This window comes from Arvicola amphibius, chromosome 8 (assembly GCF_903992535.2).
Source record: "Arvicola amphibius chromosome 8, mArvAmp1.2, whole genome shotgun sequence".
Taxonomy (NCBI): Eukaryota; Metazoa; Chordata; class Mammalia; order Rodentia; family Cricetidae; genus Arvicola; species Arvicola amphibius.
This window is the reverse complement of record NC_052054.1, coordinates 130,711,259-130,783,347: the sequence shown is the minus strand read 5'-3', so window position 1 is coordinate 130,783,347 and position 72,089 is coordinate 130,711,259. Positions and strand designations below refer to the sequence as shown.

The 72,089-nt window shown below is 40.7% G+C and overlaps 1 protein-coding gene across 2 annotated transcripts; it reads left to right on the top strand.

The window, feature by feature from the left end:
- The first annotated feature begins 40,178 nt into the window (after positions 1–40,178).
- On the top strand, positions 40,179–64,455 carry Cd28 (CD28 molecule). Of its 2 annotated transcripts, none has more exons than XM_038340129.1 (4): positions 40,179–40,300; positions 55,731–56,087; positions 58,087–58,202; positions 62,960–64,455. In XM_038340129.1, the coding sequence occupies exons 1-4, from the start codon at positions 40,246–40,248 to the stop codon at positions 63,086–63,088; spliced, it is 657 nt and encodes a 218-aa protein (XP_038196057.1). In that variant the 5' UTR covers positions 40,179–40,245; the 3' UTR covers positions 63,089–64,455. The 2 variants fall into 2 exon arrangements, with proteins under 2 accessions (XP_038196057.1, XP_038196058.1); XM_038340130.1 differs by lacking the exon at positions 40,179–40,300 and adding an exon at positions 44,273–44,346.
- Positions 64,456–72,089: the final 7,634 nt, after the last annotated feature.

Genomic DNA, 72,089 nt, shown 5'->3' with positions numbered 1-72,089 from the left:
GAGGTTGTGTAGCTCTCTAACGGAGACATCTGGCTTAGGGTTGCTCTAAGTTTCTTTGACTCCTCTTCTTTGAAAATTGCCTCTGAGATGCAGGACCCATCCTTAGGCTAAGTTTTCCCCTTACAACTTCTGCATGAAGACTCCTCAGATTACTATTTATGTCTTCTCCCTAGGTCTTCTATTAGAACACACAACTTCTGGTAGTCTTCCCTGTTCACTGCACTCTGTTTAATTCCAGATAATTATTGGTGACACAAATAAAGAGCTTAAAGAAATCAAAATGACACCATCATCTCTGTTATGATGAATCATCTCATGGTGCTGGTAGGGTGTAACATATGCCTGTCTTTTAGAGCCAAGCCTAGGTTTGAAGACAAGGTAAAGTTATTCCCTTTGCCTTGATGTCAAATAGATTCGTGGAATGAAACATTCATGTTTCAGAAAATATACAGTTTGTTGTTGGCCTTAGGTGAATAATAGATCTACTTCCTTGTAGTAGTATGTAGATTCATTTTATTTTGTTAACAAATGAGAATACCATGCTACACTGTTTAGAGTGTAATAACATCCTGTTTGAAAACACATTGATTTATACATAAATATACATCACAAAAGGAAGAGCAGGATGAAAAAAAAAGCAGAAATACATCTAAAGGTGCTTGTCCAACTGATGGCCTTATAGTGGCATTTGGAAGATGACTTTGCTATTCTCTTTGTGGGGTGATAATGCTAGGTTTCTCTTCTACTGAGTGTCACCTAGACTTGGCCAAGAGTTCCAGTCTAGCCTCATAATTTGATGATTTAGAAGATATGCAGAAAACAGTGTTAGATACATATACTTAAAAGCTGGTACCTGTTTGGTGTTGAGAGACCAGTTTGGTGTATGCTTCCTTACAGATAGAGAAGTATGTGGCATTCCTACTAGACATACATATGCAAATGTCTCCAGTGAGAATAGGCAAATTTATCTTTTTCTTATGCACATTAATTTAGGAACCAGAATGGAAACTTTCTTGTTTTTCTCCTTAACACCAAATATCTAAAACTCATCTCTTTAAAAATACTACTGAGTTCATACTCCTCAAGATTTTTAATGTCATAGGCAGATGTAAATCCTAAGTAGATTTGAAGAATGAACTAGAGAGAAAAGGAATGAACAAAACCTGCACATTTCATCAAGTGAGCCTGTGGTAATGCTTGCATCCAAGTATGACTAGGACATAGCTACCTGATTCAAGTGTTCGTTAACCACATATTGTGTAACGAGTTTATTCCAGTCTCTGGGAAGAAAACCGCAAGATAGTTAAATGTTGTCCACTTAAAATTTAGTAGTAGGGACAGTGATAAGTACACAAATTAATATATAAGATGTCAAAGAGGAAGGAAATAAAGTGATGACTTGGGGAAATAATTCATAGTGAGTAGTTAAAGAAGGACTTCTGATAAGATGGCATTTGAACAGAAAACTGGTGAGGGGTGTGTGTGTGTGCGTGTGTGTGTGTGTGTGTGTGTGACAAGCATATTCTAGTCAGAGGGCAGCATAGGTAAGGAACCAAGGGGGCAGAACAATGTTCAAGAGCAACGAGAGGACTATTGTGTCTGCATCAGAGGGAATCAAGAAGGTGCTAGTGGGTGATGGGATGGGGGTGGGGAGCATCATGTTGGTCCTTGTAGATTACTATAATAATGACATCTAATCTGAGCAAGAGGAATCCACTGGAGAATCTGAGAAGGTTTTTTATAGGTTTGCATTTGGGATACAGTGCAGAAGACAAGATGGAGGAGAATGTGTAGGAAGCTACTCTCATAGTGTAAGTGCAAGACGTTGGTTGGACTAGGATGGCAACAGGAGCAGCGAAGAGGACTGACTGTTCAGATGTTAGGTGGGTTTTGATATGAAATGGACAAGAATTTCTGCTGGGCCAAATGTGGATTGCGAAAGAAGGAAGACTCTGAGGGACACCTTTGGTGCTCCTAGATAGGCCACCTCCATGAGGTGTTTCTAGGTGAGGAGCCTGGGTGGAATGAGAACATGGGGAGAAAGGAAACACACAGAACAGAGATGCAGGCAGTGCGGTTTATGGTGTGCAGTGACAAAAGCTAAGCTGTCCTGGTTTAACTTAGTCACTCAATGCCTGGGTCTGTGGTGACATTTAGGAATCTTCAAACCAGACCACAGCATTTCCCCTGAGATCCCAAGGGCAGTTCTGATTGCTCCTTCTCACGTGAGGAGGGTACAGAAGAGAGGGCAGAGAAGAAAGTCAGACAAATTCACCCTTTCAGGGAAAACAAGGGACAGTTTGAAATGTGAAAAATTCTGTGGGAGACTTTATACAGAAGATTGTGACCTTTCTTTGTTACTATGTCGTTAGTGCTGTACCTGCGAAGCTCCCTCTTATGCTGACTCAGAGCTCATTTCTTCCACCTACTTTGGCTCACTGACTATAACCAAGCATGATGCAGGCAGGGGCTTGAAAAAGCACATAAATTTCCTTAGCCCATTTGCATGGCTGATTGCGTTCTTATTTATTTATTTATTATTATTATGAAATATACTCGGGTTAGCTTTCTGCAGATATGTGACAGACATATGGAGAAGTTCCAAGGCCATCCTACATCCCTGACAGTCAGCTGACCCCTGAACATGTGAGAAGCACACAAACCCAACATCAGCAGAAGTGACGTCATAAAGAACGGTGATTTCAGGGGTCACATGGTTTGTCGGAGGTCAGGAAGGAAGGAAGCAGACTGTAAAGTACCACTACTTGGCGTTTTGCAACAATCGTGATACTGGGAATGTTGAAGAACACATAGGATTGCGGGAGCTGGGAAGGAGGAGATAACGGAAGATGCACTGTAGTTCGAGGTCTCTAGCAGAGAGCAGAAATGTGGACCTAGAGCTCAGGTTAGAACTCAAGTGTTTAGGGGCCTTTTGCTTTCAAAGAGTCTTCTAGGAACAAGCCCCAGAATGATAAGCCCACTGGTAAGTCAAGGCATAGTATCTTAGGTATTAGGACAAGAAAGGAAAATGGAACCTTTAAGAAGGACAGGGAAAGAAGGGGGGCACTAGAGAGAGATAGAAGGCAGGAAACAGTACAAAGAAAGAACTGAGAAAAAGATGAGGATCCTTTTAGATAGGAGGGCAGGCTGCTGGGATTGAGTACTAAACGAGGCTGGTGAGCCTGATCGTTAAGTTGGTGTCTTTGAGAAAAGAATGTTTTAGTTTGTATACAGTCATAGAGTTTAAAGGCAGATTGGGATTACTGAAGAGGGAGAGCGGTAGATCTCAAGAGATTCCAAGGAAAAGAAAGAGATGATTAGCTTATGGCTAAGAGAAAACATTTATATGACTTGAGCATCTGTGTAGATGTATGGGTAGGGGTGAGGATGGAATAAGGAATGCTCCCTGGAGAAGTGGGAGAAAGTAAAATCTAAAGTATAACACAGGGCTACCTTTGGGTTTGGGAGGAGCTGCAGGCTTCTGATTTGGGAGATAGGAGGAGCATTCACCTGAATGGCAATGGGACACTGTAACACCCGATTCTGTGTTACCCCCTCGGTACAGTTCGCGCGCCACTGTACCTTACGCGAGTCGGACAAGGGCCTGGAGATTGAAAGAACACACAAAGAGACCTGGGTCATTCGAAAGGAGATCAGCCGAATGCCGTTTATTTAGCCTTGGGGAAAATCTTATATACCCCACTCCTGCCTAAGGGATTCCACCCAGGCAGGTGGGAAATTACCATATCTAACTGCTGCACAAGGACTTCCACCTAGGCAGGTGGGAAATTACCATGCCAACAATAGAGTCAACAATGCCCTACAGCAAATCACCAGGCAGGGCAGAGGGAGCACAGGAACAAACAGAATGCTTAGTCATCTGACCAGAAACTGTCCTCAAGATGAGCCCCAGGAACAAGGGCAGACCCGGGCCCTACAGGACACAGCCAGGTCTTCACTGTGCCCACAGAAATGATTTTGTGGTGTTCTGGGTTTTCTGTGGAGGCATGTGTCTGTGTGTGTGTATGTGTTTCTCACACTTTTTCTTTTTATTTGTCTGTTTGTTTTCTAAGGAGAGAGAGAAAGAAGGCATATAGTTGAACGAACAGAGAGGTACGATGGATATGGGAGGATAGGGAAACCAAAACAGAATATATTGTATAAAAATCATTTTTCAATAAAATAATTAAAAACATGTTAACTAAGAAATTATTTTCAGTGATTTAATAAAGGATTTTCAATTTCTCTGTTTTTGTTTTTTTGTTTTTAAGAAATTAGGTTTATAATTCCTCTATTGGGTTTATTAAATAGTTCCAACACTCTTGAGTTTGTTTTTGGAAAATGCTTTACCAAAACATCTAAGCAATATATTATGATTTTGTGATTGCCGATGCTAAATGCAGATGAAAAGTCTAAGGACAAATAGGCTGTTGATCATTCTTGAGTTGCTTTCATGTCCTCTTGTCAGGAAGTGAGTGGCCACCCCCAACTCTGCCCACTCCTGACCTCTTTTTCCCTCAGCCCTGGCACAGAAAGCTGTTGTTTAAAAGGACAAGCTGAGGAATTGAGGGCTCAGAAGGACAGCAGCCTTGATCTCCACTGGACTGACTGGTGACCCTAGCCATTTGGGTCATGTCTTGTGGAGGATCTTCAGTTCAGGTTGGCATCTAGACAGAAATGGAATACCGGTCTCTGTATTTCCAACCATGGAATGCAGGTTCCATTGCACTAGAGATTCTAGAACATCTTATTGATAAAGAAGCCTTCCAAGTATGAACTGGGGTTCAGAATGAGATCAGTTTTCTTTGGAACCATTTGGTCTTTTCAAGATACTTCAAGGAAAACACCTTTAATATTAGAGCCCTAATAAGGAACTTAAAAACTTTGGTTGAGATGGTCCACTTGACAAGATTGTTTGCCCAGCAAGCAAGAGTGCCTGCCTTTGATCCGCAAAAGTCATGTTAAAAAAATTAATCTGGGTGTTGGTATCTTGTAATTCCAGCAGGGGAGGGGAGACCACTGGCTTGCTAGCCTACTGGGTAAATTTCAGGCCTTTGAGAGATCCTGTCTTGAAAACAAAAAGGTGGATGGCACTTGAGGAACAACATTAGACGTTGTTGTCCATTTGCATACGTATTCATGTATATGTGCGTATGAACACACACACACACACAGACACGCACACAAACTTAAATGCTTGGTTTCTTTTTTGATGAAACACCATCATGACTTAAAGAGATGATAAGGTCTCCCTAAATACTCCATCTCCCTAAATACTGTCAATTCATTTATTTATTAAATACTGGATTTTTTTTTTTTTTGAGAAGCAAAGTATAGGCCATGGGGAGAAAAAGGAGAAACTAGATCTTTCCTTTTTATACATATAGATACAAGGATGTGGAAGTCACTGTGGGAAATTTATAGTTCTTCATAAAGATTCCAAGGAAATCTCCTGCCCCCACCAGCATACATAAAGCTAAGAGAAGAAGAGAGACACTTAACGATGGATTTTCAATATTAGATAATTTTGGGGGGTCACCTAGGTACCATAAAGACAACCCATGTCATTCAAATTTAGCCCTTCTGCCTCTGTTTTCTATGACTTGAAATTTCAAGAGTGGGTCTGAAGCTGAGAGAGATTCTTGGCTGAAGGTTCTCTATTTCTTCTGGCTCTTTTGAGTTCCCTCAATTAGTGAGGCAGTTGCTGTTATCAGGGCAGACCCCGTGTCTCTGCCCCTTCATGAAAGGGAAGACAGACCCCAGTTACAACTTATCCTGGGGAATATCCACCAGGATGTGGAAAGTAATCTAAATTGGAATGGTTCAGAGTAAAGTTCTTATGCTTTGGGGACTAGTCTTGATTTCTTAATTATTTGTGTATATCCATTTTGTATGCTCATGTATTTCTACTTAAGTCTGTAGCTCTCTCTTGGATACTCTAGTGAATATTCATCCTCACATAAAGTCCTTGGTCTTCAGGATGTCTAGAACCATCTTTCTCTTTTTATGGGTTTATCTCAGTGCTCATATATGCAGGAAACATCTGAGTTCCCAGTATGTAAACAGGTTTCTCATTTCTGCTTCTGTATAACTGAACATATTATAATAAAATCATTGACTTACCCATTGTTTCGGAAAATCATTAAGGCACGCCTATGTTTATTAACCTTGCTCTTAAGCTTCAACAGGGCAGAACTGTCATAAAATAGACCTCTATAAATGTTTTTTTTTTCAGCTAAAACATGTGCGTACATCAATTTTAGTATTAGGGAAGGCTTAATTGGTTACTATGAATGAATTGTTAGAGAGGCTATTTATCTGGGGAAAACTTGCTGTAATTACAATCAGTTACTTGTTGTAGAGGGTGGCTAAGAGCCCGCATTTCAGATTTAAACTGCCTGAGTCCAGTGCTGGCTTCCCAGTTTGCTGGCTTCGTGACATTTGGTCAACTGTCTACTCTCCTTGTGTCTTATAGATAAGATGGAGTTTACCACCAGACTAGATCGACAAAGTTATTGAGAAATTAATAAATTAATAAATAAGGGTGGTGTGGGATAGCTCAGTTGATAAAGTGCCCGAGAGCAAACATGAAGGCATGTCAGACCCCCAGTACTTCCGTAGAAGCCAGGCATGCTAACGTGTGTCTTATCCCTAACGGGAGTAGAAATAGGTGGATAGCTAGACTTCACTGACCACTGGCTCTAGGTAGTCAGTGAGCAGCTCTGCTTCAAAACAAAAGAAAATCAAACAAAAGGGTAGATAACCTCAGAGGAAGACAGTAGACAGTTGACCTCTGACCTCCGTATACATGTACTCCCACAGGTACACACAAACATCACACACACACACACACATGCACATGCACACGCATACGCACACACACACTAAGGCAGGTACAAGAGTGCTGTATTAATTTAATTATTCAGATTTACTTTTTCAGTTTCATCCTTGAGTGTACAATACACATCATCCAGGGATTGCCACAGTGGAGTGTCTGGTTCCATAGGTCTGGACAAGTGTCTGAAAATGTGTTAAGGTCCTGGGGGATTGGAACGCCGGAGTTCACAGACCACACCTAGCTGTGACGTTCAAACCGTACTCGCATTAGGATTCCCGGGAGGACTTGTTCTAACAGGATTTGTGGGCCCTGCCCTGGAACTTCTGCTTCAGCAGGTGGAGGTGTGGCAGACAATCTGCATTTCTAACGAGCGAGCTCCTAGGTAATAATGGTGTTTCTGGGTCAGCAACCTTGTGTTTGAAGAACCACTGATTTGGAAAACAGATGATTATTTTACGTGGAGAATAAATTACTTCGCTATGCTACAGAAAACAGAGGTTGGAAGCTCGCTAGATTCCAACTGTGAGATTTTTCTTCTGGTATTTAAGCACACTTAGCGTTACCTTTGACGACAAGCTCTAACATGTCCCAGTAGGCACTGAAATGACAATCTAACCTCCACTGGGGCTCTCGGCCAGGATTTCCGAGGCCAAATAAACTCACGGCTCTTAACTAGATATGCTCCCTTTCAAATGAAGGTGAAAAAGAGGAAGCCATTTGAGTAGGTTCTCATTAGGCATGGTGAATGGTGATTCATGATTTGATAGATATTTTTGTGTGCATGTGCGGACGGTGTATTTCTGTATAAGCACATATGTATTCTAGATATGCTTTTCTGTGCCTGTGCGTGTGAGGGTCAGACGTCAACACTGGATGCCTTTCCTCTATTGCTCTCCATCCTATTTTTGGTATGAAGTTTCTCACTGAACCTGAAGCTTCCTGTTTCTGCCAGACTGGATCCACCTGTCTGCCCACTCCAGCAATCACTGGGGTTCTAGGCTTACTGCTTTACCTGTCTTTCTGTGTGGGTTCTGGGGATCTGAAAGCAAGTCCTCATGCTTGTGTAGCAAGCCATCTGCCCAGCTGTTTTAGTTAGGGTTTCTATTGCTGTCATGAAACACTATAACCAAAACACAAGTTGGGGAGGAAAGGTGTTTGTTTGTTTTTGGCTTACTCTTCCATATTGCTGTTCATCATCAAAGCAAGCCAGATCAGGAAGTCAAACAGGACAGGATCCTGGAGGCAGGAGCTGATGCAGAGGCCATGGAGGGTGCTGCTTACTGGTTTGCTTTCCCTGGCTTGCTCAACCTGTTTTTTTATAGAACCTAGGACCACCAGCCCAAGGATGGCTCCACCCACAATAGGCTGGGCCTTCCCCTGTCAATCACTAATTAAGAAAATGTCTTATAGCCGAATGCTATAGAGGTATCATCTCAGTTTTGAGGTTCTTTCTTTTCAGATAACTCTGGTTTGTGTATCAAGTTGACATAAGACTAGCCAGCACACCAGCCCTACATGGATAGTTCTATTCAAGGACTTGATGTTGATAAATTTCTGAGTTGACCTAGAAATACTTGGAGGATAACATGGGTTACATGATTCCTTAAGGGTTTAACTCACAGAAACTTATTTTACAAGTTGTGTGTGTGTGTGTGTGTGTGTGTGTGTGTGTCTGTCTGTCTGTCTGTCTTTAACCATGGGTTACATGATTCCTTAAGGGTTTAACTCACAGAAAATTATTTGTACAAGTTGTGTGTGTGTGTGTGTGTGTGTCTGTCTGTCTGTCTGTCTGTCTTTAACTTATCCATAGGTAAAGAAAATATTAGATGAGACAATATAAAAATATATGTATGGGAATCTTCCTAGGCTTATGAGTAGAGACCTGTCATCAGTATGTTCTGGAAGATGAGCTGCTCTCTTATGTCAGTATAGTCAAGTAGTCTCTTCAGTCTAGAGGAGGAATTTAAATGCCCATGAAACAGACTGACTTGTCCTGAATTGAAACGATTGCCTGCGCTTGCCATTTGTTGTCGAGGTGCTTTGAATGAGAATGGCCCTCATAGGCTCAGATACTGGAATTCTTGGTTCCCAGTTGGCGGAACCATTTGGGAAGGATTAGGAGCCATGGCCTTGTTGGAGGAAGTATGTCACTGGGGTTGCTGTGAAGTTTCAGAAGTATTGAGACATTTCCGGTGTGCTCTTTGCTTCCTCCCTGTTGCTCCAAATGTGAGCTCTCAGCAACTCCTGCTGTCACTGCCTTCATGGAGTCCTGTCCTCTGAAACTGGAAGTCCAGATTCAACGTTGTCTTTTAAAGTTGCCCCAGTCACGGGATCTTATCTCACAGCAACAGAAAGTGACTATAACATTTACACCCTCTTCCAAACAGGACAGCATCAGCACCTGGGAGTGAGTTCAAGAGTGACCCTTAGTCCGACAGTATTTATAACTTTAAAGAGACGAGGATTTCTGTTGGGGAAGTGACTTCTGCTCAGTCACATGCTTCACTGTGGGTCCACAAGTGAAGGAGTCAAACGACCATGGACAAAACCCTCTGAAATCATGAGTCAAAAGGAATCTTTCCTTCCTCATTTTTTTTCTCAGATTTCTTCTTTTGCCACAATCACACAAAATTGACACACACATCCACCCAAGTTTTAGAGCTATATACTTATTGTACTGAACCTAGAATTAAGTTTCCATTTAATGTGCTTTCTGAACATTTTAATGATTGCTTTTTCTTAAAATAATTGTGGATAATTCTGGAAATGTTTCTGTCCTATTGATGTAACAGAATGGCTGACAAGAACAAGGAAGGAGGGGTTTCCTTTGGCTCACAGTTTGAGGGTGAGGGACTATGGCGGCAGGAACATAAGACAGCTTCTGTACTATCTGGAATAAGGACGCAGCGGGGGAATCAATGGGTCTCAGCTCACTTTGTCTTTTTTTATTTGTCCATAGAGTGATACTGCCCACAACTGGGAGTAGTCTTTCCATCTCGTTAGCCCAGACTAGAACTCCCTCACAGATGTGGCCACAGGCTTGCTTCTAGAAGAGCCTAGATGGGTTAAAAGCCAGTATCAACCACCAGTTACTAATTATGCTTCAGATTTCTCCTCCAGGATTCACCCAAGAGCCAAAGTGCGCTTTGTTTATCAGCATATTTCTAAGGTGGAAATCAAGAGTGACTATAGTTTAAGACTTGAAACTTCCAGCTGGGCTGTACTGGTGCACACCTTTAATTCCAGCACTTGGGAGGCAGAGGCAGCCAGATCTCTGTGAGTTCAAGGCCAACCTGGTCTACAAGAGCTAGTTCCAGGACAAGCTCCAAAGCTACAGAGAAACCCTGTCTCGAAACCTCCCCCCCCCCCAAAAAGACTTGAAACTTCAACAGGCTTCACCTTTTTAGCTGTCACTGTGAATTATTTCTCTGTAGCTTGTAGAAATCTATAGATTACTTACAGTAAACAAGGTTGGTTCGGACTGTCACTAACAAAGAGGATTCACACTTCAGTCTTACTCCTTTTCTTAGTTTATTTCCTCATTTATCTTCAGCGGCGACTTCATTCAAGTGGACTCAAGTACATTGTTTTATAAGGTACAAAATTTGGTCCCTTCCCAGCTTGCACCCAGAATCCTCCCCCCCTCCCCCTTCCTCATCCTCCCGTCTTTGGGGCCACAAAATCCCACAGCTCAGCCTGTTTGGGCTCTGGGGACCCGGAATTGAGTGCACCCAGGCCGGTGGGAGGTCCCCTCCTTCATTTGACTGCCCGGAGCAAGGTAGGCCTTTGTCTGAGAGCTGCTTGGCCTGCAAGGGGACCTCACAGTCTGCAGAAGGATCCATCATTCTTTGGGGTGAGTGAGGAGTGAGTGTCCGAACCGCGGCAGCTGCCCGGAGAGGGACCACCGACTCTCCACAACTCCCCCTGCCACCAGCACACTTCCTGCTCTTCCTGCAGGGGTTATTCTCCCCGGATACTGCCTCTCTCTTCCTGTCCCTTCCCAGCTTGCACCCAGAATCCTCCCCCCCTCCCCCTGCCTCATCCTCCCATCTTTGGGGCCACAAAATCCCACAGCTCAGCCTGTTTGGGCTCTGGGGACCTGGAATTGAGTGCACCCAGGCCGGTGGGAGGTCCCCTCCTTCATTTGACTGCCCGGAGCAAGGTAGGCCTTTGTCTGAGAGCTGCTTGGCCTGCAAGGGGACCTGACAGTCTGCAGGAGGATCCATCATTCTTTGGGGAGGATCCATCATTCTTTGGGGACACCAAACACCTCCGCGCTCCTTTTGAAGGAAGAGATGGGCAGGCGCCAATGCAGGAGCTCCTCCAACAACATGAAAGGCAACATGACATCACCACAAGCCAGACATCCCGAAACAACAAGAATTGAACACCCTACCCCAGAAGATATAGAAGAAACCGACATTAAACAGTACTTTATAAAAATAATAGAGGACCTTAAACAGGAGGTAAAAAACTGCCATAAAGAAATGGAGATGACAAACAAAAAGGTAGACGAAATAAATAAATCTCTCAAAGATACCCAAGGAAAACAAGAAAAACAAGAAAAAGCAATCAAACAGGTAAGGGAAACAGTACAAGACCTGATAAATGAAATGGAGGTATTGAAGAAAACACAATCTGAGGGACAACTGGAAATGGAAACTCTGAGTAAACGAACAGAAACTTCAGAGACAAGTATTTCCAACCGAATACAAGAGATGGAAGAAAGAATCTCGGACTCTGAAGATACTATAGAGGAAATAAACTCACAGATTAAAGAACTAAACAAATCTAACAAATTCTTAACACAAAACATTCAGGAAATCTGGGACACCATGAAAAGACCAAACCTAAGAATAATTGGGGTAGAAGAAGGAGAAGAATTACAACTCAAAGGCCCAGAAAACATATTCAACAAAATTATAGAAGAAAACTTCCCCAACCTAAAGAAGGATGTTCCTATGAAGGTACAAGAAGCCTACAGAACACCAAATAGACTGGATCAAAAGAAAGCATCCCCACGCCATATAATAATCAAAACACAAAACATACAGAATAAAGAACAGATATTAAGAGCTGCAAAGGAAAAAGGTCAAGTAACATATAAAGGGAAACCTATCAGAATTACACCTGATTTCTCAATGGAAACCATGAAAGCCAGAAGAGCTTGGATAGATGTGCTACAGACACTTAGGGAACATGGATGCAAGCCTAGACTATTATACCCAGCAAAGCTTGCATTCACCATTGATGGAGAAAACAAGATATTCCAGGACAAAAACAGATTTAAACAATACGCAGCCACAAATCCAGCCTTGCAGAAAGTAATAGAAGGAAAATCACAAACCAAGGAGTCCAACAACGCCGACAATAACTCAGGCATCTAGCGACCCTTCACCAACACAACTAGAAGAAGGGAAACACACAAACTCTACTACTAAAAATGACTGAAGTTAACAACCACTGGTCATTAATATCACTTAATATCAATGGACTCAATTCACCTATAAAAAGGCACAGGCTAAGAGACTGGATACGAAAACAGAATCCAACATTTTGCTGTTTACAAGAAACACACCTCAACCACAAAGACAGGCACCTACTCAGAGTAAAGGGTTGGGAAAAGGTTTATCAAGCAAATGGCCCTAAGAAACAAGCGGGTGTGGCCATACTAATTTCCAACAAAGTTGACTTCAAACTAAAATCAATCAGAAGAGATGGAAAGGGACACTTTATACTCATAACAGGAAAAATCCTTCAGAATGAAGTCTCAATCCTGAATATCTATGCCCCTAATATAAAAGCTCCCACTTATGTAAAAGAAACACTTCTAGAACTCAAGGCAGCCATCAAACCACACACACTAATAGTTGGAGACTTCAACACTCCTCTCTCACCAATGGACAGGTCAATCAGACAGAAACCTAACAGAGAATTGAAAGACTTAATGGAGGTAATGAACCAAATGGACTTAACAGACATCTATAGAACATTCCACCCAAATAGGAAAGAATATACCTTCTTCTCTGCGGCTCATGGAACCTTTTCGAAAATTGACCATATACTTGGTAACAAAGCAAACTTCCACAGTTACAAAAAAATATTAGTAACCACCTGTGTCTTATCGGATCACCATGGATTAAAATTAGAATTCAACAACAATGCTACCCCCAGAAGGCCCACAAACTCATGGAAACTGAACAGTCAACTACTGACCCACACCTGGGTCAAGGAAGAAATAAAGAAAGAAATTAAAGTCTTTCTTGAATTTAATGAAAACAAAGACACAACATACTCAAACCTATGGGACACAATGAAAGCAGTGCTAAGAGGAAAGTTCATAGCACTAAGTGCCCACTTAAAGAAAACGGAGAAAGCACTCATTGGTGACTTAACAGCACACCTGAAAGCTCTGGAAAAAAAAGAAGCAGACTCACCTAGGAGAAGTAGAAGACTGGAAATAATCAAACTGAGGGCAGAAATCAACAAAATAGAAACACAGAAAACAATCCAAAGAATCAATGAAACAAGAAGCTGGTTCTTGGAGAAAATCAACAAGATTGACAAACCCTTAGCCAAACTAATCAAACGGCAGAGGGAGAACACGCAAATTAACAAGATCAGAAATGAAAAGGGGGACATAACCACAGACACAGAGGAAATTCAGAAAATCATTAGATCTTACTACAAAAGCCTGTATGCCACAAAATTGGAAAATGTAAAAGAAATGGACAGTTTTTTAGATAAATACCATATACCAAAGTTAAACCAGGACCAGGTAAATGCTCTAAATCGTCCTGTTAGTCGCGAAGAATTAGAAACTGTTATCAGAAACCTCCCTACCAAAAAGAGCCCAGGACCAGATGGTTTCAATGCGGAATTCTACCAGAACTTCCAAGAAGACCTAATACCTATACTCCTTAAGGTATTTCATAATATAGAAACACAAGAGTCACTGCCAAATTCCTTCTATGAAGCTACAGTTACCCTGATACCTAAACCACACAAAGACTCAACCAAGAAAGAGAATTACAGGCCAATCTCACTCATGAACATGGACGCAAAAATTCTCAATAAAATACTGGCAAACCGAATCCAAGAACACATTAGAAAAATTATCCATTACGATCAAGTAGGCTTCATCCCAGAGATGCAGGGCTGGTTCAACATACGAAAATCTATTAATGTAATCCATCATATAAACAAACTGAAGGAAAAAAACCATATGGTCATCTCATTAGATGCTGAAAAAGCATTTGACAAAATTCAGCACCCTTTTATGATAAAGGTCTTGGAGAGATTAGGGATACAAGGGTCATTCCTAAATATAATAAAAGCTATTTACAGCAAGCCGACAGCTAACATCAAATTAAACGGAGAGAAACTCAAGGCTATCCCACTAAATTCAGGAACACGACAAGGCTGTCCACTCTCTCCTTATCTCTTCAATATAGTGCTTGAAGTTCTAGCAATAGCAATAAGACAACATAAGGGAATCAAGGGGATTCAATTTGGAAAGGAAGAAGTTAAACTTTCATTATTTGCAGATGATATGATAGTATACATAAGCGACCCCAAAAACTCCACCAAAGAACTCCTACAGCTGATAAACTCCTTCAGTAACGTGGCAGGATACAAGATCAACTCCAAAAAATCAGTCGCCCTCCTATACACAAAGGATAAGGAAGCAGAGAGGGAAATCAGAGAAGTATCACCTTTCACAATAGCCACAAATAGCATAAGATATCTGGGAGTATCGCTAACCAAGGAAGTGAAGGATTTATTTGACAAGAACTTTAAGTCTTTGAAGAAAGAAATTGAAGAGGATACCAGAAAATGGAAGGATCTCCCCTGCTCGTGGATTGGGAGGATCAACATAGTAAAAATGGCAATTCTACCAAAAGCAATCTATAGATTCAATGCAATCCCAATCAAGGTCCCATTAAAATTCTTCACAGAGATTGAGAGGACAATAATCAACTTTATATGGAAAAACAAGAAACCCAGGATAGCCAAAAAAATCTTATACAATAAAGGTACTTCTGGAGGCATTACCATCCCTGACTTCAAACTCTATTACAGAGCTACAGTATTGAAAACGGCTTGGTATTGGCATAAGAACAGAGAAGTTGACCAATGGAATCGTATAGAAGACCCGGATCTTAAACCACAAACCTATGAACACCTGATTTTTGATAAAGGAGCCAAAAGTACACAATGGAAAAAAGAGGGCATCTTCAACAAATGGTGCTGGCATAACTGGATGTCAACCTGTAGAAGAATGAAAGTAGATCCATATCTATCACCATGCACAAAACTCAAGTCCAAATGGATTAAAGACCTCAATATTAATTTGAACACATTGAGATTGATAGAGGAGAAAGTGGGAAGTACTCTACAACAAATGGGCACAGGGAACCGTTTCCTATGCATAACCCCAGCTGCACAGACTTTAAGGGCAACATTGAATAAATGGGACCTCCTGAAGTTGAGCAGCTTCTGTAAAGCAAAGGACATTGTCACTAAGACACAAAGGCAGCCTACTGACTGGGAAAAGATCTTCACCAACCCTGCAACTGACAAAGGTCTGATCTCTAAAATATATAAGGAACTCAAGAGACTAGACGGTAAAAAGCCAATTAACCCAATTAAAAAATGGGGCGCTGATCTGAACAGAGAATTCTCAACAGAAGAAGTTCGAATGGCCAAAAGACACTTAAGGTCATGCTCAACCTCCCTAGCTATCAGGGAAATGCAAATCAAAACAACTTTGAGATATCATCTTACACCTGTCAGATTGGCTAAAATCCAAAACACCAATAATAACCTTTGCTGGAGAGGTTGTGGGGTAAGGGGCACACTCATCCATTGCTGGTGGGAATGCAAACTTGTGCAACCACTTTGGAAAGCAGTGTGGCGGTTTCTCAGGAAATTCGGGATCAACCTACCCCAGGACCCAGCAATTCCACTATTGGGAATCTACCCAAGAGATGCCCAATCATACAACAAAAGCATATGCTCATCTATGTTCATAGCAGCATTATTTGTAATAGCCAGGTCCTGGAGACAGCCTAGATGCCCTTCAGTGGAAGAATGGATGAAGAAACTGTGGAATATATACATGCTAGAATACTACTCAGCGGTAAAAAACAATGACATCTTGAATTTTGCAGGCAAATGGATGGAAATAGAAAACACTATTCTGAGTGAGGTAACCCAGACCCATAAAGATGAACATGGGATGTACTCACTCATATTCGGTTTCTAGCCATGATTAAAGGACATCGAGCCTATAAGTTTGGGATCCTTGAGAAGATAATAAGAAGAACCTCCACCTGACGATAGATGAAGAAAATGACAGAGCCCCACCTTGGAGCACCGGACTGAGCTCCCAAGGTCCTGATGAGGAGCAGAAGGAGAGAGAACATGAGAAAGAAAGTCAGGACCGTGAGGGAACCTCCAGCTGGCGACAGATGGGGAAGGTGACTGAGCCCCACATTGGAGCACTGGACTGAGCTCCCAAGGTCCCGATGAGGAGCAGAAGGAGCGAGAACATGAGGGAGAAAGTCAGGAACGAGAGGGGTGCGTTCACTCATGGAGACGGTGGGACAGAACTAATGGGAGATCACCAACTCCAGTTGGAATGGGACTGATGGATCATGCGACCAAACCCGTCTCTCTGAGTGTGGCCAACAGCGGGGGCTGACTGAGAAGCAAAGGACAATGGCTCTGGGCTCTGATTGTTCTTCATGGACGGGCTCTGTGGGAGCCTTCTCAGCTTGGTCGATCACCTTCCTGGACCTGGGGGGAGTTGGGAGGACCTTGGTCTTAGCATAGAGTGGGGAACCCTGATGGCTCCTTGGCCTTGAGAGGGAGGGAGGGGAGGTATGGGTGGAGGGGAGGGGAGGGAAGGGGGAGAAGGAGGGGAGAGAAAGGGGAGAAGGAGGGGAGAGAAAGGGGAGAAGGAGGGGAGGGAGGGGGGAGGAGGAGGGAAGGAGATGGAAATTTTTAAATATAAAAAAAAATAAACCATGAGAAAAAAAAAAAAAAAACAAAAAAAAAAAACAAAATTTATGCCTCCGAATAATATCACCATATTTGAAGCATCAGATGTGTTTTTGGTATTTCCTCCCTTCTGTTTGGTTTACTGATAACCCTTGTAAAAATAAAAACAAACACAAAATGAAGTTGCTGGGGTTCCTAGGCTTCTGAGGCTCCAGAGCCCGCTGGACGGTGGATGGAGGCAGACTCTTGGGCCGAGCGCTACCCAAGTTGTTGCCAACCTGCAGTTGGCATATTAGTTACTTTAAAAATTGCTTTGATAAACATCAGGATCATGGTCATGGTCAAAAAGTCTATTTTGGCATTCAGCCTACAGGACTAGAGGTCATGATAGCAGAAGGGGGCAGCTGGTAGCAGGCATGGTGGCGGGAACAGGAAGTTGAAGGCTCACATCTGGGACTGCAAACATGATGCAGAGAATGAACGGGAAATGGCAAGAGTCTGTAAAGTCTCAAAACCATTCCCAGTGACAGAATGCTTCCTCAAAAAAATCCATACCCCCTAAGTCTCTTCAAACAGTGCCATCTCCTGGGGACTATAGGCATCCTATGGGAGACATTATCATTCAAAGCTCTACAGGTGGAACACTGGAGCTGGGGAGATGGCTCAGTGGGAAAGTGCTCATCACACAAGCGTGAACCTATAATTCCAGCCCTGCGGGTAGAGTGGGGAAGACAGGGGAGAGGCAGGCCTTCTGGGACTCCTGCCAAGCCCCCTGGCTACCCAGTCAGGGAGTTCCAGTTTCAGTGAGAGACCATGTCTAAGAAAGGTGGAGGAGCAACTGAGGAAAACACAGCTGTCGATCTCTGACCTGCACACCCATGTGTAGCTACACACATGTACACATACAGGAACGTGTATACACACACACACACACACACACACACACCCCACAGGAATCTTTGGGAAAGATTTAATTTGACCTCTAATCAGCAAATCAAATTATGCATGTTTGAAATGAAAGGCTGACGATTTGGTTCATCTATTGTACATTGCAGACATAGCTATATCAGTTTCCATTTTGTAGCAAAAAGCATCACAATTGAGACTAAAATCTGGGGCATTCAGATGCGTCCCACTTGCTGCCGTCAACTCAAGAGCTAATAAGGTGGCATCGTTTTGAGCTATTTTAACTCAAAGAAGCTAAGGTTTGTTGTTGTTCTTGCCGCGGTGCCTCCTAGGCAGTTAGCCACATCACCACATCAAGATTAAATTGAGTGCTTCCTTCCGGGCCACCAGCTGTCAGAAGCTCCTTGAAATGGACAATGAGAAGCACATGACAACAGAAGTAACTGGGTAGTGAATGGGTTCTGTGGCCTTAATCAGTGGTGAGAATGGCAAAAAGGGTTTCCCCGTGGCAGAGAGTGCCTGCTGTTGAGCAAGGGGCATATTTAATGTAATTTAGTACACACACACACACCACACACACATCAAAGAGCACTGGAGAGAGGAAGTGTGAGTCTGTTCAAAGATGCATTGTGGATGCCAATATGAGTGTTTTCAACTTGGTTATTAAAAAAAAAAAAGAAATGAGAGAGGATGTTTCCGAACCGACAGAATACTACGGACTGCCTCACAGCTTAAGCTCGAAAGAGCTGTGAGTCTGAGATCAGCCTGGATAGTATTATGTCTTTTAGACTAGCCTGGGGTACAGAGTCAGACCCTATTTTGGAAAAAACATGAATAAAATAATTACCAAAAAAATGGAATTTTCTTAAGTATTAGATATCTATTTTCTGCTGCAGTTGCAATACATAAAATGCTAGCCAGAACCTGAAGCTTTTCAATCTCTCTGAAAAGGATGAATGTCTCTAGTATGTTTTCAGAAAACCCTTAAACAAAGAAGGCAAGAAGTCCAGGACCAAAGCACACAAGATTTGGCGTCTTGTTACTCCATGTGTCCTACAACACAGATGTTGGTGTGCCGCTCTGAAGAAACAATGCACTAAGAAAAACAAACAGGAGGCTGCAGAATGTGATGAACTTTTGGCCAAGAGAATGAAGGAGGCCAAAGACAAACGTCAGGAGCAGGCTGTCAAGAGATGCAGGCTGTCCTCACTGACAGCTTCTAACGTCTAAGCTGAGTCCAGTAAAAAATAAATCTTAAGAGGAACAAATAAATGGCCAAATATTGGGAAAAAAAGAAATAAGCTAAGAGTATTTCTTATTTTAGGTTGGAGTAAGAACCAACATGAAAGTCCAGTTTCTTTAGTTGTTATAGTTGGTATAATAGTATAGCATTTTATGTATTGCAACTGCAGCAGAAAATAGATATCTAATACTTAAGAAAATTCCATTTTTTTGTAATTATTTTATTCCTGTTTTTTTTTTCCAAAATAAGGTCTGACTCTGTAGCCCAGGCTAGCCTAAAAGACATAATACTGTCCAGGCTGGTCTCAGACTCACAGCAATCCTCCTGCATCAGTCCCCTGAGCGTCAGGATTGCAAACATTCCTCACCACACCCAGCTCATCCCATATATGAAACCTTGAGATAGTAAGAGAAACTTGAAACTCTTTGTTTAATACTATGTCTACTTTTAACTAACACTCATAAGAACCAAGGTCATTCCTCCTCAGTAACTATGTTTTCTTGTTTCCTTCAAGGGTCATGTGAAAGACTGTGTAAATGCATAAAAGTTATTTCTACAGTGAAAAAAATACTTCACATTTAAATCAATCTAAGTCTGTTCCTGACATCCAGGCCGAATCTAGGACACATCTGGACAGCTGGAAACATCCACGTTTGATTGGCTTTTCCAGATTTTAGAACATTTAGTACATAAAAGACTAAGGCACTTGTCCTAATCACTGTTTTTAAGGAGTCAACAGTGTTTCCGTGGACCTGGCAAGCCCATAGCACAACCCTTGTTTCCTGTCCCGTGTCCCTGTCAGACATGCCCCATGCTGGTGGGCAAGGTTAACTTTCAAAGGGTGTGGTTTCTGAGGTTGCCGCTTGCCTTGCCATGACTTAAAATAACCCTCTCTGGCTGCCAGATGGCCCACACTGAGGATCCACTGACTGTAGAGACTTATGAGTGCCTTGGGACTAGCCTTCTTTCAGGACCCTTCCTGTGTTCTTATTTTTAAACACCTGGACCACTTTCAGCCTTAAGCCAGGACCTTACTCTGCCCCTCTCCTCTTGTGAAAGCTAAAGCAGAGGGTAAGAATGAGTTTTGGGCACAGAAAGTGATTGCTGACCTGTTGCCATTCCCCCGAGAACATTACTTTTGACTATTCTCCAAAGGAAATTCCTGCTTTTTAAGCTTAAATTCTTTGGATTCTGTATATACAGGAGTCAAGAGAAACCCCATGGGGAAAAATTCTAGGAGCCCACAAATAGACCTGCTTCTCGTGACCACCTAAAGAAAGCATCCTTATATAAAATCCTCAGGGTCAATTCTTCTCTGAGTAGAGATACATAAAAAGAAATTTATTCTCAGCATCTGGGGCAGTTAGAGAAAAAAAAATCTTGAAAGAAAAGATAAATAATATTATTTAGGGAGGGAAATAATTTTCTATTAGTTGAATGAAAAATGGGATAAATGCATTTAAAAAGAGAAAACAAGTATACTGCAAAGGGGTTTTTCATAAAATATTTCTTGAGCACTTACTCTGCATGAGAAACCATTGCAAGCTCTGGAGATACAATAATCAAGAAACTAGGGGCATTTTTTGGCCTTATGGGCTTCACCATCCAGTGGCAGGGCTTGGCTGGCTCCCTAACACTGTGTGTGTGTGTGTGTGTGTGTGTGTGTGTGTGTGTAGTGGAGATACTTCTGAGTGATGCTTAACTCAAGATCTTAAAGAAATGATATGAACAAAGCTCCAAGGTCACTGAGCTTGACTTTCAGCTTGTGTCCTTGCAAACTTCAGATGTTATCTTCATGTGTTGATCTGAGTGCTTGCGACATTAGGATGTCTCTTCTTCAAATCTATGATTTTGTCTCCCATTGAACTAAAAGTTAACAGTTAATTCTGTCACTTCTACTTCCTTTTGACTTTCTAGTTATTATTATTGTTAATTGATTTGAGAAGAGATATAGAACCGTCACAAGGAACTGAGTGTTGGCTGTTTTAAAGTTAAGCTGTCAGAAGGCTGCTGGAGCAAGGTGTAATGAGACTAAAGACCATTCTGTTTTGCAGAAGACAAATGCTCAATGACACCACTGTGGGAAGGACCAACGTCTTCCTCTCCAGTAGTCTTCCTGTTATATTTGGTCACTAATTTCAGTGAGGGTTCTGGTAGTTAAAAGATGAGTTTTTCATGAAAAGACTTTATTTTTAACTTTAAAGTTTGTGGGGTTTTTCCTTTCTTTCTATGACTTGATAGATATATAACCCTAGCTGTCTTGGAATTCATTACATAGATCAGGTTGACTTTGGATTTACAGTGATTATTCTGCCTCCTGCACATGTACCATGAATATACCTTCATGAGTCACTGTGTTTGGTATTCTGAAAGAGATTTTAACAGCCAGGCAGCAGTGGCACACTCCTTTAATCCCAGCTCTTGGGAGGCAGAGGCAGGTGGATCTCTGTGAGTTTGAGGCTAGCCTGGTCTACAAGAGCTAGTTCCAGGACAGGCACCAAAGCTATACAGAGAAACCCTGTCTCTCGAAAAGCCAAAGACAGAGAAAGAGAGAGAAAGAGAGAGAAGGAAAGAGAGAGAGAGAGAGAGAGAGAGAGAGAGAGAGAGAGAGAGAGAGAGAGAGAGAGAGAGAGAGAAACAAATTAACAAATGGATATTTTTCAGGAGTGTGGAAAGTGTTACTAGTGCTAACAACGGTATTAAAGGACCAGGGAGACTAGCAATGTTGGGAAGCTATTACTTCTCTTAGATTTGAGGGGACCAGGAGAATGAACGTGAACGGAGAGAACCCAGCAGGAGCTGTTTCTATGGAAAGGGCCATGCACTCAGAATGAGGGCTGTGTAGAGGGTCAGAGGAAGGGTAGACAAATGCTTAGGTCCCTTTGTTTCTACCCACAGAGTCTCATGTAACTGTTGGAATCCAATTGGAAGGTTCAAGAGTCCCTGCTGTATCATCTAAAGTGGTCAGAGCAAGCCAAACCTAGCCACACCAAGGCTTCAGTCCCTCAAAAGTTTACCTTTCAGTTGCTCCCAAGAGAAACACTTCACTAAATTCTGAAGGCTTAGAAATATGAATTTAATTTTTCAAGACCAGGGTCTTGATCTGCAGTTCAAATTGGCTTTGAACCTGTTATCTTTTGGTCTTAGCCCCCTTAGCTAGGATTACAGGTATGTGCTAGAATCTGGATGCAAAACTCCTTTTTGTTTTTAAGCCCCAGTAAGAGTCTTAGAGACGGTGCAATGAACAGAACACTCTGGGAAATGACATACTAAACGACAGCTGGAAGCCAAACTATACTGCTTGTGATTGATTATTTCCGGTTTCAGGGAAGGGCTTAGCACGAGGACCTGGGAATCTGCCAGCGGGACTCGGAATTTCGATCTTTACCACCTAGACCCGGAGGTAACACCAAAGTACGTGGGAGAACCACCTCCTGAGGAAAAGTAGAGAATGTTTTCTGTTGGAGAGGAAAAAAATGTCTGTCTGCCCACTAGTACCCTGTGAGGACCTCTCGTCTAGGAAAGAATTTGCTGGAGGTGGCTCACACATGCCTAATTATTCTTCTCGAAAGTCTCAGCGAAGAAGTCCTACGAGTACACTGTGAGGACATTGGAGATATTTGTCCTTCACCTCATTTTCTCGCGCTTTCAGGGATGGGAATACACAGATGAGTGGTCCCGACCTAAGTGAGAACGTGAGTCATCGCTGGAGAGTGTTTTTCATTCATTTGCCATGAGATTTTTCACAGCTGACAGCCTAATGACCGATTATTAACTCGGCTTTGCAGATGGTAAAAACAGAAGCTTGGCAAAGTTAAGGGGCTTGCTCAGGGTCACGGAAACTAGTTAGTGGCAGAGCTAGGATTCAGATCCAGACAGTTTGGCTCCTGTGCTAGTGTTCTTATCCTTCCCATGTCGCAGGCCCGCTCTGGAGACAGGCCTGCTAGCAGATAATCACAGCGCAATGAATGAGGTAAGTGCTAATGGAGAGCTGCAGGGAGCAGCAGGAGGAATGATGACTGAACAGATCTGAGAGTCAGTCCTTTGTGCAGATCCCCTTGCCCACTGCCAGAAACGAGCATGGCAGAGTCCTTTTAGGACATGTGATAACATCACTTTAAGCATAGCTTCAAATATGGAGGTCAATCCACATTCTCTGCTGCCCCTCTCATACACAACAACACTTAAAATAATCTCTTCCTCATACCCTGGATCCCTTCCAAGAGTTTTGTTCCAGCTTTTGGACAAGGCAGAAACAGGAAAAGGATGTGCTAATGTTTCCTGACTAGAGACCTATGCTGGAATCTAGAAGAGTTTTGTAATTAAAACATTGTTAAGGTTCTCAGGCATGTATAAGCATTATCTGCATTTTTATGTCATAATGAATGTGCTGTATAAAATTACAAACATCAGGCATACGACTGATTAAATCTTCACATTTCTGTGGTTTATAGGTCTAGGTTGAGTAAAAGTTGTTTGTCAATATCTCTTACCTCAAATACTTTCTCTCTTTTTTTTCCATGACAGTAGTAATTTAGTAGCAACATCAAATGATCTCTACTTATTGCACAAAACCAATTTACCTCTCTCTCCTCTCATCCCTCGAGGAAGAACTTGTTTCAGTGTGGTTCCCATTACTGGTTTGTCTCTCAGTCTACCTTTGAAATATTGAGCATTCATGTATTTGGTTCTTATATTACTTGATAGAAGAGCCTCATTAAATTTATTTGGCTAGAGTGGACACTGAAAGCAGGTGATGTTCAGTGCTGCCAAGAGACGGCCTATTCATGCCAGGATATTAAACACATCCTGTAGTTTGGTGTAAACACCAGGTGGGATTCTAATCCATTCAGCACAGAGCCCTTTTTCACTCCTCCTCAGTGAATGAAAGTCCGTGGGAAGTCCCTGTGAGGAATTCTCTCTACCTTTAGAAGTCAGTAAGTTTCACTCTAAAATGACACAAGAAGAGATCTGACCCAGTCACCCCAAGCCTCCTTTCAACATACACCTCTTTCTTGGAATAGTCCCAGAAGCTTTTGGAGAAGTCCCAAGCTGACACTCATAGGTCCTTTCTTGTACTAATTTACCTTCTTTTGGAGTTTGGAGAAGTTCTTTTTCCTTTCCAAAGTTGAAATTGTCTGGGAAGTCAAGTCCCTGACTCACTATTGAATGACTCCTCCATTATGGATAGAGAAAAATAAAATTAAACCAGGTGACCTTCACAAGCATGGGAGTAATAGCTGGGCTATGGTCCTCAAGGTAGAGTCATTGGTCTACAGGATCAGAGGTGGGAGGAAAGCCTGCTCACACATCTGGCCAGCTGTTACCTCACGGTTGTTCTCTTGGACTGCAGCTCTGGTCTTTCGCTCCTTAGCATGCCAGTGTATCAAACTAGCACAGGGGTCTGATTGGTAGAGTAATTTGGGAGGCATGAGTACTACCATAGATTAAGGCAAGAGGTTACATCTTCTGACAACTTACCCAGCATGAAAAGAAAGACTTGAAAACTGACAAGTGTGGCAGACTCCTGGCTGTCTCCTACACTGATTTTCTTTATCTTACAGTCACAGAATTCTGAGCATGCAAATGGAAACAACCATGAACAACCATGCCATGCTGGTCATGTGGCTAATCTTTGGTCTCTGGGAAAGAAGCAGAAATGCTGCCATTTCTGGGTTGTGACCGGAAAGAGAAGGGCATAGCTACTTGGTGGAAGATAACCGAGTTCTGGCTCTTGAGTCAACATTTTGAGGCCCAAGTTGCTCGGTTGCTGACTGTTGAATGAGGTAGGAAAACACATTCCTTTAGTGTCTGCCAGTTTGAGTGTCTGTCAGGTGGTCCCGACAGGCTTTTATCCCAAGGTAGTGACTTGGGAGTTTAGTACAATCGTGTCAGTTTCAGGTAGGAACATAGCCTTAGGGCTCCAACTCTCCTAAGTTCTCTCACAAACAGGTTGCTTAGACTCTTCATGGCTTTGCTTTAGATTGCTGCCTTTGGGGGATTACGTAATGACAGACTGGGCCATGATAGCTGGCCTCAGAACAAGGGAGGGAGATCTTGGCTTGTCACCTAGGCTCCAAAGCTCTGCTGAAAACCTTCACTCTTTTCAATGCTGCTGCATTTCTGTGGTGCGCCCTAGGATGGATGTCTGCAAGGGCAGGGCTGGTTTCTCAGCCATGACTACAGTGTTTGAATTTGTTGCTAGGACATCTGTTGAATTTCCAAATTCTATCTTATGAAAGAAATATAATTTTTCTTTGAAGCTACATCCTTCTTTAGGCAGAAATACAAGGAAACCACTGTCTGTGGTGGCATTTTGGCAGAGTTCTCAAGTGCAGCCTGGGACTGGGAACCCACAATCCAAGAATAAGGAGCCATTTACGTATAACATTGTTGGATTTGGAAGGATACTAGGTTTGGTATGCTCATGAAGCCACTGACTTACAGGGTCAAAGAGCTTATTTTTTAAGCAAGTATATTTCACTGTTTATGGGAGACTACCAAAATAATTATTTCCTGTGTGGGTTGGCAAGAGTGAGGTAATCTCAAGGAAAATGTTCCATTGTGCTTATTGGGTTGGGCGGGGCAGTGACTCCAGACAGCCCTTAAAGGAACAGTTATTGTATTAAATGGTGAAGTCTGTTTTGTACTTCTGTGGGAGATGGGTTCATTTTTCTTTTTTATACTTTCAGGGACACATGGGAGACAACAAATATGATTGTACGCATATATTTTCACAGACTCATTCATTCTTCTGCGGGTACACTTATAAAGTGGCTTTATTTACATAGTGTATGGATGTTTTAGAAAGATAATTCTATATGAGCCAGAATACAACATGTCCTGTTTCCATTAATTTGGAAGGAGAGATTTACCTTGTACTTGTCTGCCTTGAGTCACTTGAGATGTTTTATTTGCCTTTATCTTCCCAGCCTATACTAAAGGGCCTATAGTAACCTCATTAACCACTTTCAGGTGAATGAATGGCTTTCCAAGGAAGTCGATTCCAGTGGATAGATTTGTACCTCCATTCTGACCTGTTCTGGTATTGTAACTCTGGCTGAAAGTTTACCTTACTAGCCAGGATGAGAATTTGCCTCAGGCAACTAGCTTCATTATTCCAGAGATGAAGTAACTCTATGTTTCATATAGCCATCCTTAGCCTGGGGAAAGGTGAGTGCGCTATCCACCCTTTCTGCAGCCCCACGAGGCAGGACAATCAGACACGATAGAGAGTCAAGTCAAAGCAGGAACTCAGTTTATTACTGTGAGCGTCAGTTTATATAGGTTAAGTGACATCGTGTGATGTGGGAGTACCTCCAGCCAATGAGAGACAGCCATGCCCTCCCTCTGGCTGGAGGGGCATCCCACCTAGATTTTGCTGTCTCCTCCTCACTTGGTAGCTTTGAGACTATCCTTTGCACTTGAGCCAGGTTTTTCTCTGTTGTACAGGCCTCAAGGAACAGGCCCTGAGATAATTTTGGCCCCAAACCCATCCTTCTAAGAATCAGAGAAGTAAGCAAGAATTACCCTCATCTTGTGAGATATTGGTACTGATTATGACAGTTGGATCAACAGGCGAAAGACCATCCAACCAAATCTAGTAAGATTCCACTTCTGGTCCATGTACTAGAGGACTTTGGGTATACACTGCCTGATACACTTCATTCTGCTTTGCTTTCTCAACTGCTATGAACAGAAGCTTAGAATACACATCACAGTTCATAGCACTTCATATTATAATAGAGAATGTTCAGTAATTACTCATTTTTTTTGGAGTACCTGTTAGGTGCAGGCATGTATTGGTGGTGCTGGAATGCAGACGTAAACAAATCAGGCATGGTTCCTGTCTATAAGAAATTTGGCCTCTGACAGAAGACATACCTAAAAATACATGGAATAATTAAAAATTGCATTCATTTATGGAAAACAAACTACATGTTGAGGTAGGAAATAAGTGGAAATTCATAAGGTGGTGAAAATGACTGTTAGGGCAATATGTGCCTCCTGGCGCGGTAGTGTTATGACTGTTATAGTAATAACCAACTGTTTCCTGGTTGGATTTGAGCTTTGTTCCACAGGGGAGAATTAATGTCTGGTACTGTAAACTTGGTTAAAAGTCTATGGCTGGAAGGAGGCATAGGGATAATGGTGTCAAACTCCCTCTAAATCTCTGTGTTTGTACCTATAGAGTAGCACTGTTCTTAGCCTTGGTCAGAAAAGCTTCTCTTTTTAGTGAGCAGTGGTTAATGCAGAGACTCAAAATTGGTTCAAGCACTAAGACTGGCTTCTGAGTAGTTGTCTCTAAATGGGATATCTAAATTACTCTCTTCAAGGGTGAAAAAACATTGCAGAAGTGGACAGGGAGTGGGGAAACTAGAAAGAATGAAATACTGTCTGTGCGGTTACTTGCATAAGACCTGAATGAGATGAAGGCTCATCACATTAGTATCATGAGGCTGACACCCCTCTCTGAAAAGTTATTGACACTCAGTGGTTGCTAAGAGAGGGAGACTCATATTCTTCAAGGGTGTAGTTACTCTTAAGTTAACCTACCCCTTGCTCATGAAAGCAATCCTAATTAGACTCAATGAGTCACATCTCCTACTCTCCAACAAAACCACTAGGGGGAAGTGCTGAGAAGCAGCCAGTCAGCAGGGGCAGGGTTTGTGAGGGTGTCATGGGTGAATGGGAATGTCTTGGTTTGCTTTCAATTGCTGTAAGAAACACCATGACCAAAAGCAACTTTTGGAAGAAAGGGTTTATTTCATCTTACAGTTTATAGCCATCATGAAGGCAATCAGAGCAGGAACTCAAGACAGACACCAGAGACAAGACAGAACCACAGTGGAATTTTGTTCACTGGCTTGTCCCTCATGACTTGCTCAGCCTGTTTTCCTATAAAACTTAGGAACAACTGCTTAGGAGTGGCACCACCCACAGTGGGCTGGGCCCTCCCGGACCCTTCCATATCCATTATTAATCAAGAAAATGACTCGTAGATTCTCCTATGGGCTATCCAATAGAAGCATTTTTTAAAAGCGTGAGTCCCTTTCCCCAGAAGACTCCAGTTAGTGTCAAATTGACAAACAAACAAACAAACAAACAAAAAACTGTCACAGTAAAAATAAACAAAAATATTTTATACATGTATGAAATTGTCAAAGAATAATACTTTTTAAATGAAAGAAGGCAAATAAGAAGAAAAAGTCAAAACAAAAACAAAAGACTCAACAACGAAAACTACTAGGAGAAGACACAAGCCTTGGGGAGAGAGAAAAGGGAAGAACCTGAGGGCTAAAAAGAATTGGTGTTTTAGAGGAGAAAGCAAAAGGAAACACAATGTCAGGAGTCTCCTGCAATGTGAGGGGTTATGCTTTCTAACTGGCAGATAATCTCCAAGGATGTTAGATCCATATGACACAATACACAAAAGTGTGTGTTGAATGGGTACAAGAAGTTGGGGTTTTATTTCAATATCTAGAACAAGAATTGTTTGGTCTGGAGAGAGGATTCAGTGCTTAAGAGTCAGGCCCTGAGTTCGATTTCAAGTACCCACACTGGGAGGGTGTTCACGGGTGCCTATAACCCTAGTTCCAGATGATTCAACTCTCTCTTCTGGCTTCCATAGATACTCCGCACACACATGCTATGCATATACGTACACATAAAAATAAAGTAATTAAACAAACAAAAAGCTAGAATGGGGTCTTCCCTTCTGAGCTTGAGTGAGGTCTTCCCACCATGGGTTTAAGTTCTTGTCTCAGCTGAGTGATAGTGGTTAGGATGGAAGCTGTACTTCACCCAAAACGCAAGAAAAAACAGGTCCCATACAAGAAGCTGGTGGAGATTGTGATTCTGCCCCAAGCATCAAGACCACGGTGGGAGCTTCTATCCACATTCAGCCCAGCATTTGGAAATGGAGGTTTATCAGCATACTGAGGCTGAAGTGTATACTGTTATTCACACTGTCTGTTTTGTTATCTGTTAGAATAAAAACCATCTGGGAAGCATTCTTGTTCATGGATGTCATTAAGATGGCTTCAGATCCCAGTTCTCAAATAATACAGTGCTTGGTGTGTGTGGAGTGTGTTTATTATCCAGTGCTTGGTGTGTGTGGAGTGTGTTTATTATCCAGTGCTTGGTGTGTGTGGAGTGTGTTTATTATCCAGTGCTTGGTGTGTGTGGAGTGTGTTTATTATCCATATGTAGGTAGATGACATGCTGATGGCTGTCAGATGTTCTGTCTTACCCAGGACTTTTTACCTCCAGGTCTATATAATCTTGGTTGGGAGAAAAACTCTATCTTCATTTTCACTGTCCTCTCTAGCTGAAATTTAACACTGCAGTGATATATTTAGGCAACAAACCACAGTAATTTTAGCTTAACTTGTGACTTTGTCATCAGTAGAAATCACAGATATTTTCTTACCACAGTATTTTGGTGCAAAATATTCCTTTTGAAAAAAAATAAAGCCAGGTGTTGAGGTGCACATCTTTAATCCTAGCACTTAGGGGCTAAGACAGGACTGATATGGAATCCAAGCTGGACTGGGTTATACAGTGAAACCCTGTATCAGAAAATTAAAAGGGGTTTTGGGGATACAACTCAATGTTAAAGTACTTTTTCTTTTACCTGCACCCAGCCTAAAGTTTCATCCCTAGCAACACACTCACTCACCCTTACACCCACCAAACAAACCCCATGCATTGACCCTACCCTCAAATATTTGAAAATCATATCTTTGTTTATTTGTTTGTTGGGTTGTTTTTTCTCTTTCAAGACAGGGTTTCTCTGTGTAGTCCTGGCTGTTCTGAAAGCCAGGCTGTCCTCAAACTCAGAGATATGCCTGCCTCTGCTTCCCTACTGATGACTACTAAACGTGAGTGTCACCATTTGGAGTTGCTGGAAACTGTGTTTTAATAGTTCAGGTGGGCTTTTGATATCACAATCATACATATTTTATTTTATACATTTTAAAAAATATTGAGATAAGGTTTCAAATGAGTAAAGGTGCTCTGAACACAAAGACTAAGAATAGTCAGGCTTAGTTACCAGATAAGAGTGTTGTATTTTCAGCAATTTTCATTTTCATGTCACTTCATATCCGTACGATAGATTTCTTCAGTTTGGGTAGTAAGGAAGGAAGAGCCAAGAAAGCCTTGTGAACCCCTCGTCTGCACGGATATATCATGCATATTTTATACAGTTTGTAGACCGAGTCAGACACTGGATTTCCAAGAATTAGAAAGAGCAATAGATTCAGAGATGAGACAGGTCCAAGAGACTGTGCCCATAATCTTGGGTACCAATTGTACATTTCCACAACTGTTCTCTAAGTAGTGATCTGACAAAAGAATAGACATCAATTTTTTTTAAGCTACAACTTCCAGAGCCTGAACAAATTCCAGCAGTCAGAGACCTCTCAGTCCCTTTGGGCTGTCCCCCAGAGTCCTCAGGGACCTCATGTGAAGGCATAGTGCAAATGGTTATTCAGTCTGCTGCTTCCCACTGCTTGGCCACCTTACAGATTCTATTTTTAGGAAGTCTGATTTTCTCAGCAGAGACAGTAGCAATAGCAAGCCTGAGAGGTTAGTCAAGTGCCTGAGGTGGCACACAGAATTAATCATTATTGTCACTCTCTGTGGAAATGAAAATGCTCCTATTTCTACATTTTGGAGGGAGTTAGAAGAGAGAGAAGAAATGTTTGATCATGTCACCAAATATTTTAAAAACTGAATGTAAAAATTAACAATTCATCCATCATCCACCACAGTGTATGAGCTAACCTCTCTCCCTCCCTCCCTCCCTCCCTCCCTCCCTCCCTCCCTCCCTCCCTCCCTCCCTCTCTCCCTCCCTCCCTCCGTCCCTCCTTCCTTCTGTCCCTTCCTCATTCCTTCCCTCATTCCCTCCCTCCTCTCCCACCTCTCCCTCCCTCCCCTCCCTCCCTCCCTCCCTCCCTCCCTCCTTCCCTCCTTCCCTCTGTCCCTTCCTCATTCCCTCCCTCCCTCCCTCCATTCATTCTCTTTCTCCCTGTCTCCCTCCTTCCTTCCTTTCTTCTAGGTTCCATGTAGCCCAGGATGACTTTGAACTCATGATCCACAGGCATAGTGCTGGTTTCTGATGATGCTTCCCCTGTCAATTCCCACAGCCTGGTGGAAGCTTATCCTGAAGTTGTGATTGAACAGCAAAGAACAAGAACTCAAGACACCCACCAGCTTCCCCTAGATCACAGTTCCCAGATCACATGCTGGGAGAAGCTTGCCTGAGTTCTTTGTGGCCATTTCCTAGGTCGTTTTCGTGGATAAAGTGAGCTAAAAGCTCCCACATAAAACTTTTCTTAGATAATAAGGGTGAACTGGAAAAGTGCTGATCAGTGCCTGTCAATCTGTAGTTTCTGTTTTCCTAGACAGCGAGCCCTAAGAAACTGGCTTATGCTCTGGACCACTTCCTTTCCTTCTTTGATTCCCCCACCCGACTCGGAGACCATCTCCTTCTCGGGCCCCAGTTTTCCTCTTTCTGATGTATCTCGTTGTCAATTTGAAATCTTGCTGTTTTTTCTCTCAACTTAAACAATCCCATCCCCGATTTCACATCATGCCTGACTCTCTTGTGTCTCATCCCCACTTCTGGGGCCAACCTTTCTCTGTACCATGTGGTAGCTTAGGGGTAAAGACTCCATCCCTGGAGGCAATGCCTGCAGTTCCCCAGCAGAGAGATATGCTAAATTCTGGAATGCATGTCTGGCCACAGGGCTCAGCCACAGTCTCCAGTAGTTTTTCTCAGTGATAGTTTTCTGCCCAGCAGCCTGGCTCCTTTACCTTTCTTGGCTTTTCTTACTTGATTTAAAGCTGACATTGCAAGTGGAAGACAGTGATTTATTATCCTCTCCAAACATCCACAGTGGAAAATTGCCAAGATGTAAGGGACAGGTGGGGAAGAACAGTTTGCAATCTGATCCAAGTCTACAGCTTGCCCTGGTCCTGAGCTGGGAGTCCTCCCCAGTGCCACTGCCTAAGCTTCACCTTTTTCCCCCATTCTAGGAGCACTCAGAAATCAGGTTGGACACAGAGCTTAAGATAATTGATATCAGTTATATGAAGCTGATGTTCCAAATATTAGTTCTACAAAGCTGATGCCTTCTAAATCCGTGACAGAGAAACAGGTGGGTGCCGTGCCCTGTTGCAGGGCTTTGTCACTGAGCTCAGTTCAGATAGCAAGCTCTCCACATGGCACGAAGAGCCGAGGTGACTAGCCTGTTACAGCTCAGGCCTTCTTCAGTGTCTAGTCATTGCGATGCCATTGTACTCTGTGGGTCTACAAGCAGGTCAGGCAGCTTTAGGCCTTTATTGGTAGTGCATATTGTACCTGAAAAGTAAGTTCCCCTCCTGACTGTGGTCTGGATAGCTCTGCCTATGCTCCACATCATGGTGACTCTGCCCACACAAGCCTCTTCTGGTAGCTTAGGACTTCCTTCCCCGATGGTTTTTCAGGGCTTAAATTTTTTGGACATACAGAATTTCATTTGTCTTCCGTGTATGTTCTCTGAACCGTCAGTTGGGTGAATCAATGTGTTTTTAAGTGACTTATGTGATATATAGACATGTTTAGACGTCTGCCATATGACTGCCATTTTACCAGAAGAGACCTGTAAAACTTTGGTGCGGCAAACTGGGTAAATGTCACAATAGGAGCAAGAGCACGTGAAAAGAGCCCAGAGCCAATTCCTTGGGGCGGGGTTAAGTCTTTCCTATATTTCTGGTCTCCATCCTGCATCTGTAATGAACAGAGTGCCAGACATTCCAAAATCTGAGCAGCCTGAGCTATCAGGGCAACTACATACTGTGAGCACAGAAGTAGCCTGGAGGTGTTCTTGAGGCTATATGTAAAAGACACCGTATGTAGTGTTATGTGTGTTTCTAGACAAACCCCTCTCCTTTCTAAGGAAGCACCTAATTGCAATTTCATCCTGTGTACCTATGGGAAATTATTAAAGACCTTCTCTCTGTCTCTGTCCCTCATGTGTATATGTGTGTATGTGTGTGCGCACATGTGCATGTGTGTGTGTGTGTGTGTGTGTGTGTATAAAGTTAATTAATCATGGTTACTTAGGAAGAAAAGAATATTTTTTTTTCTAGAAAAATTAAGTATTCAAATTTTGAGGTGCTTCTAGCTTTGTTCTACTTTGGACACATAGCAAATGCTTAATAAACTTTAACTGTAAGTATAAAATCAAATATTAGTAATAGGTTAGAGTTTTTAAAAGCAGGTTGCATTTATGCCACAATTAAAGCACTGGGGAGTGCACTGTTCTGGCCCTACATTCCCTCTAGGAAGTAGAGATTGTATATATTAGCTGGAGTTCATCCAAGCAGCCTTTGGGACAAACAGGATAATGTGTTCGGAACAGAGGTCAACAGCTGTTACTCTTCCGTGACATTCCGGAAAGTGGACAGATGTGTTCACATTGACCCTTCTCATTCACTGAGTGTGGGAACTTGTGGAAAGGGTAGGAGACGGGGAGCGACAGAGAGGTGGGGAGGAAGAACAGATTCCCATGGGGTTCAGTAACATGAGCGACCGCGGAGGGCAATGTTGAAGCCAACAGCTTTATTTCCTGGGGTGCTGCTTTAAGCAATGCTAAAGAGGAAGGAAGGGCAGTAAAAATTGTAGCAGTGGAGGAGGAAGCCAGAGCATGAGAGTTTTCCCAAGACAGAGACAGGATTGTAGTTCCTGTAGAGGTCAGAGGTAGCCTGCTTACCCTCGCACTGACTGCACTGCCGGGAATAGAAGGGGTCAAGCCAGGTTCAACACAAGAAGCAGGGTGAAATACATTCCTTACCTTACTCTCCTATTACCAGTCATATTTAATTACCATTCTGGGCTCCAGAAAATACCCAAATATCCCAGGTTTTTGTTTTTGTTTGTTTGTTTTGTTCTTTTTAATGACAAATCAGTCAGACACAGGATTCTTCCTGCTTCGGTGTAAAGCCAGCCTGGAGGTACGTGGCTGTTTTTAGAGGGAACTCAGTGAAACTACCAGGTGTTCAGAAATACAGCATTTAGGGAATGGTTGATCACTTCACTGATAACTATCTTTTTAGTGAATGATGTCAGATAAGTAAGAATAGCCCATTGTACAGGTCTAAGGAGAGTTCTGGGCAGCACACTTTCTCCATGCTCACAATATCATGCTTCCTTTGCTTTCCTCAGACTGACAAGCACGTGAACCTTTTGTCAGAGCCCTGTTGACTGGGCTCATAATATATCTGTCATGCTCACTGTAAGTGAGTTCTTTGTCTGCTCAGGATAACTTTGCTTAAGATGATAGCAAGATTGTACGGGCATTGTTTCCTCTGTTTATGGGGTCCACATGAACATAAGGTCAGCATGGAAGCGCTGAAAACCATGTCTTCCCGACTAAAGAAGTCTTTAGAGCAGTGGTTCTCAGCTTGCGCGGTTGCATATCAAATATCCTGCATATCAGATATTTACATTATATCTCGTAATGGAAACAAAATTACAGTTCTGAGATAGCAACAGAATAATTTTATGGTTGAGGGCACCCTAATGCGAGCTGTATTAAAGGTTCACAGCATTAAGAGGGTTGAGACCACAGCTTTAGAGTCACATTTAGCTGAACGAAACAAACTAAGACAGCTGCTTAGAGATGCATTGTGGGTACATTACTTAACCACTCTGAGCTTCTGTTTCCTTAACCATAGAATAGAGATAACAATGGTCCTGAATTCCTGGGGTGGTAGTGAGGATTACATGAGATGAAGCATGCATAGTGTTTAGCACAGAGTGGCCGGAAGCCTCTAATAAATTTTAGCTTTTATCAGAGTGATAAGCCTACCTCGGCAAGTGGTCAAAGTTTAGGTAATTGTTCTGAGGAAATTTTCTCAATATTGTTTCATGTAATTCTTGATTTAAAAAAAAACCCTCATAAATTGTTCTTGCAAAAGTTTTTTAATGCTGGGATTAATCCTACTCAGCAGGTTTAGAAGGTCAGTGGAGCAGCATCTCCTTGCTTTTCACTCCTTTTGGGTTTAGCATAATTTTCTCTGTAGGACTTCGGTGCTGCTGGTTTGTGGTACTATCTACCACTTTCTTAACATCACAATTGTCTATCATTTTAAATACATTCTTTAGAAGATGCTAGTAGCTGGAATAATACTATAAAGCTCAAAAACAGAATCTCTGGCTTCATTCTTTTCTTACAACCATCACGGGAGCATTTGAACCTCTGTAAGGAGTTGTGGGAAGAATTAGAAAGGGAAAAGAATAGCAAGATTCCAGCTGGAATCCAGATCTTGTTCTGCTTGTTCCCTGAGCCTGTAGCCATTCCTCTTCTTTCTCCTCCTCCTCTTCTTCTTTAGTTTCTTGAGACAGGGGCTCTCTGTGTAACTGCTGTGGCTATCCTGGAACACGCTCTGTGGACCAGGCTGGCCTTGAACTCACAGGAATCCTCCTGCCTCTGTCTTCCAAGGGCGGGATTAAAGGCGTGAGCCACCACCACCCGGTTAACTAGCTACAGGTCTTTTTATTGATAATTTGCAGCTTGACAACTGTAACTCTTGGAAGCTTTCAAGGCTACTTTGTAGTTATACCGATATGTGATAAAACTGCAAGAGTGTCCAAGGAGAAACACAATAATTTCCAAAGCAGAGTTCTGGAGGAATCTACCTGTGTAGCAGAAGAGTAGATTCATCTAAATAGTCCGACCACACGTACATTCAATGATCTGTTCTGATTGACCAGCAAACATTTATTGAGCATCTACAAGCAGTGTGAAATTGAGATTAAATCTATCTCTATTTTAAGGGTGTAGAATATGAGCAATAATGTGGAATATGAGCAACATATTGAGTGAGACATTTTTATGTAAGAGAGATGGAGGCTGTAGCTCTCTCAGAACACATAACCCATAATTCTGTGCAGCTTCAAATCCTGTGCATTTAGCTAACAGAATCCTCAAGCTCACCATCTTTCCCCTTCTGTATACAAGTTGGCAAACCAAATCTTGAGTGTGTGTCCTGTGTAGGAAACATCCCATTTTCCCTAAATCATAAGGGACCACAGAGGGTCCTGGAGAGAGGGGGAGGGGATGCTGAGTGGCTAGATGTAACTCTGGTTTGGGCTGCAAGATGAATGACTCACGAAAGAAGCAGGTCTTTGAGACTCCCACCATCTTAAAGTACATCACAGGGTAGAGGAGCAGACAAGAATACCATGCTGAGTTCCCAGCTTGAGACAAGGTAGATATCCATGATTGCAGTACTATTGACTGGAAGATTGGGAGAGTCATTGGGTGGGGGGTGTTTCATGCCTTTTGTTCCTTCATTCAGTGTGTTATTAAGCACTCACTGAGTACTAGACATAGGGATGCAGCTGCAAACGACAGAGATGTGAATTCTGTCCTCATCCTTACATGGTGCTGGAGAGACATTATGCAAATAACAGTGCAGAGTACATGTATAGACATATATAGACTCTGTGGGTGCTTTATGTTATTAGACTATGGATAGTGTGATAGAAGTTATAGCTGGCTGATGAGGTATATCAAACACCCAAACGGGAGTGGTGTACGTGTGTGTGGGGGGGGGGGGGTTGGTTGGTTGGTTGGTTGGTTGGTTGGAGAAGGCATTACTGAAGAGGTCCTATTTACTCTGAACTTGAAAGATTGAGTATGAGTTACCTAGACAGATTGGAGAGAATATACTAACCAGCCAAAAATAAGTAGAGAAAGTTCTGGAATTCATTTTCACCCCCTTCATGGCTATGCCCAGTTTTACTTCCTATTATGTTTCAAAGAACATGTACAATGTAGTTACTTTCTATTATGTATTTTTTTCTCCTGCAAAGGCTGTGCTTGGAATTTTGATACATTAGTTGATTGATTAAATTGATTTACTTCACCACTATCTATATCTGTATCTGTATATGTTCTTAATTTTCAAGAATATGTAGACTTGCATTGTCTGGAATTATCTTAGTAAAATACTGACCCATTTTAATAAAGTTTTCAAATGTTATTGGGATTTTTCTCCCCTACTTGAATGAGTAGTGTTATTGATAATATGTTATATGTCAGCCAAATGATGTTATAAATATTACTTTTTGTTGTTGTTGTTGTTTTTCTGAAGAATCTCTGATTCCAGAGAAAGTTACAGGGTCAGTGTAGTGTAGTGCTTTGGTTACATGATAGCAACTCTAGAAATGTCTAGATTCTGGTCTGGGCTCCATTGTTTGTTGAGTCTCTTTAATCCTTACTGGAATCCACTTTCTCTCTGCAAATGGAGATGGTTACATCTTCCTGTTGACTATCAAATGACAGCAGGAATGTAAAGTAATTGGTACCTAGATGTTGGTGTTGCTCTAGTGGTCAACTGGTCTATAGACATGTATGTTGGTTATATTGGTAAATATTATTTTCAGACATGTAGCAGGGTAATTTTGTGCATCAATAGGGTTAGGATTCCTTATTTCATCTCTGTTGTTTCTACTTAGGATTACATGAATGCCATTGAGTCTCAAGAGCAAATGTGAATTGACAAATAAAATAGTTGGCTTTTTAAAAGAGGTCCTGTGAGATCAAAGTGATAGACATTTCCCAAAATAAGACATCATCAATGGACAGAAAACATGGGAAAAATGCTCAACATCGTTATCAGGAAAACACAAATCAAAGCAACAGAAAGGTACCATCTCAGTACAGTCAGAACAGCTATTGCTGAAAAGAAGAATGGCAAATGTTGGTAAGGGTGATTTGGCCATCCTACTAATGGGTGTATATCTAAGGGAAATTAAATCAGTAGTAGAAGAGATAATTACATTTCAAAGTACACTGCACCACTATTCACAACGGACAAGATGTGGGAACAACCTATGTGTCTCTTAATTAATAAATTAATAAGTGGTAACACAGATCCAGTGGTGAAAAAGAGCAAAATGCTGTTATATGGGCAAAATGGAGATCATTCCATTAAGAGAAATAAGTTGGGGGCTGGAGAAATGGCTCGGTGGTTAAGAATACTTGCTGCTCTGGAAGAGGACCTGAGTTCAATTCCCAGACCCCACACTGAGTTGCTTACATTCCAGCTCCAAAGAATCTGACATTCTCTTCTCAATTCTTTGGGCATTTGCACTCATATATACACATACATACATATATAATTTAAAGTATAATAAAACAATGTTTGCCTTGAATTAATAGAACCAAGTATTGCAGTCCACATCTACAATACCAGCATTCAAGAGGCTGTGTGTCAAGATCATTACATGTTAGAGGCAAGTCTGGGCCACATATGCAGACACTGTTTAAGAATAATCGAAAGTAGAACAGTGGTTACAAAAGATGGGGAGAAAAAAGAGGGGAGGAAAGATTGGGGAAGAGAAGAGGAAGGTTGATTAATGGTTACTAAGCCACAGTTAGATAAAAGCAAAAATTTTGGTGTGCTACTACAAAATGGAATGACTGTATATAATATAATGAAAATTAAAGCTAGAAAAAATAGTTTAAATACTTTGATAATGAAAAAAATTATAAATGTGGCTGGGAGATGGCTAAATTTGTAAAATATTTTCTATGTAAGCATGAGTTCATATCTTCATCTCCCATGTAAAATCCAGTATGGCATGTGCCCACACACCAGTGCTGTGTGGTGGGGAAGGAGTGAATATAGGTGGATTCCAGATTCCATGAGTGACTGTCTCAACAAATAAGGTGGAGATTGGCATTAGAAGACACCTGACAGCTACCTCTGACCTATATGCATAAACACAGCCATCTGTACACACATACACGCACGCGCGCACACACACACACTCACACACAGATATAAGAAATACTTGAAGAGATACTGTTTAACCTGTTTTAAAGATTTTAAAAATGTATACCTATATCAAAACATATATATATGGTGCTCCATTCATATGTTTAATATTTGTTTTAAGTGCCAGCTAAAACTTAATAAAAATAACTATATCATAGAGGGACGCATTTGAAATTAACAAGTGGTAACATTATCTCTTGAAAATGATAAACAAAGCTACATAGAGAGTAATGGCTCTGCATATTAAGTATTTTTCCATTGTAATAAGAATATAAGTAAACCTTGATTTAATATTCATATTTATATTTATAAATCTTCTGTATGCAATATAGCTCATACTTGCATAGTCGGAATAAAAAGCAATACAAATCACTCTTAGAAATATACACAAAATCACAAATGAGGCTGGTTACATAAAGCTCAGATTACCAGGAAATAAAAAAATTTATTAGGGAACTTCTGAAAAGGCTAATGAGTATAAGATATACACAACCACAAACTAGGGTGCTTATATAAAAGCCAGACCGTCAGTAAAACTATTGAGTACAGACGCTGGCCAGGGGGATCAAGGAAGGCTCCAGAAGAGGAATACAGAGTTGGCCATACTGGAGCACAAACCCTATCTACAGAAGGCCAGAAATGGGGGAGAGGTGTGGGGTACTACAGAGGCCCTGGTTTGCCTCTGTGGAGCATCTTCCCATGGTCTGCTTTTAGAATGGTTCTTTGAGGGACACAAGGAACATGAGGCAACAAGGGGATTTTGGTTGCCCTCCTGTCTCCCTGAGAAAATACGGCACTTTTACGACTTGCTCTTTGCTTTGGAAACTTCGGCAGACACTCAGATGCTTGGGTGCTTGCCAAGTGGGTGCTTGGATGCATTTTGTAAAGTTTGTAGAAGTGAGTTGTACATACATTCCATAAGATTACCTTAAGACTATCACAAACATCGATTCTGTAACATTTATGTAGAATTTAAACACTCATGTAGAAATCTCCCTAGTCCCCAAACAACTCCCTGTAAGAACTTGCCTTCTGTGAGGTCTTCTCTCTGCCTTAGATTGCTTTGTTTGGCTGCTCTTGTCATTGCTGGACCCTAAGCACCCACTTTCACAGTGCTGTTACTCATCGACAAATAAAACTCCTGAGCACATTATCCTGTGATTGACACTCCTCAGTGACCAAAAAAAAAAAAAAAAATTGTCGCTAAAAGAAGTAAAAGTCTAGTCATCAAAAACAATGTAATATCCTGTGTGAAAGTCACGAAGCCTTGTGGTTGGAGTCCTTTGAACAAGTGCCCTGTAAAGTGGCCTTGGATGACAGATACTCAAAGACCTTTGCAGGTGTGACTTCAGTTCATCTCACACCCTGCCCTGCTCAAGGAGGAGGGGCTGCAGTCCTGACCCTCATTAGGACAATGACACTCCCGCTGCTGTTCCTGGCTCTCAGCTTCTCCTCAGTTCAAACAACAGGTAAACAATTTTGATTTTATTTCTTTTCTGTTTTTTATTCATGTTCTTGTGATCATCCTGGTTTATTTTAAAAATGTGCTGACCTGTGAAATTTGAGCACATTTAAAGTGTTTTGCTTTAATATGACAAACTACTATTGAGAAACTAATTCTCATAAAACAGTATATAAAAAAGTATATAAAAAAGACCTTACCAAAAGTTTTTTTTTTGGAAAGAGATAGCATTTTATTTAACAACTTGTTGATACTGTTCCAAGAACTTTTATGTTATATTCAGGATTTTATTTTTTAAATCCTAGAAAACTTTGATAAGTAGGTAAGTTCTGAAGGCTTTGGATTAGTTTGCTTCAGTTTGCATTTCAGAGTGAAGTATTCCTAGGTGAGTTTGGGAGAGTATTTAAACTACCCAAATCTCTGTAAAGTGGGACCCTTAGTAACTATCACTTCAACCTCCTTGTAAGATAAAATGAAATGATCATGTGAAAAACTTAGGTTACTCAGTACTTGGCCAATAAGCATGGGATTCATTTAAGTACTACCTGAATTTAGCAAGAGCCAAGAAGATTCCAGTAGTAAACACAGATTGCAAATACCAGTAAGCTTCCTTTTACTGTTGGCTGAAACATGTTTATTTAGGTTAAAATCCTTCACACTTCCAATAGCAATGGCAAGGAGTCTGTTCCTATCGGTCAGAAAGCTCATTCTGAGCTACTTTCAGTTCTCAAAACTCAAGTTGTTTCTTGTTCCAAACTCCCTTCCAGATGAAGAAATCACCTGATGGGATTCACCCACTGAAGAGAATGTTCAATAATTTCCCCAGAGGATTCAGGTTCCAGCTATGGACTGCAGATTTCAAACCACCTTAGTCTGACTTGAGAGGCTGTGTTCTTGACCATAATGCTCTTCCAGTTAGCATGATAAGATTTGTATTTTTACAGACTTAGACAAAGTCAGTATTATATTATCTCTAGAAATCATAATCCCTAACAGAAGGCGAGAGATACATTAGCGCTGGGACAGAAGGCAGTTCCACTCAGTTTGAAACTGGAATGCAAGGAGTCTATAGATGTACTTAGATAATCTCTCTGGGAAAGGTAAATTATGAAGCCAATGTCTCTGGTTTTCTTCTCATATATTTTGATGGTACAGACTGCATTATTGGTAGGTGTTATTCTTAAATACCATGAATGCTCACTCCAAAGAATATCATTTCCAAGTTTGCAGAAATACAGTAGTAACTCATAGATGTCCACCTACTTTTGTTGTTTGACGTGTCAGTGACCATGACTATTTATAAAAAGTGCTGCTGGAAAGACATGAGCTCGTGTCTGGCGGTGCACACCTAGACCTAAAGAGTCCTCGAAACTTATTGTGAAAAGTTTCTGAGCTTCGTGTTCTTAAGTTTCTTTCAAAGGAATAGTTAAGACACACTAATTTATTAGATAGTAAAGCCTTACCTGGATTAGAAGTTATTCAACATTGGTAATTGTACACAAAATGCTTTTCTCATGCCCTTTGTGGATAACCATTGGTTATAAGCTTATTTATTTTCTTTAGAAACTCTTTTGGTTGGACTCAAAGCTTTGTATGTTTTTCCTTTAGAACCTTTATTAAGAGGGATAGCTAAAAAAAGAAGTTGGAATATTTACGCATGCAGACCATTGGTTTTATTTACCTTAATATATATTTACTTCTTAGACACCAATTCATTTTCCCACTAACTCTTTGGATCTGATGCCAAATGGCCATTGATGAAGTAGGATGGAGAGGAGGCAGAGGGAGCAGTTTCGAAATGCCTCTTCCAGTGAGGGAGCTTTAGAGAAGGAAGATGAAAGAAAAGGAAGATAATTACAACATGCAAAATATATGACCCATGCAAAATGGTGCAAAGCCTTTTATGAGCTTTTCATTTCTCTCTTCATGTTTACCCCCTCCCACAAAGAAATTATACATAAGGAAATGCTCTGTTCAAATGTTATTATCCCAGACCTGGGAAGTGACAGTTGGCAGAGGGCTGTCTAGCATGAAACCTTGGTTTAATTCCAGCACAGCATAAACCAGGTATGGTAGCACATTCCTGTAATCTAGTGGAGGCAGGAGAATCAGAATGATTCAGGTTGGCTACATAACAAATATGAAGCTGATCTGAGCTACAGAAAACTCTGTTGTTTTTTTTAAAGCAGTTGTCCTTGATCTTCCTAGTAGTGTAAGAAACTGCTATAATATCTGCATTACAATATGTGTGTGTGTGCATGTAGGCGTGTCTTTATTTCCAATAATTTAATAAGTTTGATTCATTGGTTCACAGCATGAATTAACAAACTTACTTGATGATGGTGAAATCTAGCCCGATTCTCATGTTTTGGGTGATGCTGCCAAAAGATCTTTAAGTTTCAGTTATAGAAGTAGGATAAGGGAAGATTTAGGAAGTTGTACTTTAGTTACGTCCTCTGCTAAAGTTACATGCTTTTATGAATATTGGATCATGGTGCTACTGAGATCTGAAGACAGGATTTTGTTGCATTTTAGATGGTGTCTCTAGCTTATAGCTGCAGGCTCCTGAGAGCAAAATCATCTGTGTAAAAGTGTATTGGTTATATAAATATTTTCTAGTCAATATTTCTTATTTTTTCAGCAAACTGACTCCATAGTATGGAGACTAAAATCAGGAAATATGTTCGCTTCTCCATGAGAGCATTTCTTTTACCTTCTTTCCAAATCTTAGCTGATAGGCTATGTCAAGGTGGCCTGTTGAACCAGAATGATCCCTCCAGTTACGATGCTTTCTCCTCAGCACTTCTTTTCCTCAGAGAGACACATCAAATGCTTGGCAAAGTAAAGGAATTAAAAGCTTTATCTTTCCTCAGTCTTTGGCAAACAGTTTCCTCTGTGGTAGATGCCCAGAAAGAAGCCATTGACTTCTCACGGTTAAGCATTGCTCTGAGGCTGGACTTGGGAAGGTGAGATTAAAAACAATGAACGGCAAAGAACGCAATGTAAGCATCAGACGTCTGCAATCCCACAGCTTTGACTACACTGCAGCCAGCTTTTCCGACCGTTAAAAATTAACAGGGTGTTTTGTCACTTGAAGTAAATTTGATAGCTATTTCCAAAATGTGGAATTTGCTAAGAATTTGCTTCACGACCATGCTCTTGATTATAGCTCTCTTCCCCCTTTTAAAGGCAACCCATCTAGCAAAGACTTCAATAGCAAGGGCTGTTAAAATTAATATCGATTTATCGATTCCCAGAAGTAGGGTGAGTCATCACCACAGACAGATCAGAAGAAATGAATCTGTGATTCTAACTGTGGAAAGCTTGTGTATGCAAAGTTTGGCTATGGGGGAAGGGATCTCACTGCCTCCCTGCCTTAGATATGGGCCCTCCTTTTCAATGTCTTCCTTTTTTCTATGTTTGCCAGAAATTCTCTGTGACTATGTGTGCCATGTGTGGATATCTTCCTTCAAGTATTTCTTGTACAGAGTGCGCTGACTTTTACATTACAAAGTGAAAAAAAATATGCCACCAACATCCCAGAAGAAAATTTCATTTGTGATTATCATCTAAAGCAGTAGTTCTTTTTATTCAGTAGCTGGGATGGTAGTAGGACACAGGGTTTACTTGTCCAGAGATTAGAAGGCTGGTGGCTTTGGTAAAGTATTATTATTTCACAAGTCATCTCAGTTAAATTATAGTTTGCCTTTTTCTTTATGAAATTTATTCACAGATGTGGGAACTTTTCTGTTGAGAGCTTACTCAAACTTGGGGACAAAGGACACCTGCTTTTGTGACTCACTGGGGGGGGGGTCTCTGACTTTCTAAATCACATTTCTTTGGACTCTTTTGGTCAGTGATGTGGTAATTTCACCGCCCGCCACCACTCATCCACCCAATCAACCAATTAATCAACCAAAACAGAGGACCAAAAGAACACAAGCTCAACATACCCAGAACTTTTATCAGAAGACTTGGTGAGTGGCAACCAGTCCCTGAAACTGGGATGAGGAGCGAAGGACATTCAGGCCTCAAGGGAAAAGAACTCACAAAGTAGGTTTTCATGTTTTTGCTTGTGACTCTCAGTTTGATGACCCTGAATTCTAGGAGAGAGGTGTTCTGGATGGGATCCAGAAGTCCGCAGTTGCTCGGCAGAGACGCGGGAACAGGGTGTTTCTTTGGCCTGAGTGGTTCAGTAATAATGTCATAGGGACTGGTAGTTTTGTCTTTGTATCATTATGCAAACTGTATTTGTGTTCTTCATGCGTAGGAGACACCCCACAGTGGTGGAGATTTTTTATTTCGATTAACTTTGAGCTCCCTTATCTCTATATCCATCACAACTACGTCATCTCTTTGTCACCATCTTTGTTATCTTGGGGATGTTGGTTGACAAGGTAACCAGGTTAATGGTGTCATTCAGAATTACTTACAGCTCTTATTTAATTGTGAGATCCTTTCCTCAACTTCTGAATCACTTCGTTGGCTCATAATCCACCATACAGCGTATAATCACAACATTTAGGTCTCATCATCTACTGTCGTTTAGACATCTGAATTAGCTGGCATGGCCCTCATTCTGACAAGACATGGGTTCTTTTATTGAAACTTTGATGGTTGTTTGGATTTTGATCTTTGGTTTTCATGTTTTATTGTATGTGTATGTTTGTGTATTTACAGGTGTATGTGCAGATGTGTGCATGTGTGTGGAAGTCAGAGAGCAGCCTCAGATTCCATTTTGCAGGTGCTGACTGCCAGTTTGATTTTTTTTTTTTTTTGACACAGAAGTCTCTTACTTCCCCAAAATTTACCAAATAGGCCTCCATGACAGACCAGTAAGCACTAGGGATATGCCTGTCTCTATTTCCTTGGCACTGGGACTTCAAGTGTATGTGCCATCACTTAGCTTTTTAAATGTGAATTTTGGTAATTGAACTTGGGTCCCCGTGCTTGCAAGGCAAATACTTTACCAACTGAGATCTTTTCTCAGACTCAATAATTAAATTTTGGAATCAGCAATCAAGTAAGTTTCTCTTCTATACAGTGCATGCTTCTTCATGTACTTTGGAAAGACAGGTTCTCATTTGTGTGCTCCTCCAATAAGTATTTACTGAATTTCTTCTATGTGCATGACACTAGTCTGGTTCCTGTGATAGACTAAAAAAACACTTTAAGATATGATAAAGGAAAAACGGGAATGATACAGTTCTTAGATTTTTTTCTTGTAGTTAATTATGAGTAGTATTCTACCCACACTAATTCATTATTGTGTAAAATAATTATAAACCACAGATGGTTAGAGGTGGGAGAAAACAGATGTTTCTCAATTTGCAGAAACAAAAACTTTGTAGATGGTCCCTAGAAGATGTTAGAGAAAGATTACATTGTCATATTTCTTGGCATTTTTTGGATGCCTTTAGGGAATCTTGTCTTAATTTATCCAAGCTAATTTCTTTTGTGCCCTAATAAAAGACTCTCGCCTCTAACATCCTTCACTGTGTCACACACCTGTCCCCACCCCTTTATGCCCACACTGAGGCTGTCTTCCTTGTGAGTCTTCCTTTTCTGACCTGCTTCTCTGGAAGATTTACCTCCTTGAGGAAACTTCTGCCTTTATGGTGGATCTGTAAGAGATAGTCCAATGGTAAAGTAGCTTACTTTAGCAAATATTAATTAGACCTCTTGTATTTTAATCCCTCCTGGATTCTGAGGAAACAGAAGAGAAGGACAAGAAGCACAAAGGCACGGCATACAAGACCTGCGTGTGTCATTAGTTCTCTCTCTTTCCATGGGCTCAGAAATTTGGTTGAGAAATTGTATAATAGGGATACAACATCTAGAAACAGATACATGATGACAGTTCGCATTCCTCTACCTTACCTCACAGTGCTATTTGATGCTTTAATGGTGTTGCATGTACTATTCTCATAGTCTGGAATACCCCTTCTATCTATCACTTGAAGGTTTTCTTTGAGAGTCCTAATATCAAAACTAGTGACTTCTTTTCTTGTTAGAGTTCCTAAAATTGATACTGTGGATTGATAACATTTTTTTTTTTTGCATACCGGACTCTAAGCTCCTTGGGAATAGGCTCTTCTCTCATTCACTCATGTAAGCTTGGTGTTGGGTACAATACTGGAAGCATGTAGGGACTAATAATCAAATATTTGGTGAAAAAGGAAATGAGCATGGAAAATGGAGAAGTATGCAGCCCTCTGTCAAGATTAAGGTAGGAACTGGGAGTGGTAGCTCATGCCTGTAGTTCCAATCCCAGTATTCAGGAATTGGAGGCAGGAGGATTACCATGAGCTTTGGGCTAGTGTGGCTTTCACAGTAAATTTCATGTCAGCCTGGCTATAGTATGACACCTTGTTTTAACCTGCCCCCAACAACAAATTAATGTAGGATGATAAGTCTTTATGAAGAGTTGGGAATTGATGCTGTTGATAGGTAGGATTTTAATGGATGACTTTACTGATGAAACTTGCTAGTTAACATTTAGTTTGCACTTAAGTTGTAGACACTGTTCCAATTGGGTTTCCGTTATTTAAGTCATTCAATCTCACTCCAAATCTTATGAAGTAATTATCATAATTATACTGATTTTCAGATGGGAAAACTGAAATTTCAAACAAGTACAACTAGCTTGCTGTCACACGGCTAGGAAATATGTAAAAGTCTAGGGTGTTGTTTCAAGGTTTATGTTCTCACCAAGGTCATGTTGCCTGAGAAAGAAGGAATATTAGTAAGGAAACAAAATCAGGAATAGGTTCCATGTTCTTGGAAGTCAGCCCCAGAGGTCCAGGGAGGTAGGGGACAACCAGGTCAAACAAAGTGCTGTTTAAAATACTGATAAAAATGTTGAAACTTGATTTTCAAGGTATCTTGAAGTAGCTGAAGTGAATAAGAAGAAAGCACTTAGAAATGTTTATCTGTGGAATGGAATAGAAGGCACAGGAATGATAGGCTAATTAAAAGAAGCAGGAGAAGCAAGTTGTATAAAGTCAGGGTCCTCTGGTTAAGAGGCAGCTGGAGTGAGTACTGGCTTCAGAGAGAGGTGGGGAGAGAGCGAAGGGAAACATATCATTGAAGTCAAAGGGATGGGGCCCCAGACTGGAGGAGGGAGGCCAGCCAGACTTCTGAGTTCAGGCAGCGCTTTCAGGAACAAAGATAAAGCTTCAGAAGATTTAGAGAAAACCGAGTGGGACAAAATAGTGCAAAGAAGAGGGAATTAGCAGATAAGGCAAGACAGTCAGGAGCTTAGATCACCTGAAATACGTACCGTGGTATTTTGTACATAGCAGTGATACGGTAACTGGTGTGATCCAGTGACTTGATTGTGTTTGCTATGTGAAGGGAGCTAAGAGTTGGACATAAGTGTGTGTGTGTGTGTGTGTGTGTAGCTAGGGGTAGAAAATACTGTTAGAGGAGAAAGGAGGAAGGCGGAAAGGAAAAAGGAGGTAGGGCAGTTTTCTCAAGGAGACAAGGAAACTAGAGAGAGGACAAATCTCTAAGTATACAGTGTGGGTGGGCTTGACTTCAGCTCATGGGTGACAACAGGATCACAAAGTTCAAACAAACATCATGCGTAGGACTTCCAGTTTCCGTTAGAGGCGTTAATCTTAGCATCGCTATTTTTTGTTTGTTTGCTTGTTTTACTTTATATTTCACCCCCAACTCAAAATGTAAAGTAAGGATTCTCAAGGTAGGGAGGTGTGATTAGAAGTTTTAGTTTGTCACATCATGATATACATTCTCTAGGCACCAGTCTCCATCTGTTTTCTGTGGGAATCCTGAAAGAGACAATATACATACTTGTATATCATACTGTTCAAATTCTTTTTCAAAAATACTTTACTTATACCATTATTTCTTATTTTAAAAAATGAGAATTTCAAGAAAACAATGAATGGATATTGAGAAAAAAAATGACCATAGTTATTTTGAAACTTTAACTTGAATTAAAAAAATATAGTATGAATTTCAGAGTGTGGGCTCATCCAAAGCACTGTGGGTAATTAACAGGTTTGTTTTATCATTTTAGTAGATCAAGGAGAATAATGAAAAACATTATAGTCTGATGGGCATTTGTGCTTTCTCTCTTGATATTTGAACAAAGCTAAGCTTCCAACTGGAGTTTCCTGAGTCACAAGCTGTTGAGGCTTTGGTTTGACTTACAGATTCCAGAGGAATCTCTGGATTGACTCATCAGAGAGCCTGTGACATATAGAGTTTGAAAGGAAGCAAGTGGTCAGAGGTCTAGAAGTTGAATGACCTCCTCGTCCCAAACAGGAAATAAACTCAGAGGAATGTTAAAGTAACTTAATCAACTCTGTGGTCAGAACAAAAGAGTTCTCCACCAGAGCAGCCAATGACATCTTCATAGCTGGCTCATAAACCCCAGAGTGCAATATGGTCAAAAATGTAGAAAACTTTTTTTTTGGTCCTTACCTAACATGTTACAAACACATCATATTCTGTTCAATTAGATTTTTTTTAAAAAAAAGAAATCAGAGTTAGGAAGCTATAATTTCACTTTTTTAATGTAATAGAAATGTGTGACAAGAATAAATGGAATCCATTAGAACTCCTAGATGAAAAATCAGTTTCTAATTGTACATATTATATCTTTCTAATATCTTCTTTAGCTCCCCAGGTGCATCCTTCAGTCTTGAGTCCTGCCAGCCTTGGTGGGCCACTTGATTTCACTACTGTGCTTATGATATAAAAAGGAAAGAATGAATATTATAAAGTTAAACATGATTAAAATCATATTGTTTTAGTTAAGGATTCATTCATTAAAAGTTGGACTGAAAAGTGATTTTATGAGCTGACTGACATCCCTTTTGTGAGCAAACTCTTTGCGTATAGTTATCCCTTATTATCCATGAATAACATGTTCCAAGACCCTCAGTAGAAACCTCTGATAGTACGAATTCTGTAAATGAATCCTTCCTATCTTCATCATGCCTGCCATGCAATGTGATGGCAGCTTTTGCAGTTGGAGGTTAGCAGCAAGCTAGTATGACTTTCCTTCAACATATGTCCTCAGTGCCTCACTCAGCATTTGACTTTTTCTTTCTTTATTAAGAATAGAAGTTTTGTTGGAATCACTATTTTTACATTGGAGGCCATTATTAAGAAAAAAAGCAGTTGCTTGAACAACTGTGAGCTAACTCGGTGGTTGATCTGACAACATAGGGAATAGTTACAGGACTAGCTGGTGAGGTGGTGGTAGCACATGCACTGCAGACCACTGAGTGGAAGGATAGTTCACGCCTTAGGTGACTAACATTGCATTTCACCACCATACTCTTTATAAACTTTATATCTGAACTTTCCCATTTAATATTTTGGGTTTGTAGTTGACAATAGGCAACTGAGACTACGGAAAGTAAAGTCATAGACAAGGAAGAACTAGTTGGAAACACATTTCCTTTATATATGAGCACAAAATCAACTCAGTCTTGTTGAATGAACAAAGTTGTCTTTTTTTCTGTTCATTCATGATTGAGAACATTAGTCTTTATACACATTATCTTTTCAGTTATTTATGTGATCTTGTTTTTTTTAAAAAAGTCATTTATTGCTTTTGTTTTCAGTAGCCTCTTCTATAAGAGACTGGATTTATATAATCTTCAAGTTCCTTCCAGCTGGGTAATTTTTTGCATACAGTACTCCACTACTATGATGGAGAAAGTGACGTTTGCCTTGGTCCAGGCCTCTTCGTGTTCAGTTTCCCCACTATCCAATGGCTCTCCCTGGCTCTCATTTGAAACTCCAATACCGGCTTCTTCACCAAGTCCCGCCTCAAGGGGATGTAGAACCAAGCACTGAAATGATGTTACAATTTTGATGCATAGTGGCAGATGGAACAGAACAGTAGAACAAGATCTGTTGGAAGACTCCATCTCAAGTCTTAAAGGTCACATTCATAATTTTACGTATGCGTGTAGGTGTATTAAAGAGGTCCACAACTTATTTGTCCTGAACCTTGAACTCTTTGAAATCCTTTTGCAATCTCATAAATTCTAAGCCAATATGTTCCCTAAATTGTACTTTATGCTTCATATTCTTTGTAAATACAAGATTTGGCTTAGTTTGGAGGGGTAGGTGTGGGGGCAAACTTTTAAGGCCAAGGTTCTTTGATGCTAGGAGCTACCCTTTAGAGACTGTACTCCACAGCACCTGCACAGAGGCTGGCTTGGTCCCGAAATATAGTAACTTCCTTCTTGACCCACTTAGAATTGATGCAAAGGAAAGAAGTTACTTTTGTAAGTATCTATTCTCTTGGAAACACAGTTAATTTTCAACCTTCCAGAAGCTTGTTCTACCACAAATCTGGCTCTCACAGCCTTGCCATGGGCTGCAGATAAGTTCCTTCTCATCTCTGATCTTGCGAGTTGCCTGTTGTTGAACAGGAGTTGTGAGGGAAAGAGTTTTGAGGTTACTGCTTCCTGTCTCCACACCTTTAGCTCGTTTAGCTGCTAGGACAGGCTTTGAAAAGCAAAGCACTAAGTTCATCATCAAAACAACCTGCCAGTTAGTGGAGGTATACCAGCCAAAGCAATTTTTTACTATGTTAGGCAAATGCAGTTGGGAGGGTATCAGTGTTTCTGGTAGGTGTAACCTCGATAAATTACCCACAAGAAGGAAAATAGATCAAGTGTTTGCAAAGGGAAAGAAAGGTCATTCCTAGCATGATTTAAAAACAGCAAATCCTCAAACAGAAGCAGTGTAAGAAAGCTGAGTGCATTCTAGTTTCTTCTAAGTCAGTGATCCTCAATCTTCCAAGTGCTGCAACCCTTTAATGCAATACCTCAGATTTTGGTGATCCCCATCCATAAAATTATTTTGTTGCTATTTCATAACTGTAATTTTGCTACTGTTGTGAATTGTAATGTAAATATCTGATATGCAGGATACCTGATATGTGACCCCAAAAGGGTCACAACTCACAGGTTTAGAACTGCTATTCTAAGCCTAGGTATGTCTTGAATTTTATAGTATTCCCTTAAGTTATTTGAAACACCACAGATTCCCAGATACCAAACAAACAAACAAACAAACAAAACAACAACAACAACAAACCAAAATCCATAGCCAAGCTGAGCACTGTCACTTGATTGGTTTGTCAGAATCTTTGTACTCTACCGCTGTAGAGTGAGGGGTGTGTCTTCACACACATGCTCCGTTTTAAGGGAAATCAAAAGAAGCTAGAAGTACTGTATGCACTAGAAACCACAATGATCACATATTTAGGATAACTATATGTCAATATCATTTAGGGTAACTGTAACCTCTCTTTAATACCAGGCATAAGCTTATTTTATTTACTGTGTCTCCAGAACAGATGTAGACTTTGAAGTCCTGTCAGATAGCTTCTTACATGGACTTTTTAAATCATTGGGATAAATTAAAGTGAGACCAAAGCCTAGAAAGGATATTAACTTTAAAAAAGAGGTTTCATCAGCTTGAATTTTATGCCTGGAAGCAGTTAGCCACATATTAGCATAAAACAAGAAATTACTTCAAATATAGTATCTCTCTTTAAGCATCAGCTAATTTAAAAATGTTGATTCATAATCATCAACAGATGAATTGTCCGCCTTTTTCATAGATGTTTTCAAACTTTTTCCCAACAAAATTCTGGTACAGCCACAAAATGAAGTATTTTCCCTTTCCTTGCTCAGGGGCAGGCTGTGTTACCAGAACAGTGGCGTGTAACAAACAGTCTTGACACAGGAGCCGTTGAGTTTCTGGTGAGAATGTTCTTGATTTTTAATCTGAGATCAAATGGGCTCAGAAGAAATCAGACAACCTCAACCACGCTGAGGCTTGAGCTCAGAGGCCCCATGACGGGAAGAAGAAAAAGCTACCTCTAGTTGTTATATTACTCCATGTGAAGAAAAACCGTTTCAGAGAATGACTGCTGCTTCTTCCTTCTGAAAGTTTCCACTCCATGTCATGACCCCCCAAGGCTGCAAACCTGTCTTCTTTATAGTCCAGATGTCCAAACTTTCTTTGATTTTGGATCTGTCTATTCTGGTACTGCAATGAAGTAGAAAAAATGGGTGAAGAAGAGGTGTGGGCAGAAAAGAAAAAAATAGATACTTTTTCCTTCGTCTGTGTGGCTGAGGAAGTCATTTTAAAATCTTCCATTTCTCTTTAACCAGACCCAAATCACTGTAAAGTTGTGTAAGCATTAACCTGTAAACACTTCTCACCTCTGACCCAGAAGACAACTGAATCTTGACTATTCTCCATGCCTTCCCTCTCGCACACTCCAAAGTACTACTTCCATTTTTGCTAAAGTGATCTCCATAAATGAAAACGCTACACTCACCTCTCCCTTTTCTGCTTCAGATGGAGCCTTCACTCGGTCTCCATCACTGGCAGGAGGGGGACCAAGGTCTCTCTTGAGGTGAGATATCCTTGCTTTCCCTCTCTTGTCTTTCCTAACCCTTGGTCAGAAAGAGTGGAGGTAGTTGTAATTCTTTCCAGAGTGTCACACTTGTTCTCAATTACTATTTTCTTTGCTGTTTTCTTCTCTTTTTTCTTCCCCGCTTTCACCAACTTTACTTTTAGTTTCAACGAGCACACACTTACCCCATCACTCCATCTTGAGGACCCGTCTTATCAAGGCTTTTTACTTGAGAAACATTTGTCAGTCAATGTGGGCATCATCCTTTATCTCCCAGAACAGCAGTCTTCATGTGTACAGAATCTGTGATTGGTTCTTCAATTGCTCCCAGAACCTGTAGGTCTCCGTCTACTGTGTCAAAATTAGCTATCTGTTTATACATTTTTCTTTCTTACTAGACTGTGACCTGCCCAAGGAATTCATGTTTAGGAAATCAGTTTTCTCTCTGATGTGTGAGTCTTGGGAAGATGTCACCTGCTGAATCAGACAGGAATCACTAAATGAACATTGGAGTCTGTATTCTAGGACTTCTTCCCCTTCTAGTTCCTCCCTCTCAACTCCTACACAGATGTCCATAGTAGCATTGTTCACAAGAGTCAATGCTGACTATATTGACACAATATATTATTTAGCCATAGAATAAAGTTCTGATACTTTCTTACAACATGGATAAAACTTGATAATTGCTAAGTGAAAGAAGCCATATACAAAATGACACACATACTATGATTCCATGCATATGAAATGGCCTGAATGGGCAAGGAGAGACAAGAAGTAAATGAGTGGTTGCCCAAGGCTGAAGAGAGAGTATGATGGGAAGTGGCAGCTACTAAGCATCCTCTTCATGTAATGAAAGTACTTTACAGATGGTAGAGGGATACTCACAATTCCTGGAGTATTACTCTTTTTTTTCCTCATTTTTCCTCATTTTTTTTATTAAAAATTTCCATCTCCTCCCCTCCTCTTCCCCCTTCCCTCCCCTCCCTTCCACCCATACCCCCACTCCTTCCCTCTCCAGGTCAAAGAGCCATCAGGGCTCCCTACACTATGTTAAGTCCAAGGTTCTCCCAACTCCCCCCAAGGTCCAGGAAGGTGAGCAACCAAACTGACAAGGCTCACACAGAGCCCATCCATGCCGTAGAGTATTACTCTTTAAAAGGAGACCTTTACAGATAGTAGAGGGATACTCACAATTCCTGGAGTATTACTCTTTAAAATGAGACCTTTACAGATAGTAGAGGGATACTCACAATTCTTGGAGTGTCATTCTTTAAAAGGAGAACTTTACAGTGTGTGAATTATACTTCAGTAAAGTTACTCCAAACACCAATACCAAAACTAACCCCATCTTAACTTATACAAAATATATCAGAATTTCTGGGAGTAAAAGGCATGGATATAGGTTTTCTTTTAAAGTTTTTGATGTATAGAAATACTAATAATTATACAACAAACAAGAAAGAAAACCCCATATGTGTTCATGAATTCAATTCCAGATTAAATAACAAATTTTATTTTAACAACTTCCATTTCTAGCTTGCTTTGGGGTACAAATAACTTTTTAAAAATTGTAAACAGTGGGCTTAAGAGATTGATCAGCTGTGAAGGCTAGGCTCACAACAAAAAAATCATAAATAGGTAATTATTAGCTTGCCCCCAGCAAAAATTGATTTTATTTATATTAAATCTCTTTCACAGACAAATAGCAATGTGTTTACTTCCAAAAAAATTGAAGTTATGTTTCAGAGAAAGGTTGTAGGGTCTTTGATCTGTGAAGTTGATTCTCCAAGTTTAAGTGGTCAGCTATCTATGTGGTATGGCTTTTGGTTTCAGTTCTGAATTTATTCACCATTTCTTCAATGACTGTAAATTAACATTCATGTTTCTAGACCTCAATCAGCCATTCCCCCTCCCAAAGGAATATATAGGCATGATGGCCCACACTTTTAATTCTAGCACTCAGGAAGCAGAAGTAGGTGAATCTGAGTTTCTATGCCAACCTGATCTGTGTAGTGAGTTCTAAGTCATCCAGGGTTACAGAATGAGACCCTGTTTTTTTTTGTGTTGTTTTGTTTTCTTTGTTTGTTTGCTTGCTTGTTTAGAAAAACGAATATAGAGTTAATATGGTAGGCACCTGTTGCCAAGCCTGATTTTTGATTAGAAGGAGAGAACCAACTCCTGCAAGTTGTCCTCCACCATCCACACAATATTTAAAAGTAATAATTTCTTTTTCTAAAAGAATATATTTTTGTGTTCTGGGAACTATATTTTGTGAAATGGAAATACACTGGAAAATGTTATCGATGTGGTCTCCTCCCTAATGGAGTTGATAATGTGGTTTCATTTAGTTTGCTTTTGAAGTGAGAAATTGAATGAGATAATATCTAGATCTTTGATTGTTTATTACACAAAGGTAGAACTTCTCATGATTTAAGACAACAAACATGCATGTTTCTTGGGAGCCTGTTCTCTGAATTTGCTATGGAAGAGAAATTAAAGGCAACACTTGAACTACAGATTTCTTCACCTCTTCATCCTACTCTTGGTTTGGTCGATAAGCAAAGTCAAAATGTTTTGAAAGTTTTAAATCCCTTTATAGAAAAACCTGTCACACGATGGGAAACAAATATATCTGGGCACCAGTGTCAGGTTTTCAGGCTGCTTCCAAGCATATCACTTAATCAGGAAGTCAACCTAAGACCTGATTAACATCTTAGGAATCTCAACTTGATTAAAAAATTCCTAGTGCATAGCTCGGTGATGACATTTTGCCATGTTTCGGGTGGAAACACGCTCCGTTTTCCCTTTCGCAAAAGGATGCCAACATAATCAAAATATAGACTTTAAAACTTTTGGTATACTGGTCACTCCAAGAAGACCTATTATTATATCTTTATCTGCCAGGAGACTTTGTTGGAGATCTATTAAGTTGGCTATTTAATTCCTTTTAATTTCAGGACAAGAGAATTATTGTTCTTACATTGTAACTAAAAATCTTCCCCCCCCCCCCCAGAAAACAAGATTTTGGTGAAGCAGTCACCCATGCTTGTGGTGGATAACAATGACGTCACCCTCAGCTGCAGGTATTCTCACAACCTCCTCTTGAAGGAGTTCCGGGCATCATTGTACAAGGGGGTGAATAGTGATGTCGAAGTCTGTGTTGCGAATGGGAATCTCACCTCTCAGCTTCAGTTTCACTCGAACGTGGGGTTCACCTGCGATGGGAAACTGAACAATGAAACAGTGACATTCTACCTCCGGAATCTGCACGTCAATCAAACAGATATATACTTCTGCAGAGTTGAGGTCATGTACCCTCCTCCTTACCTAGACAACGAGAAGAGCAATGGAACCATTATTCACGTGAAAGGTAACCGTGCTTGTGTTTGACAACGCTGAACTCAAGGTTGGGGTAAACGGTGAGGCCGGAACACTCGCCAATGATCTGAGACTAAAGAAAAATAATTTTTAAACCTGTTTTCCTTTTACTTTAGAAATAATTCCAGCTTATATTTTGAATGCCTGTGCCTTTCTCACTGACATTATGTGGAAGAATGAGGGAAGAAGTTACAGATCATGGGAATAGAACCTATAAGATTATTCTCGATTCAAGTCAGGAAAAAATTTGCCATTAAAATGCTAGCCTGGATTTTTTAAATGCCTTTTGGCTAAGATCAAGTATAAAATTGAACACAGAGTCCTCCAAGAGGAAGCATAGCCTGATGGATCAGGACTCAGGAAGAATGGGTTGGATAACAAATTAATTGTCTTTTTTGTGATCCATGTTCTTCCTCCCTTAGCTTTCTTTCCATTTTCCAAAACATAGAAAGGATGCTGAACTAGAAATTTAGGGGACATTAAATTTGTAATCTTGGGTAAGTTAACCAACTTTTTAATAACCACAAACTCAATACGATTAAGTAGTATTCATGAATCAGTATCAATAAGTGTACTGTGTCTATATTGAGATTATGTTCTATCTAATCATTGGGAAGAAAAATAATAGTATTCTTAAACTTGAGATATAGTTATTGGCATTAACATATGAAACTGAAAGAGGCCAGGTAGATTTTTGTGTATATGCCTATATTATAGCTTTTCTTTTCCACAGAGTGATAAATAAGAAAATATATGTTCCATTTTATTTTCAACTCTAGCACAATTGCAATAAATGCATTTTCTTTTATGCCAGAACAAAACTGTCATTGAGAAAAATCAAATACTAAACAAGGAAAAAAATTATTATCTTAGTATGGCAGAGTAGCTTTTGTGTTCTGGCAAAGATAGAAGCAATTAATGAGAGAATTCATATTTCTAATATCAATATTGCTCAAGCAAAATATTTGATTGGATTAAGTCAAAGGATAAAAAAGATGTGCTATTTTGGAAGCCAAGAACAAAACATTTCTTCCATATAAATGGAATACTACTTAGGCTAGTATTTTGTGTGTATGTATACACATATACACATTTAGGAGAACTGGAAAAGATACTACTGATTATGTACTTATCAGCTTTCAACCCTTTTTTGTATATTTGAAATGTAAGTAGGTAAACTGAAAAATACTTACACTCAACTTTGAGCTTCTGACTTAATCAATATGGTGTTTTCAAATCTTGTCAGATAATTCTAATGTGTAGCCAGGATTAAAACTTCATGGACTTGTATTTTTTCAATGCATTTTTATTACACTTTTAATTATAAAAAATTTGTAAATAAAAATGCTTTCAATTATTTTCAATGTTATGCATTGAAAATAATCAGACCCAAGGTCTGATTATTTCAATCAGCTATGAAGTATTCTTCCTAGTTGTAATTTTCTGTGAGTTTCAATAGAGGTGCTTGTTTTCCCACTGCTTTCTGACACTAGAGATGTGGTGTGGCTCACTCAGCTTCAGATAACCTGTTGGAGCTGGAGTCAGACATTTGTCTTTGTAAATTTTCCAGGCTGGGTTTCTGACTACCATGTTAAGCTGGTGGTTTCTCTTAGGGTTTAAAACATTTATATCATTTTACTTATTTCAAAGATAGAGTTTAGTGTGTAGATAAATTACCTTCTGATGGGGGTAAGGGGATGGGGTCAGGTTAAAGCTATTGAAACTTGCCATTTTGAATTGCACAATGTTCAACAAGATCCAGTGACCAGTGTCACCAGTGTGCCACCAATGGTTTCCAACCTCAGTCCTGTATGCTGCATGCTGAGATCAGCGGTGGGCTTGAATAAGTTCCAAAATAGCAACACCAGAGCATCTATGCTGGTAATGTTTTGCATATTTTAGTACTTTCAAATTCTTCTCTGATGTTCAGGACAGAAATATACTCAACTGCTGTTGCTGTGTTCTTTAATCTACTCTGTTATGTTTTTCAGAGAAACATCTTTGTCATGATCAGACAGCTCCTAGGCTGTTCTGGGTACTGGTTGGGGCTGCTGGAGTCCTGTTTTGTTATGGCTTGCTAGTGACAGTGGCTCTTTATATTATCTGGGTAAGAGAAGCAACATTGCTTTTATGTAACTTCTCTGCACATACACTCTGACTATATTAAGAATCCTGCCTGCATCTTTTTTACTGCAATGTTGAAATAGGTGATTTTTTTTTTAGACTGTTTGACTTTATGTGAAGTAATGATCTGATGTGAGTTCTGTTTTCTAGAAGGCACTAAGTGGCCAGGAAGAATTAGAAACTAAATGGGGATATAAGAGTAGGAGATTAGAGGTAGTTAAATTTCTTATCCTTATTTTTTGCAATTAATAATTGCATATAAAGCATACATATAAATGCAAACATAAAGTATAAAAATCTAAACCTCATCAGGAAGCAAAGCAAATGAAACCAATGAACAGCTTCAGCTCAGGGTCAAAAATCAGGAGAAAGTAGGCTGCCGAAATTGTGTATTCAAACCAGAAGGAAACAAGTCTATTTATGTCAGTCCTATTTTCTGTCTCTTGTGAAGCAGTTGCAGTGTGTGAGGCCAAGTATGGCGCTGTCATTATGAAAGCATAAAGGGAGGGAGACTGTTTGGAGCTCTCCCCACTGAATAGAGTTTACCAGCCTCTGCGGATGGTTCTGCAAGAAGGTTGGTATATATATAAATATATTTCCACCTTTCTCAATGTGGAATTTTTGATCCAAGCTTGAGAAATTTTTATTTGTTTCACTTTTCTGAGACAATATCTCACTAGTGGCCCAGACTGGCCTTGTCTCAGCCTCTCAAGTGCTGGAATTACAGGTGTGTGCCACCATGTCTGTCTTTTGAACATATTTCAAAATTTTTAATTTTATGTGTTTGCCTGTTTGTTTGTGCATCACTGTGTGTGTGTGTGTGTGTGTGTGTGTGTGTGTGTGTGTGTGTGTGTGTGTGGTGCCTATGGAAGCCAAAAGAGGTTATCAAATTTCCTGAAATTGGAGTTACAGGTGTTTGTTAGCTACCATGTGGGTGCTGGGAACTGAACTTGGGTCCTCTGGAAGAGAGGCCAGTGCTCTTAAGCTCTGAGCCATCCTTCCCACTCCCTTTTCAACACATTTTGATGAATACATTCACTGTTAGGAAGGAACAAACTTAGCAAGGATCATCTGAAGATTTTCTTTGAAACCTCTTTATGTACAAAGAACAGAATGGCCCGTGTATTGATTTTCACATGATTCTGAATTTTTTCCCAGAATATACATGTAAGTAATTCCTTCGATAAGAAATAGATGCTGTGTGCAAGAGGAAAGGGCTATTTCTCTAGTTATTCTCCACCCATCTGCTATTAAGAACACTTAGGATTTAATAAATGCTTATTCTGTCACCAAATTGTGAGGGCCCACAGATTTGTATCCATTCCATCTTGATTAAAGGTCAGAGAGTTCAAACCTATTCTTGCTCCTCAAGGATGGACAACAGAATGTTTGACCAAAGGTGTGGCTACTGGATGCTTTGCTCCTCAAAAGTCAGACAACAGGATGTTTGACTTAGGGTGAGGTTAAGGGTGAGGTTACTGCGTGTTTTGAGATGTAAGGAGGTAATTATGCTTGTTTCTTCTTTGTATCATGGGAGTCTTGTGCCCTCCCCTTTTGCTTGGGGCATAGAAGGACTGTGAGTAATGAACTCATGGCTTTTTGTATTCATTGGAAGCCTCCCAACTCTATCTTCTGTCTCTTGTCTATTTCTTTCCTCAACCTGCACTCCCCTTATCAGTAACGTATGGCCAAGTTGGGCTGGACCTAACACTAATTAGGTAACCCTCATAGAAACCAAATAAAGACCTAACTAAGCCTGCTTGAAATATGATACCCATTTCAAGGCATAATATGGGATACACACACACACACACACACACACACACACACACACGGGATATAAATATATATATTATATATATTACATATATATATATTACCAAGCAATGTATAGTCAGGGACTTCTGGAAGTCAGGCCCTGTAATGTTATCTTACTTTTACTATATTGTTGGAATGAGGACAACCCTAGTTTCAAGTCATGAAGTTCTATAATCCAGTCTTAGGTTTAAATTATTTTCATATCTAGTATTCCCCACATATTTCTGTATTCACAAGACCACAGAGGACAGATGGATCTTTGTCAGGCTACCTTTTGACTGATCTATAACTTCTACACAGTAAGGGAACATAGTGTTTGGGAATTCTTTCTGTTGTCTTGGGAATCTGCCTAGTTTAGCTTCTATAAGTTGTTCAATTTTGATATGAATTACAGGAAAATATTGCTCAGGTTCTACCTCTGGTATTTAGAAGTTTCTTCTTTCTGGAGTTCTGAATGTGCATTCCTTGCTATCTTGTAGCTCTACAGTGGTTGCCAATGATTTTAGAACCCTAAGGTTTGGCTTGGTTTTACTAATTCTCAACCACTGGCTTTCTTACTTGCTGTGTGGCTTCCAAAGCTCTGAGAACTTCAATTTTCTAATTTGAAGGCTGGGCGCAGTGGTCCTATGGGTACTCTTCCAGGAAAGGGGTTCCCTTGTTGTATGTTGACCTAGGTCAAAGGAGTTTACTAGCTTCGTGGGCAGTAGTTTTGGGAACTGCTTTAGCTTTCAGTGGTCTCGCAGGAACCACTTTAAAACTGATGGTAAATACGCGTTAGAAAGCAGCTTCTAAAATGAGACACCGAGTTACCGAGTGACTGGAATCATCCAAAATGACAAAAGAAGCTTCTCACTTTCAATGAGTTAAAACAGCTCACATTTCAAAACAGGCATCAGAAATGTTTTGAGTTTTTCTCTGGCAGTCCCATAATTCCTTGTAAGTTTCATTTCTGCCTTGAGAGAGATGTTTTTGACTTATCTCACAAGGTCACTGTGACTTGGATAGTCTTAGTGCTTGATGTGTCTTGTCATCTGTGGCTTTTGGGAGTCAATCCAGGTTGTCTAATAAGAACATCACTTATTTGGACGTCAAACCCAGGTCTTTGTACTCTCTGACCAAATAGAGCATGTAAAAATAATAACTTCTTTCCCTTCTTGAGCTTAGAGGAAGGTTATGTTTGTTTGGTTGTTTTGTTTTTAGCATGCTCTTTGGCAGTGTGTACTACAATGTATGGATAATTGAAGGGGCGTGGTCGATTGATAATTATGATTAACCAGACTAGCTTTAGTATATAATATTCAGCTTTAATAAAGGAGAGAAAAAGGGAACTTACAAAAGCCAAGGTTCCAGCGAGGAGCCCAGGAAGACAAAGAGAGCAAACAAACAAAACAGGATCTTTTAAAGGTATTTTGTGCCCCGGAGGGGTCACGCCCCTCAGACAAGGGATTGGTCAGCTTCCCCAACAGATAATGTGTGTTTAGGGTTGGAATCTACTACATTCTGGACCATTTGAGTACCTGGTTTCTGTGTGCCTTATTTGTTGCTGCCTTGTCTAGGAAACAAGTGGATAGAGTTGTAAGGAAGGGCAAAGGTAGAGTGGCACCCATGCGCAGACACAGGAGGTGGGTACTATACACACACACACCACACACACACACACACACACACACACACATATTGTGGGTGCACATGAGCATTGTAGGTTCCAGGTTGAGTTCCCATTCATTTCTAGTTTAGAGTCAGGATGATACAAACAAAACCCTCTATCTGATAATGGTTTTGTGGTAAGCATGGGAATTGATTGTAACAGATTTTTTTTATCTTTGTGTGTAACTTGGAGGTCTTCAGTCATGGCACCTTTCTTATTGAGTCCTTTCTTTAAGTTATAGTTTCACTAGATTATTCACTGGCAAGGATTAGCATTTGGGGGCCGGTAAGGAAACCCTAAAGGTTAACATCAGTGCTGAGATGCTTACCTGAGTAGCATCAGCAGCATTTGCTTACCCAAAGCCTCTGTGTTTAGAAAAAAAGCCAAGGCTGTCGTCACTCTCTCATTTATTTATTTGGGAAAGCTTGCTACTCATACTTAGTGCATAGGACCTATGTGTTTAGAAATAGGCATTCTTGTTTTCATAGAAGAAAATCTATAATAGAATTCCCTAATAGACAATCCACATGGCTTCCTGCTTTTGTTGCTAAGCTTGGTGGGTGACATTATTGCCTTTGCAGAATACACACACACATACACACACACACACACACACACACACACACACACACACACACACGGAATAGGAACATAGTATTCAGAACTAGAAAACCTCATTCATTTGGTCTCTGCTGACATAAATTTATAATTATTATTTCAGATCCTGAAAGAACTGAAAGATTTTTTTGGTTAATTATGGAAAAACAGTTTACTTAATGAATGATTAAAGTAGAAATGCTTAACTTATCCAGAAAGGAAGGGCATTTAAATATCAATGATATTTAATTGCCACCAGTATTCCCCAGGCTTAGCAACATCTGCTTGAAATTTTACCAGGAGCAGAGAAAGAGGAATGACCCTGAACCTGGAGTTTACTTACTTCAAATCTTGACCAAGTTTTTGACTGGGGATCAAGAGCATCACTGCTAGATCAAGGCGATGGTAATATATTCTTAAGTATGCTCTTGGACTTTTGATTAGGTGACAACGTCATGAGTAAGTGGGCCCATTTCTATAAATCAGCTTCCTGTAGATTTTTAGTAGACTGGTATCCAGGTTTTGCTTAGTCACTATCATAATCCAAGGCACATACACAATGCTGCTTTTTAGGGTCATTTGGCAGCTGCTCTTCTGAATAACTAACCCTAAAGTCTTAGGACCTCTCCCATAATAGCTCCTCTAAGTCCTTCCATATTGACTTTTTCCCCCTGCAGACAAATAGCAGAAGGAACAGACTCCTTCAGAGTGACTACATGAACATGACACCCCGGAGACTCGGGCCCACACGCAAGCATTACCAGCCCTACGCTCCAGCAAGAGACTTCGCAGCCTACCGTCCCTGACAGGGACCCCTATCCAGAAGCCAGCCGGCTGGTGCCCCTCCACCTGCTCAACACCACTGCTCTGGATAGGAAAGGACTGTCTCATCTTCAGCCGGCCACTTTGGACCTCTCCTGGGCAACCTTTGCTAATTGTTTTGGAGTGTCTAGATCCAACATCACGAACATCTGGAGACTCTGGAATGAATTCAAAGAAACTTTTATGGCAGGTTAAATTCTGCATGCCTTGACCCAAACTCAAGCTTAGTATATTTATTGACTTGATTGAAAAGTTAGAGTAGAAAAAACAAAAGGCGAGAGGATTCATTCGGCTGTGGAAGTCAATTTTCAGGCTGCATTGAGCCTGGTTCATGTCTCACTCGCTGGCTCATTTCAGTCATGTACAGTGTGACAGCTAAAGATGTCTTAGATGGAGTAGAAAGACCAGAACAGCCGTCCCTTTAGCTAAGCTGGTGTTTAAGGTGGGGATAGGATAGAGTTACAGAGCATAGACTCAAGTGTTTGAAAATAATTAAAACACTGTTTCCCACCCACATAATGAGCCACTTAGTTCCATCTTTAGTGTTTTTCTGTTAGTTTAGAAAGATGTAGACACATTTTTAAATGAATTCTGACCACTTTTAATCATTTTGACCAGTGGAATTGCCTCAAAGCACCCCAGGGTTTGCTTTTCTCATTCCCTGTCATGGGAATTCAGTATTATTAATAGTCACAAGATGATTTCAAAACTAAATAGCCCTCTCACACCAGGAAGCATGTGAGAGGAAATAAGGTCACTATATATATCCTGAATGCTGTGGAGGATTATCTGTTTAGTAGCTTGTTCCAGGAAAACCATTTAAACCATGGTTTCCTTGCTGTCTTTGTTGGTACCTGAAGTAGAGTATTGAAATTGCATCTATAGAGTGCTAGTCATGATACTGTGGAAAGGGGATATTAGCATTTGGTAGGTAGTAAGGATGAGTTCCAGGGAGCTTCCTCTGATGAAGGGGATGAGGAAACTCTTGTTATGTACTCAAGAGATGGGTGTTTTCTAGACTGCCTCTTAGAGAGCCCTGCTCTGTGTTCCTTTAGACTCTAAAGTTTAGAGTATTTGTGCCAGGGCTCAGAACTGCAGAATTTTGTGAGCTCAGCTGCTTTGTACCCTGTGGATCCATTGACATGAAAAATCATTCTGGACTGTGTCTTGAGGGACACCAAAGTTCTCAAGAGCATCTACAAACATTTTTTTTTCTTTGCTTCCAGTTTGGGTCAACTGTAAAACATCTATGGACCTTAAAGAATGAGTCAATAAACCGGGCGGTGGTGGCGCACACCTTTAATCCCAGCACTCGGGAGGCAGAGGCAGGTGGATCTCTGAGTTCGAGGCCAGCCTGGTCTACAAGAGCTAGTTACAGGACAGGCTCTAGAAACTACAGGGAAACCCTGTCTCGAAAAACCAAAAAAAAGAAAAAGAAAAAAAAAAAGAATGAGTCAATAGCCACCTTTGCATTTGTTTAATGCTTTGAATTATTCAGAGGTTTTAAAGCCCAGTGGGCCTGGTAAAAATCTCTTTACTACTCCAATGGCCTCAGGCAAATTACTGTTCGTCTAAGACTGTGGTTCTTCAACTGTAAAATGAACATAATGAAACTTGCTGTGATCCTCCTGCCTCTACCTCCCAAGTGTTGGGATTACAGGGGCCCACAATCATGTCCAGCTTGTAACATAAATTTATACCCAAACTCATGAGGATCTCTCAGCTTCAATAATTTTCTAGCCAATTAGAATAGATTCTCTTACAATCGAACATAAGGCATTTCCCCCTACTGCTGTCTTTGTATATAAAGAAGTCTTAGTGTGTTTTTTTTTAAATATGAGGAGAAGGAAGGGATAGGCATCTTTTCATTCTAGACAGATGACATTGTGCTCTGATAGATTTTTTTTTTTTTTTTTAAAGTTGGCTTCCACTCTGTGCCTTTAGTTAAACCAGCGAAGGCCAAGTTCAGCCTGGCTTGTGTGATGAAAGAATGCTGGCTTGACCCTGGCGCTTGTGATCACAGCCAGCCTTTGACATGTGGCTTTCTTGAATCGAAGTTACAAAATTATATTTGAAGATGACATCACTGGAGAGTTTTTAGAAAGGGCAAGAGCAAATAACAAACACTTTAATGGAAAGATTTAATCTTTGGTAATCAATAACTTTATTTTCTAACTGGAAAAGGACTGAAGGTGAATCATACCTGAGATTTCTCATAACTCTCTGAAAAGAACCAAAGTACAGGAGTGTTTCAGTATTGGAACGAGCCAGCAAATGGTTTAAAAACGCTGGTTTAGAGCGATGCTTTTGCCATTTTGGATGTAGTGTTTATGAGGAAAACTGTGTCATGTGCTGCTATTATTGCAAGAGTCTTGAAATTAAAGGTGTGCCTATAATTTTTAATTGTGAGGTCACCTATTTGGGATTGAGCATGCCAATTTAAAAAGGCCCAGCGTACCTTATATCTGCATCCAATGATAAAATAACCACACTAACATGTGCCTGTTTTTAAAGTTGTGCTTTAATGTTGTCCCCAGGACGGTTATGCAATGAATCTGGAGATACTTTGCTATTTGAAAAAGTGTATATCATAAATCTTTTTACATCTCTTGATTCTCTCTCTGTCTCTGTCTCTCTCTCTGTCTCTTTCTGTGTCTCTGTCTCTCTCTGTCTCTTTCTCTCTCTGTGTCTCTCTCTTGTCTCCTCCTCAACTCTGTCTCTGTTAAGATTTTCAAACATTGGTTTCTCTTGGAAAAAATGGAACTTGTGGTTTCTTGGCTTGGATTCAAGTGCAGTGTGTCAACAGGCTAATGTTTTGACTCTTTGAGATGTCAGGCTGGCTTTGCATGTGCTCTGTCTGCTGTGTCTGCCATGGGACAGCTACAGCTTGACTGAGCCTTCAGACATTTAATTCTTCAATCATTTAGCCAACTAACTGAGCCACTAATTGGCATGACTGTTTGAATGGGCATACTGAGGGTCAAATCGATGTCTGATCCCTCACCCCAGTCAACTGTAGTACCACCCTCACCTAGAAATGTTAAATTCAACTACGTGAGCTGGATCTGAAACCACCATACTTACTTCTATTTAGCCACCACTAATCCAGGTCATACAAAATGGGGTGGATTCTTTGAGGACTTGGGGAAGTGAGTTTGTCCTATCCAAAAAGTCAGTTGAAGCTTAAATCTTTCTTGCATTGATATGTCTATGCAAATATCAAAAGCTTGTTTCAGTATCAGGGACTTTATATATACTGCATTCTCTGTCTAGAATGTTATTCCCTAGATATCTATTTGGTTTCCTCTTACTTCCTTACACATTAGCTTAAATGTTTCAACTTTCAACTGTAATTAATTATCCAATACATCCCGTCTTCTTGCCTTATTTTCCTCTATAACATGTTACCATCTCTTATACTAGATGTTTTCCTTATTCACTGGTCTATTGTTTCTTTTTCTAATCTAGACTGACTCTTCATAAAGAAAGAACTCCATTTTCTCTGTTTTTTTGTTTTGCTGCTTTCTCAGTGCTTAGAATAATGCTTAGCGTGCAATAAGTATTTATTGGCTGAATAAACGGATTTCACATGGGCTTATGAATTAATGGTGACTCTAAATGATCTAATCATACTCTGAGAGGGAAAGAATCAGTTCTATTTTCCACTTCCTAGTAGAGACGTGAGAGGTAAAGCATATGCAAAGAAATCTGGTGGAATAACATCTAATTTATATAAGTTAATTTACAGTTTAGAAATTTTTGTGTAATCTGAAAAAAGTACAGTTATAATCATTCTAAAAATGGTATTCTAAACAAACCTATTAGGAGAAAGTTGATTTTCCATTTAAAGTTCCCAAATTCTCTCTTAATAGGTTGTTGATAATGTTTTATTTTCTTTAATCTTCACATTTTGAAATAAATGTTTATTTCATAGACAAATGTCAAGTACAAATAAGGCTTTTGTATTTTATTTATTTTTGTAATATTTATTTATTTATTTTTAAGTTTCATTTTACATTCCAACCACGATTTTCCCTCACACTCCTCCTCCTGTGCCCCCTTTACCTTCCCCCATTTCTCCCCCCATCCAGTCCTTCCAAGTGGTAAGGGCTCCCATGGGGAGTCAACAGAGTCTAGCTCATTAAGTTGGGGCACAACCAAACCTCTTCCCCCTGCATTAAGGCTGAACATGGCATTCCACCATAGGGATGGGGCTCTAAACTAGCTCATGCATGTACCAGGTATAGATCCTGGTCCTACTGCCAAGGGCCCCTCAGGCAATCCAAGTTTCATCACTGTCTCCTATATATGTAGGGCCTAGTTCAGTACCATGGAGACTCCACGGCAGTTGGTCTAGAGTTCATAAGTTTCCACAAGCTTGGTTCAGATGTCTCTGTAGATTTCTCTATCATGATCTTGACCTCCCTTGCTCATACCTTCCCTCCTCCCTCTCTTTGATTGGATTCCCGGAACTCGGCTTGTTGCTTGGTTGTGGATCTCTGCATCTGGTTCCATCAGTTACTGGATGAAGGCTCTCTGATGATAGCTGGGGTATTCATCAATATGATTACAGGGGAAGACCAGTTCAGGCACCCTTTCTACTGTTGATAGGAGTCTTAGCTGGGGTTATCCTTGTAGATTCTTGGGAATATCCCTTGCACCAGGTTTCTCCCTAACCCCATAATGGCTCTCTATATCAAGATCTCTCTTTCAAGCCAGGTGATGGTGGCACCCACCTTTAATCCCAGCACTCAGGAGGCAGACGCAGGCAGATCTCTGGGAGTTTGAAGCCAGCTTAGTCTACAAGAGCTAGTTTCAAGACTGGCATCAAAGCTACAGAGAAACCTTCTCTCAAAAAGAAAAAAAAAACCTCTTTCATTACTCTCTCACTCTGTCCCTCTCTTCCCTTGATCATCCAGTTCCCTCATGTTCTCTCATGTTATCATCTTTCTCCTTTTTACCACTACCCTCACCCTAGTTTACCCAGGGGATCTCATTTAATTCCCTTTCCTAGGGCAATCCATGTGTCCCTCTTAGCTTCTCTGGAGCTGTGGATTGTAGTCTGGTTATCCTTTGTTTTATGTCTAATATCCACTTATGAGTGAGTACATACCACGTCTGTCTTTTTGAATCTGGGTTACCTCACTCAGGATGTCTTTTTTTTTTCTAGTTCCATCGATATGCCTGCAAACTTCATGATGTCATTGTTTTTTACAGCTGAGTAATATCCCATTGTGTAAATTACCACATTTTCTTTATCCATTTCAGTTGAGGAGCATCTACATTGTTTCCAGGTTTTGGCTATTATAAATAATTTTGCTATGAACACTGTCGAGGAAGTGTCCTTATTGATTGAATATCCTTTGGGCATATGCTCAAGAGTGGTATTAATGGGTTTTCGGATATTTTTTATTTATTTGTTAATGGGATTGGAGAGATGGATCAGTGGTTCAGAGCATGGGGTGCTCTTCCAGAGACCCTGAATTTAATTCCCAACACCTACATCTAATACTCTTTTTTGGCCTCCGTGGACACCAGGAATTCTTGTGGTGCAGCTGACGTACATTTAGGCAAAGCATCCATACACATAAAATAAACAAATAAATAAAACTAATTCATTTGTTGACAACTTTATATATGTATATGATGTATCTTGATAAAATCCATACCCAACTCCTCACCACCATGTCCCCTGGATAGTCCTCAATGCATCTCCCTTTCATTTTCATGTCCTCCCCTTTTTCTTTATTTTCTTTTATGGTAGTCCACTAAATCCATTTAGTTGCTACTTGCTGGAATGCTTGCCAATCTTATTGGCTTGACCTTGTCCAGGTCTTGCGCAGGGGATCATGGCTGCTGTGAGCTCACGAGTGCTGTGTCTGGAGCACAGCATCTCACACTCTCCTCATACTCTCTAGCTCTTACACTCTGTTAGTTCCCTCGTCTGTGTTGTGCTCTGAGCTTTGGGGGAAAGGTTGATTAAATGTCCCTGAGCACTCAACAGTCACTTATTCTCACCAATATGACTAGTTATGAATCTTTGCATTGCTACCCAGTGTAGAAAAGAGGCTTGTTTGGCCAAGGCTGAGAGCAGCACTAATATATGGGTAAAAATGGAAATATTTAGAAGGCAGTCTTCATGTCCATTTGGAAAAACAATAGTAGTAGTTTCCCTGTTGTGACCCATGAGTCATGGGCTTTGGACCAGGTTTATAGTATCGGGCCTCAATTTCCTTCTGTGAAGTAGGACTCAAATCAGAAAAGCAGCTGGTAGCTCCCATAATCTTCTCGCCACTATTACATCTTTGGGCACATCTTGTCTGGCAGGTTGACAGTGTAGCCTTCAGGATCCAGTTCTAGGTGAGACCATTTATAACCCCCTTCCCAGCCCCAGTCACTTGTAAAGCACTTCTCAGCACTATGAAAGTTGGCCAACCAGAGAGAAGTTCTCCGTTCAGTTCTGGGTTGATTTCTCTGTTCCGTGATCAAAGCATGTTGTATGTCCAGCAATAGGACTTTACCACGTGGTTAAGGTGAGCAACCAAGAACAATGACAAAAGCCTGTGTTGCTTTGTGGGTCTCTGCAGTCTCTGTGACTAATAATTTGTAGGGACATATCCCATGCCTGGCACTGAGGTTTTTCATTGAGAATCCATGCTTCCTGGGGAATGCATTTTTGTCAATGCTTTAAACCTATTTTTGCTTATGATTTCTGAAAATATGGCTTTTGTAGTTAAAAACTCACCCTACAGCTGAATTACTATTCTTTTCTATGGAGTTATTTTTATCCCAATGAAGTCTACAAATGCCTTGTTTGGCTCTGATTCAAAAAGTTCTCATTGGTGAGGACACAAAATGTCAATATCTTCACCTGTCATGTTCGTGGCATAGTGGATGCTTGGAAGGCTTGCAGCAGCTTCAACAAAAGAGAACGACGAACAAATAAAACTTGGAGCAGGATGAAAATTTATACCAAATCAATATTTAACACACGTCACCAGAGGGAGGGTCTGGGGGTGGAAGAACGTACGTGGAGGAGGCCGACCCTTGAACTGCAGGTACTAGAGCTTGTCTGGTGCCTGATAATTCATAACTGTTTCTACTTAGACCCAAGTTTTACCTTGAAGATGACCTGGAGTAAAATGGTGTATAATTAATTCATCTTTAAACACACTTTTTCTTTTCTTGCAACAAGACTTATTAAATTTAGTAAACGTAATGAAATCTTGAGGAAAATGGGCTCACATGCCTGGTACTATTCAAGAAAGACTGGACTCAACTAGCTTTAAGGATGTTTCAACAGAAAATCAGATCAACTGAAAAGGTACCAGATTGATAAATGTAAAAAATTCAACTACTGCACAAATCTAAGCAAGGAAATCTTTATTGTATTGATGAAAATTGTATAACCCATTTCTGTTAAAAAAAAAGTTCAAGTACCTTCAAACTCCTCTTCAAGGTGGAACACACTGCAGACTTCATGACATCACCAGACAGACCCCTCTGCCATGCCTTAACTGTACAAATGTGCCAATTTACAAATAGCAACCCCAAGTGCACTTTTTTCCTTTGTAAGGGAATTAAGTCCAGGACTTCATGTAGGCAAGTACACAACCAGCTGAGTAGCATGCCCAGCCCAGATCAATTTCCTTCGATAGTGGGGAGAGTAATGTGTATATATATCTTCATGTACTTGCATGTGTGGGTGAATGAATAAGCACATGTATGTGCATATACATGTTGATGATGGCTATCTTGGTCTATTATTCTGCACTTTATGTTTTGAGACAGACTCTCACTCAGTCTGGAACTCATGCCAGTGAGCTCCAGTAGGCTCCTGCCTACACCTTCCCAGCCCTAGTATGACAGACTCTTTATGTGAATGCTTGGATCCTTGTGCTTGTGTAGCAAGTCCCCCACTGACGGAGCCACATCCCTAGACCCACATTCCTATTTAAACAATATTGTTCATCTTCTTTCGTTGTATCTGGAACAGAGATAATGGATAGGTAAGACAAATGGAAGGAATATCTGGATTCATTGCGACGGAGGTCTGATCACCACAGTAAAAAGCAGCATAGAAATGGCCCAGGAACCATCTCAGAAACTTGCTGGGACTGTGCTTCTCCTGGGCTCTGTGAGCTCTCCTCCACTGAGGCTCAATTGACTTGCTGGCAGTGGTCCTCAGGAGTCTGGTTCTTCAGAAACACACTTTTTCCCCATCTGGCTTCCTGAAAGAAAGGTGTGTTTTTGTTTTGTTTGCTTTGTTTTAAGACTCACCAACTTCTGACTCTTAAACTCCAGGTCACTTTCAGAGCAGGAGTGGGGCACTAGCTTACCGTGCCTTTTGCTCATTTCAGGGTTCACATCGAACGAAATGCTTGAAATCACTTGCGTTGAAAGTTGGGGGGTCCAAGAATATGCTAGATTTCCTGAGCTGACCTCATTCTTGGGGCCAAATCAAAAGTCAGAAACCGGCCATGCTTTTTTCTTTAGCCCATTTAACTGTGAAAAGATTTGATGGGCTACAAACTCAAGGGGACAAGTTGTAGAGAGGGTAATTTGCATTTCAGTCAAAGGTATCTCACTGACAGATAATCTCCTTAAGCAAACTGTGAGCTGGGTGGAAATGTCAGTTGAGACAGAAGAGCAGCAAACAGCTTTGTTTTCCTATAGTTGTGGTTTTGCACGGCGATGGTGACACAGAGATGAAAACGTGCAGCATGAACTCCAGGTGTTATCTGAGTGAGCATCTCTGCCAGAGCCGAAGGATATGTGTGGGTGTCACCTGCAAGCAGAGAGAGAGAGGAAAGAAGGGGGGGAGGGAGAGAGAAAGAAAGGGGGGGGGGGAGGGAGGGAGGGAGAGAGAAGTGGGGGAGGGAGGAAGGGCCGGACGGAGGGAGGGAGGGAGGGAGGGAGGGACAGGGTGCAATGGCCGAGTTTGAATTAGCATCAGTGAAGTTAGCCAGAGCCATATGGATATTT

Excerpts from the sequence above, each read along its gene's own strand:
- Cd28 (XM_038340129.1), top strand. The coding sequence starts at position 40,246 with ATGACACTCCCGCTGCTGTTCCTGGCTCTCAGCTTCTCCTCAGTTCAA. Across the intron at positions 40,301-55,730 it reads CTCCTCAGTTCAAACAACAG|AAAACAAGATTTTGGTGAAG; the intron begins GTAAACAATTTT and ends CCCCCCCCCCAG. Across the intron at positions 56,088-58,086 it reads AACCATTATTCACGTGAAAG|AGAAACATCTTTGTCATGAT; the intron begins GTAACCGTGCTT and ends TATGTTTTTCAG.